The sequence below is a fragment of the Ostrea edulis genome, chromosome 1 (assembly GCF_947568905.1).
Source record: "Ostrea edulis chromosome 1, xbOstEdul1.1, whole genome shotgun sequence".
Lineage (NCBI taxonomy): Eukaryota > Metazoa > Mollusca > Bivalvia > Ostreida > Ostreidae > Ostrea > Ostrea edulis.
In genome coordinates this window covers 36293791-36365879 of record NC_079164.1, presented here as the reverse complement: position 1 = coordinate 36365879, position 72089 = coordinate 36293791, and the positions used below count along the sequence as shown (strand labels likewise).

At 34.9% G+C, this 72089-nt stretch overlaps 3 protein-coding genes and 3 long non-coding RNA genes across 6 annotated transcripts; 3 read left to right on the top strand and 3 right to left on the bottom strand.

Moving 5' to 3' along the window:
* Positions 1 to 6774: 6774 nt before the first annotated feature.
* Positions 6775 to 10782, bottom strand: LOC125657981 (uncharacterized). The gene is made up of 3 exons (XR_007363545.2): positions 10701 to 10782; positions 10405 to 10462; positions 6775 to 7288 (listed from the first exon to the last, which is right to left on the bottom strand). It is a non-coding gene; the product is annotated as an uncharacterized LOC125657981 (long non-coding RNA).
* A 6242-nt stretch (positions 10783 to 17024) lies between these two features.
* LOC130047609 (uncharacterized) lies at positions 17025 to 21732 on the top strand. The gene is made up of 4 exons (XM_056142955.1): positions 17025 to 17066; positions 18937 to 18984; positions 20120 to 20325; positions 21152 to 21732. Exons 1-4 carry the CDS (start codon positions 17025 to 17027, stop codon positions 21486 to 21488), a joined length of 633 nt encoding a protein of 210 aa, XP_055998930.1. The 3' UTR covers positions 21489 to 21732.
* Positions 21733 to 21865: 133 nt separating this feature from the next.
* LOC125669802 (putative nuclease HARBI1) lies at positions 21866 to 29030 on the bottom strand. Its single transcript, XM_056147304.1, has 3 exons — positions 28975 to 29030; positions 27861 to 28086; positions 21866 to 25096 (listed from the first exon to the last, which is right to left on the bottom strand). Exons 1-3 carry the CDS (start codon positions 29019 to 29021, stop codon positions 24209 to 24211), a joined length of 1161 nt encoding a protein of 386 aa, XP_056003279.1. The 5' UTR covers positions 29022 to 29030; the 3' UTR covers positions 21866 to 24208.
* A 7243-nt stretch (positions 29031 to 36273) lies between these two features.
* On the top strand, positions 36274 to 44229 carry LOC125661835 (uncharacterized). The gene is made up of 2 exons (XM_056147308.1): positions 36274 to 42768; positions 42827 to 44229. The coding sequence occupies exon 1, from the start codon at positions 41657 to 41659 to the stop codon at positions 42686 to 42688; it is 1032 nt and encodes a 343-aa protein (XP_056003283.1). The 5' UTR covers positions 36274 to 41656; the 3' UTR covers positions 42689 to 42768; positions 42827 to 44229.
* A 14110-nt stretch (positions 44230 to 58339) lies between these two features.
* LOC125657995 (uncharacterized) lies at positions 58340 to 62111 on the top strand. The gene is made up of 3 exons (XR_007363550.2): positions 58340 to 59837; positions 59988 to 60114; positions 61134 to 62111. It is a non-coding gene; the product is annotated as an uncharacterized LOC125657995 (long non-coding RNA).
* Positions 62112 to 65275: 3164 nt separating this feature from the next.
* Positions 65276 to 69509, bottom strand: LOC130049543 (uncharacterized). Its single transcript, XR_008798088.1, has 3 exons — positions 68363 to 69509; positions 66770 to 66855; positions 65276 to 66665 (listed from the first exon to the last, which is right to left on the bottom strand). It is a non-coding gene; the product is annotated as an uncharacterized LOC130049543 (long non-coding RNA).
* Between the last annotated feature and the right edge of the window lie 2580 nt (positions 69510 to 72089).

Genomic DNA, 72089 nt, shown 5'->3' with positions numbered 1-72089 from the left:
GGTATCAAAATATTTATTATGGGTTGAGTTTTAACAGGTTGTATCATATCTCGTATACTGTATAGGGGAATAATTTCATGGGTTGTAATTTTCGCGGTTTTTTTTTTTCATTTTAGACACATTTGCGGATTCATAAATTCGCAGATTCGAATCACTATAAGCCTCCTCCCCATTTTTAAAACACATTGTGTATTAAAGAATAATAAAAATAAAAATATTCACAGTTTCTTAAAATCGCGGATTTGTCTAGACCAGGAATATAGCGAAAATTTTCACCGTGATTTATTTCCCCCTATACAGTAATTAACAAAGCTTATAGTTTATCCAATTCTACGAAGAACACTTTAGAATATATTCATTTCGTTAAATTGAAGGGATGGGAAGGGGGAGGGGGGAGAGAGAAGGAGTATAGACAAGACGTATATCCAGTAGGTCTATTTATTACCTAATTCTGTCCAAGTAATGATACAATTAATACCAAAACTTTCATGAGTAATTTGTAAAAAAAAAAAATAAATAAATAAATAAATAATAGACTCCTGGGGACAAAAGCACCATGAAACCATAATGGCATATGATGATATAAATTTAATCGTCGGGTATGTAACATTATTTTCAAAAGGGGGAGGCAAGGTGAAGCTGACTTTACAATTATTGTCTGAAAATTCTTGAAAAGCAAAAAAAAAAATAAAAAAAAAAATAACAAAACCAAAAGCTCCAAATCCTAAATCGTGAAGGGGGGGGGGGGTAAAGGTTAGTCCTGAAATTCAATTAATTAGTTCCTTAAATTTTATAGTTCCACTATAATTTTATACTATACTATATATTAGAAAACAGATTTCGGACCAATTCCAATTCAAATCAATCAAAAACGCCATATCATACACGTTTTCCTAGCATTTTGATACGATAAAATCAGGATAATGTCATTTTGAAAGGAATCTCATCTTCGCTAGCCAAGTTTGACGATCCAGTGTTTCTCTATTCTACCTAGGCGGCTTTAGTCACTGAAATAGTGCCTCCTGTTAATTCTATACAGAGTTATGTCCATTAGCATATTACTTATTTTTTGTCCAATAAAAGTTCGTCTTACTATCTTTCTCGGTATTTAACATTAGGACCTTCACGGGAATACACTCAGTACCAACAGAGAAGCTGTTCCATTTAAAAACTTTGAGAAAAATCTAGAATACAACCTTACGATTGCTTCGTCTGGTTGTCATGCTTTGACATAGTCTGCATGGCAAACCAATCATGGGGGTAGACATTACTGTTATACGCAATTTTTAAGCACGATTTCATTGGATGCCCTGGAATCTCAAGGCGCGTTGTTTTGAAAGCTGCTAAATCCGCGTGTGAATAGACAAACACTTTCGATCTTCATCTTTGGCTAGCGAAGATGGGCAATTCAATATTGTAGGTTAAATCCTATCATGGTATTTGATTTGTTTTGTAAAAAATATTTCAAAGACAGTAAAACTTGATTTTATTCCATTGATCATAGGTTTAGGCAACAATTGTCATAATTCTTTGATTTTATTCCATCGGTATTAGTTCTTGAATAAAATTTCAAGATTCAAAGTTAACACAGTTTCTGTATTATTTGTTCATGATCAGATTTCCCATAGCCATTATTATGGCAACGATCACCATACTTCCGGTGACAGCAGTCCCTCCATTTCCCCCAGTTGCGGCAGTGGTAGTACTCGTGGCCTCTAAATAAAAAATTGATAATGATACTGTTCAATAAAAGACATATCTGTATCAATCATTGTATAATTTTGATGTTTAATCATAAGGAGCTGTTAAAAAAATAAAACACTTAGTTCGTAACACAGTAACGGAAAAGGGGAAAACCACGAAATTTACCTGAGTAACCAACGAAGAGTAGCAAAATTACTCCAACAAGACACTTTAGAAATCTATCCATCTGAAGGAGAAATATATAAATCTTTGATTAAAATTAAAATCCAAGATTCTTTATAGTCGCAGTAATTAATGTAGAACATTATACTGAGAAATTAACACGCTGGTTTTAATTCCATATGTTCATGATTTATTTTTTCCGCGAAATTAAAACCATAGTGAAGATATGTTTCAAACATTTCAATGCTTTCGTAATCAAAATTCGAAATGTAAATTTTCTCGTAACATTAAATTCAAAACCTTATTAACAAATCGTGAAATTTTAGCACCGCATATTTAAAACAATATACAGTAATAATAAATATTATGCTTTGAGATTTGAAAAAAATAACAAAATTTTGATATTTTTAAATTTCTCTACCTTTCCTCTGACTCTTTCCCAGTTTCTAGAAAGGGAAAGAAAAATTATTTTTTAAATACGAAGGGGCAGATACCACGTGAATGCATTGTTATCGGTATTGCATAATGAATGATCTTATGAAAAGGTTTTGCTCAAAACGTTCAATGTGATTAATTTGATTACATAAATTTTAACGCAGAAAAGTATCGCAGCGTTTTTGTGATATGATACAAAATTTAATCTGACACGTTCGTGATAAATCGGAGAAACATTTATTTGAATTTTGATAAGTGACATCTTGAAAAGTCGGGGTGATAAGCTGGTGATATTTTTTCAGGTCTTTAATAAACACCATTGCTATTTTTCCAAATTTACTTTAAGACATTCCATCGTAGATTTCTTCCTGGTACGTAATAATGTTATCTAGAAATTGTTGGTCAATTCTGAAAAGAAATCTGAACAATATCGATAAACTGACTTTTCGCTCGAAATATATTTCTTGAAACGTAACATTAACAAGCAAAGAATGAGCTTGTATATTTTCATGACGTATTTCTTAAGTTTTAAATATACTTCTGGGCAGATGTTAATTGATTTAAGACCAAATGAAATAACTTGCATTTTTGAAACAATGAAAAGTACACAAACGCAGAAAAACAATGGAAACAGAGAATTTAAAAAAGTCGTAAACGGAGAAAAACAATGGAAACAGAGAATTTAAAAAAGTCGTAAACGCAGAAAAACAATGGAAACAGAGAATTTAAAAAAGTCGTAAACGGAGAAAAACGTGTTTTGATTCTGATCGAGAAAAAATTAAAAGCCAATTTTCAAAGTGAAGATGAGTATTAAACAGAGGGAAAGAAACCAGGTTGAGTGTAATTCGAAACTGGAGAAAACCTAAAGGTGGTTCACTACACCCTGATATAGTTTCTCAAATCAGTACGAATTGATTTAATCACAAAAAATATCATGATATATGATAAGTATGTATGCCAAAAAGCCAAAAAAGATACAAATTTGGATAAAAAATTATTTTCCAAAAAATTTTTTCAACACATATGAACAAAAGACTGGCGGATTTGAACTCGAGATCTGCGGTTCACCAGCCCAATGCTTAATTACTGGGCTGCGATGATAGACAAACTAATCCATTGATACAATTAATTTCACAAAACATTTAAATCGCTATTTTGTGACGTACATTGTAGTATCATGAAGAGTACCAGCTTTAGTGTAGTGAACTACCTTAAGAGACTGTTTAAGTACTTGTACATTCATGTGTACGTCAAAATAAACCAAATAATAGAAGCTGTGGCCATTTTATGTAATGAAAAGCATGAAACGCCTAACCCGTGCGACGTTGTTCTACCTTTCCCCGAACATACATCAGTGGTACACTGAAAATAGAATGTATATAACATTATTGTAAAATAATAAGTTTTATGGAATCGCGTTCCTCTTTAAAATATTGTGATAAACTTGGTGGAGTGTGATGTTTATTTTAGGTGTTTTTCATGGGTTTAGTCTGACCCCTATGTTTTGGTCACGTGACGAAAGTTAGCCTCAATTGATCATTGTTGCATCGGAGCTTGTAGAAAATTCTTGCCAAATTATTAACCCACCCACCTTCCCCGACGCTCACCGAGCATTTTACACTTTGTTCTATTGGGCATTTTGTTTTTGAACGCCAACTTTTGGGTTGTATTGTATATATATGTTTTTACACTTTGTTCTCTGTTTTTAAATCTTATAGTATTTTGTTTATACCAGGGGAGATCATTAGGCAGCTTTCATTAGCAACAATGTATGATCTATTTATGGGTGATCTCCCCTTTTTACAGTGTCATTTTTATTTCTTCATTAATTTGTTTTTATATCAGGGGAGATCACTACGCAATTTTAAGTAGTATGTCATTCTGGGTGATCTCACCTTTTTACATTGTCATCACAATAAATGACAATTCACACAAGTAATGTTGTCTGTCTTACTGTTGGGGTCAGAGCAACACGTTTCTGTGATCATCATTAAACGGTAAATTTTGCTTATGCATGATACTGAGATTTATATGTGTAGAACAAAATCACAATTTTAACTTTCATGACACAGACTACTGCCGCTGAATGTCATAATTACATAGCCAAGACTGTTTAAATCTCATTTCACCCAGGCATGTAGAGTCAGTTTGGGGGATTTTTATAATGATCGTATTCTGTTAGTTTCATATGCAAATAAAGATATATTGGGTGTCCCATCACCACATTTTCGATGAATGAGAAAAATGTAAGCAGCTTAAATTAATTGAGCCCATGTAACGAGGCATGATTGTTGTGCCCCCCTCCCCCTGCGATTTAAGAAATGAAAACCTGGGGGGGGGGAATGTAAGCAGTGTTAGTTAATTACTTTAACCCCCTCTCCACGATTTAAGAATTTGAAGATCGGGTAAAATCCTATCCTTTCTTTACTTGTCAAGTTAACGATCAAGTTCTTCGGCTGCTACACCCTTTGAAATTAATGCTGCATGTCTGTCTGTCTGCTATCTGAGGTAATAGTTATGAGATAATGATCTTAGCCGATGACGTGTTTAACAGGGTATACATTATACTTTATTTTAAGCCTATTATGTATTTAGCATGGTATACATTATACTTTATTTTAAGCCTATGATGTATTTAGCAAAGTCTATGGATGGGTTTTTAGCATGGTATACATTGTACTTTCACTGTGTTTAAGTGATGTATAACATCAGATTGGTACCGTATAAGTTTTTACACTATAGAAACAGTATCTTCATGTTTTGACATTGAAATGTTTAGCTCTGTGTAAACACAGCTTTCATTTTTTGATATTAATTTGTTTCCCCATATGGACACAGTTATTTAAGGGATATCATGTTTGAAATCCATTTGGATATGACAAGACAGGGGATGATTACTCCTCCTAGACACCTGATCTCACCTCTGGTATATCCAAGGGTTCGTATTTGCCCAGCTCTCTGTTTTGCATTGCTTATAGGAGTTATGACATCGGTCACTCTTCGTTATCTGCAACTTTCACTGGTCACCTGATCAAATCCTATAACGTCTGAATTAGCTTTTAAATTCATGTTATATACCAATGAAACTCTAAAAATGATATCTTATTTCTATATTTCTCTTTAAGTTGTGTTCTTATCGAGCTCCATACATACGTGTATATAGCAAATGACTGAAATAACGATCGGACAACACAAAATATAGTTCGTTAGATTTTTATCGAATAAATAATTTGGAACAATATCTAAGAGAACATAAATATTCAAATTAGAACGAATGAAAAAAGATGAAACGGGTGTAAAATAAAGGTAATTTAGAGCGTCGAATCAACTTAAATGAAGAAACGACGAGATGAGGAAACTATTATCCGTGAGGTGATTTGGTCGCGATCAGGGTTGGAGAAACCGTGGTGTTGGCCTCCTTGAAAATAAAAAAAGCACAATTGTTGAACATGAATTTCGACAGAAAGATGAGAGAGAATTGACGGAGGATAGATGGATCAAGTTAACGTTAAACTCTTGGTCGGGTTTTTGCAAATTTTAGAAGGGAACAACGCATGTTTATCGTTAGAACTCGTACATGTAGTTTTAGGTTGCTAATTTTACATCCAGAGTGTACAAGAGAAGATAAATACGAACTGACAGAAAGTTTTTATTCCTTTGAGAGATTATTCATGTTGTAAAATTTTAATGAAGACTCGTAGTGATCCCCTGGCATGGCCTTGAAACCAGCCTCTCTTATGACCGTGGTGGTTGGTGCCCGGAAAAAAGAGGTTATTATCATCATAAAGTAAATAGGCCTATAACTCTGCCTTTATTTCTTCGCTTCCAATATCAAAGTCATCGTATGAATTCGCAATATTTATGCCGTTCTTGTCACGCTGATTCTGACTACAGATTACTCCCTTTATTTGATCGGGATGTAGGGCTCACGGCGGGTGTGACCGGTCGACAGGGGGTGGATGCTTACTCCTCCTTGGCTCCTGATCCCACCTCTGGTGTGTCCAGGGGTCCTTGTTTGCCCAACTATATATTTTGTATTGCTTATAGGTGTTATGAGATCGATCACTTTTCATTATCTTCACCTTTCATTGATCACTGTTCGTTATCTTCACCTTTCATTGCAAAAATTGCACTTTTAATTACAGATGATGTTTGAAATTTGTTTGATTAAATAATGAAATTCTTATTTGTTTACAAAACAAATTCCTCCTAGGCACCTGATCCCACCTCTGGTGTGTCCAGGGGTCCGTGTTTGCCCAACTATCTATTTTGTATTGCTTATAGGAGTTATGAGATTGATAACTGTTCGTTATTTTCACCTTGCATATACATATCATGATTTTTAAAATTTAATTTCTGTTATGCCATTGTGTAAGCAAGAAGCCAGGTGACAGTATGTAGTACATTGACAAAATAACTAGTACAGTTAACTAAAATACTTTTGAAGCTATGATTGTATTCGTACGCAAGAAAGTCATGTAACCGATTTAATGTCATCAAAAATTGTATTAAATTTTTAATTTATGTAACGAAACACATTGCGATCTAATCCAGTATAATTCTGGTAAATCAAAACTCAATATCAACATCAGTATTTATCAACAAGTACGTTTATATACATCATTGGAAAGATTTGCAATTCAATAGTTTGTACTAATGTCGTAAAATTTATGATACAAATTAAGAAAACACTTGGTTCACATAAGAGATAGACAATTTTTCTCAATTTAAGTTGGATAAATTCAAACGTCCTTAAAACATAATTTTCTCATTCCTCAATTTATTTTAAGAAAATCCGTATATTTTTACAGTTTAATTTTAGATAGTCCCAGAACACCAAGAGTACACAACATGAAAGCCACACTTCCGGTTATCGCAACAGCTCCGGATCTAGTATTATTGTTAGCAGCATTCCCACCGGTACGAAGGTTGGCCGGATTATTTGGCGGATTATTTCCAGGAACAGTAGCATTTCCTGCTGAGTTACCTTATGAAAAAAATATAATTATTACTTATTTGTAGAATTGAAAACCAACAGTTCTAACATTATAACGGCCATATCAGAGTTAGAAAAGGCATTGCATTTGTTAACATTCCTTTTCATAAAAGCATGCATGTATATCACATTTAGTACATGTACTACATGAAAGTCGAAGATAACGAACAGTGTTTCAGAGTTTCATTGGTATATAACATGAATTTAAAAGCTAATTCAGACGTTATAGGATTTGATCATGTGACCAATGAAAGTTGCAGATAACGAAGAGTGACCGATGTCATAACTCCTATAAGCAATACAAAACAGAGAGCTGGGCAAACACGGACCCCTGGACACACCAGAGGTGGGATCAGGTGCCTAGGAGGAGTAAACATCACCTGTCGAACGGTCACACCCGCCGTAAGCCCTATATCTTGATCAGGTAAACGGAGTTATTCGTAGTCAAAATCAGTGTGTCAAGAACGCCCTAACAATTGGCATGAAACACGTAAGACAACATTTAACCCAATCGTAGGTTGTATTGGCAAACTAGATCGTTATAACGACCATATAATTTGCAAAATGCCGAATTAAAACGAGACCGTTGGAACCCCTGCACCATCAACTTGTTTGTCAGTAGCTTTCTTCTATTTAAAAACTGACTATAAGCAGAACAAGCTTTTGTGTAACGAATCAGTTGAGAGATGTAAACACCATATGTAGGTGATAATGGAATATTACTAAATTCATATCATGTTTTGTTTGTTTGTAAGTTAGAATTTTTCACTCATGTAGGACCATCACTAGTTGTTGGTGACTTGCCACAAAGTTTGACCTAAGTATGACATTCGGGTCTTTAGCAGTAAGGGTTCGCCATAGTGTTAAGGCATATCGTGACACCGGACCTCCGCTTTCCATGTCATATCCAAAAGACCGTAATTGTCACCTCTGATGATGTGTGCTTGGCAAAGTAACAGTCACTATGTTAAACGTCTTATGATGAAGTAAAAGTATCTCATTGACGTAATGAAAACAAAGATTATTAGTATATAAACATCGGCATAATTTCAAAATTTAACAAGTAAATTAAACACTGAAAATTTACGTTGCAATGATTGAAATATTCTAATAAAACTCATCAAATGTGAAAGATCGCCATCTTTACTTTAAGATAAGAGGTTTGAAAACACATACTATTCGTATATGACAGAAACCAAGTCAAATGTTGTGCTTCTTGCTTCTTTTATCTAAAGATAATCATAATTGTTCTGCATACATTTACAGTAGACGTTGATGATGCAGTGCACTTTCTGTGCTGTGTTGAAATTCAACCATGTTTTTAGTTAATCAAACAATAAACAATGTCATTTTTATTGACGTTACACAATTCGTGTAGTTTCAAGTTGCTGAGAAACTCAGAATACAACATAGATTTTGTCTTTGCTAGAAGGTTGCAAAGCTATCACAATCTAATGACTAAAGAACAACAAGTGATTATCAAAGGTCGTTTTATGTATGTCAACGGTATGTAAATTAGTTATAGTCGATTGTTACGTTTCTAGATTATAATGCCAAATGGAGGATAACAAACAGTTCTAAATCTCATCAATTCTATAAAGCTTTCAAGTAGGTGGAATACGGTTTTCTTCTTATAATGCGACGAATGTTCAATTTTCAAAAACTAAAACTGTCATACACGAGATTGATATATTAACAATAGTAGATTAATATTATAACATCAATCCAATTTCAAACATAAAGAGTCAAACAAGTTTCTTATATCTAGAGGTATCGGACAATGTTGTCCGATTTCGTCTTTATTATTCCCATTTGCAAACATTACACTTAAAACTGAAAGGTGAAAATATAAACAAATTGTTTAAACTTAACTGTTCTTCAAAAATTGTGCTCAAAGTTGAAATCTGTATTTAAAGTAATAGTTATGATGAATTCAAAATTTTACACAAACTATCATATATCTTATTGAGTAAAACAAATTAATGGTTCTATGAGTATCTTGAAAAATATACTCACAAATAATGTATAAAGTTTGATTTACATAGTCAAAATATTCAGTCAATTGATAAAACTCCTCTTATGTTTCATTAACAAAACTACAAACTTTATTTCTAATGTTTATTCTTCTTACAAACGTCAAAAATTCCTTATCATTCATTTGGCGATTCGATATATCCCAGTGAACTCGAACACAATACACCATTGAGTCTTTCATATTTGCTTTAGACTTGGCATTTTTTGAACATAGATGTTAACTCCAAAATAACAACTCAATTCTATGACAATCGGAAAGGACTTCAGGATGATTTCAGCTTCTCCATCGTCAACTTCTCATTTTGTGTAGCAATAGTCCATTATCACCTGCATATGGTGTTTATATATCTCAACTAATTCGATACACAAGAGCTTGTTCTGTATATGGTTAGTTTTTAAATCGAGGCAAGCGACTCACAAACAAGTTGATTGTGCAGGGGGTTTCAACAATCTCGTTTAAAGTAAGCGTTTCGAAAATTCTATGGTCGTTATAATAATCTAGTTTGCAAATACAACCTATCATTGGGTCAAACGTCTGAAGTGTTTCATACCGATTGTTAGGCCGACTACGGATAACTACGTTTACCTGATCAAGATGTAGGGCTCACGGTGGGTGTGACCGGTTAACAGAGCATACTTATGCATCCTAGCCACCTGATTTCACCTTTAGTATATCCAAGGATCCGCCTTTGTCCTCTCATAATTTTGCATCTGTTCATAGGATTTATGAAATTGATCACGTTTTTCTTCACAGAGAGAGAGGGAGAAAGAGATAGCTACATTACCCGATGAAGAATGAATCTAGTTCAGAATAGTGTATTGGTTTTCATAGGTGCATATTATATGTTAATCTACATTTATAAATGTCTTAGGGTCCTTAGATGAAAAGGTGAAGGTTACGAACAATGATAAATTTCATAATTCCTTTAAAATACAAATTTAAGGTAGGATGAGTAAGCATCTGCTGTTACCCACTCACACTTGCTGAGAGCCCTATATCTTAATCAGATGAATGGAGACATTTTATCAATTTAAATCCATCAGTATTTAGATAATAAATAAATCGGACATACCTTCATGGATGGAAATAACAACGAGAATGAGAACGGCGAGGAACCGGATATTCTTCATCTGAAACAACATGTGAAATTTACATCAAACTCAATCGTCATCCAACAGCTGTGCAAGTACAGAAACGTTATGAATTGAATTCTAGATATCAAATGCCATTGTCAGTTTCCACTATGAATTCTCTTACTTTGATACCACTTCAATAAGTCCGTTTACGATAATAATTACTAATATTCAATAGCCAATCCAAGTTCATAATGTCTTGTGTACTAAATTCAGAATAATGAAAAATACTCACCTTCGTAATATTGGACCCTTGCTTGAATGTTAAGATAACTTTTACTCTTTGCGAACTGCCTGTAACGTCTTTTATACTGTTGCTATAATTGAAGTGGTTTCAGTAGATAAAAAGGTTCAAGATAATTTCTAATAAATGAATCCAAGAAACTTTGTTATCGTTTTGCATGACTTTTCCTTATCTCCTTGTTGTAAGATACCATTCAGAAAATAAAACTAATGTATACATATTAAATCGAAATAAGGAAGAACAATGAAAAACATTGTATGTTATATAACGTCATGAATACTTTCTCTGGGTGATATTGAAGAATTTATGGTCACTTCACAATAGCAACAGTGTTGTTTTGACAAATGACATCGTGTCATGGAATAGGAAGTTTAAAAATTCGAAGGTGAATTGGTAGAAATTCTTTGACCGATTTCACGAAAAAAAATCACGATTGTGATAAAAATTTGACCAGTTAAATTCGTTTCAATCGGTTACGAAGTTTAACTGAAATAAAATATGCAGACAAATGTAAGGATTGTTTTTGCAAAGTTTGTCATACAATGTAGTATGTTTGTGAATTACATCGATTACTAGATGATGGACAATCGTTCTCCAGGTCTAACAAGCCACGTCATCAAATCGGATCCCGTGGGGATCCGGGTTAAAATAGGTCCTCAGTACCCCCGGGAATCCGGGTTAGAATAGGTTGTCAGTATCCCTGGATGTGGGTTAGAATAGGTCCTCAGTACCCCCTGCGTATTGTAAGAGACGACTAAATGGGGTGGTCCTTCGGATGAGACCGCAAAACCGAGGACTCGTGTCACAACAGGGGTAGCACAATATATATCCCTCCCTGCTCAATGGCCATAAGCGTCGATCATAGGTCTAAATTTTGCAGCCTTTCACCGGCAATGGTGACATCTCCATATGAGTAAAATATTCACGAGCAATATACAACCAGTTAACCTCTCTTAATTTTGTATTATTTAAAGGATTAATGAGATTGATTACTTTTCATTATCTTCACCATTTCATCCTTAAGCATCTTGAAGTACTAGCATGCTTTTCTCTAAAACTGTTTAGGCATGTGCTGTCTGTGTGTTTCATAGTTTTATTCAAGCAAGAAACTAACACAGTAATATGTATAATGAATTTCACAATAAAAATACATCTTGTCATTTGTGATATACAAACCCGTCGTTACTAGATGTAATTGGTACATAAATCTATACATCATACCATTCACAGCTCTCTGATACTTAAAATTCTCTGTTGTGACACTGAGAGTAACAAAACCAAGCGCTGTAGTGTAATAGTAAATCTCTTTTATCTGAATACCAACTCCGTATTCTAAAACTGCATTGTAGGAAATATGAGGCAACAACTAATTGTGTTCATTACCAGAAACTTTACAAGGGTACTATTGCATAAAATCACAATTAATGACTATTTCTCAGAAAATGTTGTAGAGAATTAGATCCCTGTGATGAAATATATATATGAGTAATCAAAGGAATTCAAACACCGTATTTTCTGTTTTCTAATTTATTCAGCCAAGTATTGACAGTACTCTCCGCCGACCCTATCAATTTCCAGAAAGGCAAGGAAAATCACGTGAAACAATCAGCCAAACGGTTATCTTTGTTGATTTTTAAAGTCGTTCAGATGGTGAAATTATCAAGATTGACAAACAGAAAATCACATTTCCTAATTTTTCTTTCAGTTACTCTGACGGCTTCCAATGACTACATCATAGTTCTTGAGTAAGCAAATTATTTCTAACTTTATTCATTTGGTATTTTAGCTACTATGAACAACGCACATCAATTTTAGAAATCAATATCCATAGGATTGACATATTCTGGTGCGTGAGAATGAGTATTGTAAGTGACACCATGCTAAAGTTGGGATGCCGTCACTGCAAACAACGAGAGATATGATAAGGAGTTGGACTACTTTTTTTTAAAAACTAGATAAGGCAATATCTCCTCAACTATTTAAGGCATGACTTTCATATTTTGTATATAGATTTATTATGGCAAAACCTTACATTTCATACAATGATCTCTGATCGATCTTGGTCTCGTAGTTTGATGCAAATATCAAAACTTTAACCTTGCTCATAACTTTGGTATAAGTGATTGGGTTTCCCATATTTTACTTGCGAATTTCTGTGGCAAGACCTTTTCAATACCAAAGATTTTAAATTGTTACCACCATTTTGGAGTTTCACTTACTTTTAAGAAAACCAAAAATAATCAATTTTAAGGTACTAAGGCTTTCATATTTTGTATAGATATATTTATGGTAAGATATTTCATTTCATCCCATGAGCTTTGACCTTGTGACATTGGAATATTTACACAAATTTCAAAACTATATCCGAAACTTGAACCTTCTTAATGACCTTTTAATTGAGAGTGATATGGCTACCATTTTCCATTTGTAAAGACCTTTCTTTTCCTACCAAAACTTTTAGCTTGGTTAGCTCACTCAAGTGAACTTTTCTGATCACCCGATTTTTTAAGTCACCCGAGTAAACTCAGGTGACCTATTGCAATTGGTTGTCGTCAGTCGTCCGACGTGCGTTAACAATTGAGCATTTTAACTTCTTAATAACTACCATTTTAATTATTTTCAAATTTAGTGTGAAGCATTATTAGGACAAGGGGGACATAAATTCTCAGGACTCCAGCACCCTTGGTGGCGGGATAAAAACTGTCCAAAATACACCAATTTTCACAAATCTTCTTCTCAAGAACCGTACACATGTAATAAAAACAAAATGCATTGATGTGATGTAGAGCAGGAATTATAAATTTCATGATACACAGGATGGAAGTTCTGACCCCAGGGCGGGGCCAAAATTGGTATATAGTGTTTATGTGTAGAACACTTAAATAAAATCTTCTTTAGTGCTATTGATACTAAATTGAAAGTAAATATATATGTAGAAAGAACAGGTAGTCCTTTACCAAAATTGTAAATTTCATGATCCCAAGGATAGGGATTTGGTATCAGGATGGGGCCAAAATGGTCAGATATTAAATGTGTGAACAATAGAAATTTTTAACTTCTTGATAACAATCATTCCAGTTCTTTCTTTTTCTTTCTTTTTTTTTTTTGTATTAAACACAGTTGGAACAAGGGGAACATGAATTGTAAATTTCAGGATTCCTGCACCCCTGGGGCTTTTGGGTGGGACAAAAAACTGTCCAAAATAAACAATTTTCAAAAATATTCTTTTCAAGAACCACATACATGTAATAAAAACTAAATGCATAGTGATGTAGAGCAGGAATTGAAAATTTCATGATCCACTGGGTAGAAGTTCTGACCCCAGGGCGGGGCCAAACTTGGTATATAGTGTATATATGTGAAACACTTAGATAACATCTTCTTTATTGCTATTGATACTAAATTGTTAAATGGATAGAGCAGGTAGTCTTTTACCGAAATTGTAAATTTGATGATACCAGAGTAGGGGTTCTGAACCAAGGGTTGGGCCAAACTTAATATTTGGTATTAATGTGTAAGTTTGGTGATACTGTATGAAATCTAAATGCATACTTAGGAATAGCAGAAAAGGACATACAAAAAATGGTAAATTTCACAACCCAGGGTTATGACTTTAAGATGGGTCCACTTCTGCTTCATACTTAGATATTTTATTGAAAGTAGACATTGACGAAAAAACTGACAACTCAACCGTATGACAAACGAGATGATTTCAGCTTCTCCATCGTCAACTTCCCAAATTTATGTAGTATTATTCCATTATCACCTGGATATGGTGTTTATATCTCTCAAATGATTCAATGCGCAAGAGCTTATTCTGCGTATAGTCAGTTTTGAAATCGAGGCAAGTTACTGAAAAACAAGTTCATGATACAGGGGTTTGAACAGTCTTGATTGAAGTCAGCATTTTGCAAATTCCATGGTTATTATAACGATCATGTTCGTCATTACAACCTATCATTGAGTCAAATGCTGTCTGATGTGTTTCATACCGATTATTAGGCCGTTCTTGGCACACTGACTTTGACTACGGATAACTCCGTTTACCTGCTTAGGATATAGGGCTCACGGTGGGTGTGACCGATCGACAGGGGATACTTACTCCTCCTAGGCACCTGACCCCACCTCTGGTGTGTCTAGGGGTCCGTGTTTGCCCAACTCTCTATTTTGTATTGCTTATAGGAGTTATGAGATTCCTAAACGTTCTTTAGAATTTTTTAGAATCCACATTTGATTAACACCACTTCTGGCATATATAGTCGCACAGTAAGTTTTAATTTTCTCCTTCACAGCTGTTAACATTTTCATGAGGAGCAAAGATAGGGGCTTGGTAGAGCACTTACTGGATCCAGCAATGTATCTTTGTTTGTAAGGGTTTTTATGTAATTTAGGGATCCAGTATTGGTACGGTAACTCATATTCATTCGACCCATTGACTGGAATATTAAATGTGTCTAAAACTGAAGCATGGTTTTGAAGAATTTCATCTTTTGAAAGAGCAGTTGGAGTATAAGTATGATTACCAAAAGTGGAATTAATGCCAAGTTCGTTTAAAATACAGTTGTGATATGAGCCTTACAAACAAAGACAATGTTGTTACTAGCTTTGTCAGCTGGAACCAAAACATTTTCCTCATGTAACCTATCTAATTCTTTTATCACTTCTGGTTTACTAAACACAGAAGGACAGATGGTACGCACTTTTGTTTTCATGTGTCTAATTCGGGATATTAATATCCCTCTTATGCTTTTAACCCATTCTGACAATGTATCAAGTTCTTCTTTTTCAAATTTAGCCCATCGTCTGGCATAATCTTCGACAGAAGTCATAATAGAGATGAAGTTCTGTCGCCAATTAAACCTTTAAGAATAAGTGATTTGAGGTCCTCGTTTCATGTTATCCCGCGTCCATTTAGGAAAACGAAAAGATACTTAATGTACAAATAAATGTCCCATGTGATTTTGTCGCACAATGACGCGACGTCAATGTGCACAATCTACGTCTAGCTAAACGTGAAATGTTGCTATTATTTTTTTTAAATGATCTAAATTAAAATGATTTTTAAAAACAGTATACAAGGTATCTAAGCTATAGCATGTGTATCTCATAGATATGTTTTACTCTGGAACATGTAATTGGCTTTATCAAATGACAATTATACAGACAATATTTTGTTGCATGTACTACTGTATGTATGCATATAAAAATTCAGCATTGAACATTTGAATATTTATTAATCGTAATCAGAAACAGGGTGCAAATTTACATATATGGCGGAAAGGGTCACATGCAAATTTTTGTGGGGAACTGGTGAGGCGGCCATTCCTATCCTGGTTTCCCAATTTTCCTCTTTACCATAAGTATATAATGAACTTTGAATATTGTTGCGGTCGAAGAATTTTTGCGACCGGTAAGGGAATATGTATTGCCATGCAATACTCTCAGAATGCTTGTTTTTTCTTCATTCAATTGAAAGTTGAAACAACACTGATCAGTTTCATACAATTTGAAAGCTGAAAAACTTTCATTATAAACCACTGGGTGCTGACATTATAAGAACTTGCTGTTTCACAATGCAAAATTCTACAAACACTTTTTAGAACTATAGAATGCAACTACAATCAAGAAAAATTATAATTCAGAAAGAAACATTTATTACACAAATCATTGCATTATATAGTATTTGCGCAAAATAATCCATGTATCATTTTGTTTGGTTTTCAGTCGGGTCTCCTTTTCAAAATTTGCATGGTATCAAGTATGTTCTCCACAATGTTTAGATATATAAATCGGCAAAGTTTCAAAATAATACAGCCTATCTTATTTTCATGAAACAGTAGAAACAAAGTGATAACAAAGTCAATATCACACTTCCAGTTATCCCTGCAGTTCCATTCCCAGAACCTGATCCGCTCCCTCCGGAACCACTTCCTCCAGAACTACTTCCTCCTGTACCAGCTCCTGATGCACTTCCTGAAGTACCTCCAGCACAAAGTCCTGTGAAGCAATAAATAAACTATCTAGCGTTAATAAAAAAAAAACATGGTACTGAAGCTCATTAGCTCATGAACTTCCCTTATGAATGGAAGGTGAAGAAAAGAATAATGATCAATGTCATAACTCCTATAAGCAATACAAAATAGAGAGTTGGGCAAACATGGACCCCTGGACACACCAAAGGTGGGATCAGGTGCCTAGGAGGAGTAAGCATTCCCTGTCGACCGGTCACATCCACCGTGAGCCCTATATCCTAATCAGGTAAACGGAGTAATCCGTAGTCAAAATCAGAGTACCAAGAATGGCCTAATAATCGGCATGAAACATGGATCCTTGGATATACTAGAGGTGGAATCGGAGGTATGTTCAGTAGAGCGAGTGCTCGCTAACCGTGTCATACCTGGCGCGCACCTGTCAACTGAACGGAGGCGAGCGCTCGTTTTTTATCCAATATGGCGGACAATTTGAGTTTATAGCTTCTATGAAATTTACAATTGTAGATTTTTAAAGTTTTACCTTTTACAATGATTTCCCGGAATGTACAATCGATAGTGGTTCTGATTTTAGATGCTTTGTGTATACGACAACCAAAAAACTAAAGAAGAGCAGTTCAGGTATGATTGAGTACAATCGTGAGAAAAGACTTCGACAATTGGGCCCTTTTTTGTCTCTGTAAATTGAAAATAAATACAGTGTTACAATAAAGTGGTTCCCTTGTCGCATGTCATTATCGTCTGCTATTCAAACCATGGAAAAGTATTGTAAAGAGACGTTATTTCAATGCTCGGAGTGCGAAAGCCTGTTCTATTCTTTGTCAGAATGCCAGGGTCACACCTGTCCTGGGAGTAACTCTCAGAGACAGACCCTGGTTGTGCCAGATTCAGGAGAAAACACTAGGTAAGTATACATGTTATCATTTTGTGATACTTTATCAGACGACTTGAATGCACTGAAACATTGAACAGTTGAACAGAGTTCAAGATATTCCAACTGTTTACTATATAATATATTAATGTGCATAGAACCCCCTCACTCCTTTCGGGTTAATACCATTACCTTTAATTTGATTGATTTACATTTCATCCTATAGTAAAGATACGACAGAGACAGGTAGATGTAACACTGATGCCATCAGTGATGGAGATCTAGGTAAGATGGTCCATTTTTCATCAAACCTGCAAGTTTCATTCAGTAATAAATACACAGTTCAAATGTCTTTGTCAGTGATACAGATACAGATAGATAATATTGCCAAATAATTGGCCCCTATCATATGGGCATAAACATACTGTATAAACCTAAAGGTATCGAGGGATGATGCATAAATCATTTAGTCATAAATATCATTGTATCTATATCTATTTGCATACACATTTTAATCATAAAAATACTCGTACCAAAAGTTGGGGTTCAAGAATATTCAAACATTTGTAAGAAAGAGATTGAAAATATTGATGTATATGTAATACCTGTACATAATATGTAGACTCTGTACTGGACATGAACTAGTCACAATATAAGTTTATGAATTTGAAAACAAGACACAAGAATTCTTGGATTTTCCCTATTAACCATATACATTTTTCCAAGTCTTGTAGACAACTGAAATTAGAACATTCTTCATTTATTGCCTTTAACATTTCTGACTAGTCTTTCAAAATGAAACTTAATATCATTCACATACACTATGAATGTGCATATGAAGGTAATATTTCAATTTGAACATGTAGAAGTGTCATGTAAACTCTTTTATATATATATATATGATTATAGAATAGAATAGAATATGATTTATTTCCAAATTAGGACCCTCTCGGGCATACAGCATACATGATTGTTAACATTTCAATGTGCAATGACGATAAAAAGAAAAGACGAAACAAGAGTAAAATATGCACTATTAGTATGAGCAATGTTCATACATGAGACATTTTGAACATGATAATACTTATTTGTATTGTATGTAAGTACCACCACGTATCCTAATGCAAAACAGTCAGAAATACACACAGAAAAAATAAAATAAAAAAATATATACATGTACATAACAACACTACATGTAATCATAGTAAAGGTAGTACAAGTACATATGATTAATACTCCACTGTAATGCAAAAGATACCACGGGACGGTATGATTATATGTGTGTAGATGGATGCATGTGTGTGTATACATGTATATAATATAATGCACACATTTTACATGTAAATTATTTTGGAAAACATTTTAGGTGTACCAGATGTTGATGAGGCTCATGGGCAATCAGAAAAGCAAGGAGGTAACATACATATCTTTAAAAGCTACATTGCACTTGTATGATATTGAATAATTTATCTCATTAACAATGATACTGTATACAGTTTCCATTTAAATTATGTTGAATTCTATAAATATTGCTAGGAGTATCAAATGTGGTTAGAAATTACCTGGTGAATTACTGAATTATTAACATTTCTTCTCCAGGGACATCAGAACTTGTACCACTATTCCGGGGAAATGTCTGTTGTGGATGTCTTACTAATATTATGATTTTTATTTTCTCCCAAATGTGTATGCTTTTCCCTTTGTAACAGGAAGGGAGAAAATGCAATGGATCAGACTGGTACTCGATCCCGGGCCCCCTGAATCACTTGCCCGGTGCCTCACCAACTGAACCATTTGGTCACTGGATATCAAACCTAGTTAACTGCTACACTTTCATTATGTTTATAACGTAATCCTAATCCCTTGTATGTTGCTAATTGTCTGATGTGAGGATCTGTGGATTCAAATCCCACCACTACTTCTGAATATGATCCAGAGTAGTGATGATTATAGGAAGATCCCTGTTGTCTTGCTAACACATACATGTAACCATGATAATGCCTTTGAGGCTTTGACAAATTAAATCCGAATTACTTTTCACTGAATGAATGAATTGGTATTGCTTCCCAAATGTTTTAGCATTGACCTATATTAATTGAAAAAATATCATATTCTTGTTCAGTTTCCTTTTTCCCTGTTATGCTTTGTATGTTGTCCTGGTCTAACTAATTTCCTCCTACTATACATATTTCCTCCAATATGCCCTTATGTGTTGCTAACTTTCTTGAATGTAGATCTGTGGGTTCGAGTCCCACCACTGCTTATCTAAATCTGAAGTAGTGTATTGTGGAAGATCTCCATAAACTTTTTAACCAATGACTTCCTGCATGCCTTCTTAATATTGGGAATCGTGGCTATTTAATGTTGCTAAAACATTTTTTGTTGTCTCGTTTGATTTTCTGTATTTGATATTCGAATGAATATATAAGTAATTCACTATTATTTAAATCAATCTTAATTTATTTTTCATAGAATGTAACTTGGAAAAATACTAATAATATTGCCTTGCAGGTTAAGATGACAGCAACATTGATTTTGAATATTAAAAGTGTAGAATATTTCTGTTAGAGCAAAAATGGTGTCACGAGGCTGTGCTCCTTCTAATCGACCAGAAGTCGGAGTTATCAAACATTTTCAACTCCAGCACAATTACACAAAAACAGGCCTGGAGGAGAATGTCTGAGGAGATGTGTAAGAAGGGCTACATATTCACTGGAGAAGAATGCAGTAGGAAATTTCGATCCCTGAAAATGAGGTTAGCGTGAATATCTAAGTAACTAGAAATTTATTGAGAGGACTTCATATTACATTTTTAAAACACTACTCAGCATTGATCACTGTTTCTTTAGTTCTCTGTTATCTAGTTATGTCTCCCACCTTTCAGGGGGAGACATATTGTTTTTGCACTATCGGTCGGTCTGTCTGTAACTTCGGTCTGTCTGTCACAAATTCTGGTGAACTTTTCTTATCCAATATGGTTTATAAGATAAATTTGAAACTTTGTAGATTGCTTCATTGCCAAGTGTAGATGTGCATATTGTTGACATGTGAGGATCCAATTATTTTCCTAAAATTATTATAGAAGATGTGAAAAAGCTTTTGTACACAGTCTCCTACATGGCTTATCTGATAGCCTTCAAATTTTGTACAATACTTCATTATCATTTAATGATGTTCACGTTGTTTTTACTCAGGGATCTAATAATTTCCTACAATTTACAGTGGATCAAGGAGGAGTGTCAATAGCTTTTTTCATGTACAAGTGTATGTTTCACTTTCCTACTGGTACTTCAGCATTTATAACAGTCATTATTTTTGTATCATATAGAAAAATGGCATTGGTCATGTTGATGTTAAATCTTTTCTCCATCTTTTTCCTTGATGCACAAGTGCAGTTCATAGTGTCTATATTCCTGCTCTAACTTTATCCTCCATACCATGCAATACATTGAAGGGAGGAAAGTGTAATCTGGAGCACTTTCAATATGGGGAGCTGGGGAGACATTTGTTTTAAACAAAAACAAATTAAATTTGTATAAAGAATTGTTCTGTTGTCTAGAGAACTTATGGTTTTATATTAGGTATAAAATTATCATGGAGAGAAATTCTAAGACTGGCAACAGTCGCCAGTCTTGGCAGTACTTCAGTGAAATGGAGAATCTTCTTCTTGGTGACCCTGCAGTACAACCAGTGGCTGCAGCCTCCAGCTTACCAATAACATCAGCACCAACTCCAACTCCATCCTCTCCTAAGAAAAGGAAAACCAACAGTTCGAGAGAACCCAAATGGGTAGGAAGTTTCAGGGCAGAGCTTCGGGCTATGCACGAGGAGAGGATGGAGTTGGAGAAGGCGAAGCTAAGTCTGGAGGAGAGGAGGGTCCAGGCTTTGGAACGTCTGGCCAATGCCTCAGACCAATAGGTAATTAAAATATACCCCATGTAAATGTAATCAGTTGTAGCTTAATAAAACACTACCTGTCACTAAGATATATATATAACAGTTATACCTTAGTCTTGTCAATTATATATGGATACCCTTACCAAAATATACATGTAAGCCCTCTGGCACACAGTTGCAGCACATTTGCAGGAAGTTTGCCGCAACTAGTTGCAGCGCATTTGCCACAAGTATACTTTTCGTATGCAAATTTTTCCTCTGGCACACAGTTTGCAGCACAGTCTTGCTGCATACTTCTGGTGCACAGTTTGCCGAATTTTTGCGGCACACTTCTGGCACTGTCTGCTCGAAATTAATTTAAGGTGTCCTATATAAACTGTAGTTACAAAAACACAATAACAATTCAATTAATATAATTTCAAGAACAATGACATAGCAAGTAATCTTTAACATACCAGTATTAAAAAAAAAAACTAAAAAAAATGATTCAAGAACAGAAATGACCAGGTTGGTGTAAAATATGTAATCTATCATAGGAACAGCAGTAGAAAACATACTGGAAAATGACAAATTTAATAAATGTAGAATTTTTCCAAGAAAACACCAGAAGCATTTTTAAAATGTCACATGTATATATCTTCAATGTTTTTATAACATCTATAATGTACAGTTCTGAAAAATGTTAAGTAAAAGCTGTAAGACGAGTTCCTTACACATAGTACATGTACCATGCTTAAAAAAAATGACGAAGTTCAACTTCATCATGCACATGTAAATTTTTCAAAGAATGCCTGCCTGATCACTTCCAAAAAGAAACATGCACATTTGCAATGCTTCCATAACAGTTGTACAAGGTTTGAAGGAGATCAAATAAATGCTGTAAGAGGAGTTGATAACAAAAATAGGTACCGTCTACGTGTATTCAGAAATGCTTAAAACAAATACAAAGTTCAACTAAACAATTTTTTGAAAACTGTCAGATTATTTTCAAGAAGACATTCGTACATCTTTAAATCAATGTGTTCACAACAACTGTACAAAGTTTGAGGAATGTCAAGTTAGAGGTGTACAAGGAGTAGATCACCCAAAATATGTACTCTCTATTGAAGAAATGCCTAAAAATGACCAAGTTCAACTACATGTAAATTTAAAAAAATGTCTAATCACTTTTCAAAAAGACACATGCACATCTTCAATATGTCTATATAACAACTATACAAAGTTTGAGGAATGTCAAGTTAGAGGTGCAAGAGGATTTGATTACACAAAATAGGTACCGTCTATTCAAGAAATGCTTTAAAAAATGACTAAGTTCAACTACATGTAAATAACTACACTTAGTTTGCAGAGCATCTGATTGATGTTGTGAACCATAGGCATACAGCCAAATTTGATTAAATAACATTTGTACAAACTTCAATACTATATAATAATGCTTTAATATTAAATTTGATAGTTTGTTCACTAATACTTCTCCCGTGAAGATAGTGAAAGAAATTATTCTACATATTGACCCCATCCTGACTCCAGGGTCATTATTTGATCATTAATGTAATCTATGATTCTTTAGGAAAATTTCAAAATCTTCCAACCCTATAAATATATGCCTCCCTTTGCAAGGGGGTCTGATCCATGAAATTAACAATCTTGAAAGCACTTCATCCAATAATGCTTTGAGCCAAGTGTAATTGAAATTGGTTCTGTGGTTCTTAATAAACACTAGGCCCATGGGCCACATCGCTCACCTGAGTCAACTTGGTCCATATCAGAAGACTTTCCATATATATTTGCATGTAAAACCGTAGTCCCTATTATGGCCCCAACCTACCCCTGGAGGCCATGGTTTTTGCAAACTTGAATCTACACTATGTCAGAAAGCTTCCATGTAAATGTGAACTTCTTTGACCCGATGGTTCTTGAGAAGAAGATTTTTCAAGATTTTTCCTATATATTTGTATGTAAAATTTTGATCCCCTATTGTGGCCCCATCCAACCCCCAGGGGCCATGATTTTAACAATTTAGAATCTGCACTACCTAATAAAGCTTGTATATAAATTTCATCTTTTCTGGCCCAGTGGTTCTTGAGAAGATTTTTTAATGATCCTACTTTATTTTTACCTTTTCTTGATTATCTCCCCTTGGAAGGTGACCTGGCCCTTTATTTTAACAATTTAGAATTCCCTTTACCTAAGAATGCTTTGTGCCAACTTGGTTGAAATTGGCCCAGTGGTTTTGAGAAGAAGTAAAAAATGTTAAAAGTTTACAGACGGAGGGATGCCAGACTACGGGTGATCAGAAAAGCTCACTTGAACTTTCAGGTGAGCTAAAAAGGGGTATTTGCAAAATGTTTACAGATGGACCCCATACCAGAACTGATCATTTTTTTTTTTGCAGGGTGAGGTCTATAAGTTAAGATTGGTCAATGTTCCTTAAACAAACACATTTTAAGCATAAATATATTCCTTAATAGACCATTTATTCATTTATGTTATAGCCAAAATTACTTCCATTAAATACAATTTCAATTTCTTATTGAATGAACTATGAGAATTGTTTCTTATATATACATATTTTATATTTTCAGAATTTAAGAAAAAATTCAGACACCAGGCCAGACCATTGTCTCATTAAAGTCCATGTACATACCATTAATAAATTAACATAGAATGCTGATAATAGCACTTGTCTCACTTATAAAGAACCACAAAATGGCATGTTGACAGTTTTTTAAAGCATAAATTCATAATAGAAGGGCCATAATGTCTCTTCGTTTCTCTGCCCCTGAAACTATATCTTGCACATCATTCTCGCTCTGCACACTCACACTTGTATCTTCCATATCAACTTCACTTTCATCCAGACCTTCATGCATTAAAATGAAATTGTGCAACGCACAGCAAGTAATTATGATGCTGGGGATATCCTCTACATTCCTCATGTCAAGAAACTTCAGCTTCCTGAACTTACCCTTAAGAAGACCAAACGTTCTCTCAATGTCCACTCTTGTGGAGCTGTGAGAATTATTGAATCGTTTCTCCTCAAGGGTAAGGTGACCATTGTCTCTGTAAGGAGTCAGCAAGTTTGTTGACATGGGGTATGCAGAGTCTCCCAACAGATGAAAATTGGCTTGTAAATTCTGCACAACTTCAAAAAGTGGACTATTTCTGTATACCCTGGCATCATGAACTGATCCAGGATATGCGCAAAATACATCTAGAAATTTTAATTGGGAGTCACAAACTCCTTGCAGCTGCATAGCTGGAAAGCCTTTCCTACATATATAGGAATCCCTATGTTCAGAGGGACCACTGATTGGTACATAGGTACCATCAATGGCACCCACCACATTAGGGAACCCAGCCCTCTGAGAAAATTTCTCTGATATTTCTTTTAACTTTTCTTCTGTTGTTGGCCATGAAATAAGGTTTTGCAAAAAAATGTGATCCTTAAACATGTTGCTAAATTGACTCAACAGAAAATGTAAAGTTCCTTTGCTGATACCAAAGCGGTCTGCAAAACCTCGGAAGGTCTCCATATTGCCAAGATACCATATGCAGGCAAGGGTCCTTTTCTCCAAGGAGACACTTTTCATTGACCCAAATTTGGGCCCAATGAAATCAATAAGTTCCTGTAATTACAAAGAATAAAGTATAATCTCTTTGGTTTAAGCAATAGGACTGTTACAATATGTTACAGGTTTAAAAAAATGGACAGGAAATTTGCTCTTGCTTTTCAAGAAAAAGCCATTTATAAAAAGCATAAATGCAATGCTAAACTTAAAGATAAAAAAATGAAAGCAGTTGAGTTATTTTCTCTATTAAACTATTTATACTATATTTTTGTATTGTACAGGTGTGTGTGTGTATATATATATATATATATATATATATATATATATATACTATATTTTTGGATTGTACAGGTGTATATATATATATATATATATATATATATATATATATATATATATATATATATGAGAAAAAGCCATTTTTAAAAAGCATAAATGCAATGCTAAACTTAAAGATAAAAAAATGAAAGCAGTTGAGTTATTTTCTCTATTAAACTATTTATACTATATTTTTGGATTGTACAGGTGTATATATATATATATATATATATATATATATATATATATATATATATAATACATGTACATGTGACAGAATTCACAAGAAATACATGTAACATTACTTGACAATCACATACACATTTGTGAAATAGGAATTGTTAGCAAGACAATGAGGATATCCCTATAGTACTCACTACTTTAGATAATAAGGTAATATATATAAGTAGTGGTGGGATTTGAACCCACATATCCTCATAGAAGACAGTTAGCAATACACAAAGGGATTTGAATTAAGATATTGGGATAGGAAAATAAAGATGTGGTTGGAAATATATAGGATGCAAATTCTACTATTTAAAGATACACAAGTGTGTAAACATAATTCCATGCATTACATTATCTACATGAAAACACAACTGTACATCTTGTAGACTTGCACAAAGAGTAAATTCCATGAACTACTTGGAACTGTGATTTACTGCATGCAGTAGCTATTAAAGATTTACATTGTAAATTACTGAACTCACCTGTCCCCTGGACTAAAGCCTCAAAATTGGTTTATTATTCAGATTCTTATAGCAGATAGTTGAAATATCTGACATTTAAGATTGACATAACATCATACAATAATACAATAAGGATTTGGGATAGGAAATAGGAAAGTGTAAGTAAAATTATGAACATATAGGACTGCCTTCTTCCTTACCATAATGATAAAATTCATAAAAATATATACGTTTAGTTTATTGGGTAAATGCTCTAGGTTTTTTAACCTTGAGCATAATAAAATTCATTTCTTTGCTTTAACACAAAATATTTCATCTGTAGATACAAAAGTAATCATACTTGTATAACGAATTCTTATAGAGCTACAAATGCATTAGCTTAAATATTAAGTTAAATCTTGTGTTGTATGTAAATTCATTTTTAACCCTCCAAAAATTATTTTCAAGGTCATGGAGTTACTTGACCTTGATGATACTAGTTTGTAGGTCCTATCATCCTCTTTATCATTTCTACAGATCCCAGGTCACTATCTGTCTAAGTTCTAAAGCTATACCAGTGTTTATGTTCATGGTTAGACAGTCTGATCAAAGTCAACCTTCACCAATGTTTTTATACTTCACGCAACAATCAAAATATAAAACAGCTACTCAAGGTTTCATTTTAATGGAGTCCCTTAAACTTGATACTGGCTTGTAGGCCCTGTCATTCTATTCTCACTTCCTAAGACCCCAGGACTCTATCACACTTGTCAATATATACAATGTACCTTAATCCCCTTCAAAAATCTCTGCACAACTAGATATAATGAGTTATCATGTCCTTGTGTATCTAATAATTTGATGAACAGGTTCCAGAGAACAACTGCATACATTTTTTGGCACGGAAAAGAAGCAGATGAATACTGGATGCCTTCATAAGACAATACCAGCACACAAGTGTTTGTCTTTAAATATACTCTCGGTTGTACTTTTGTAACTAGCAAGAAGCTACAATAGTTATTACATAACATACCCTATACTATAATGTATTCCTACTGCACATATCTTGAGATGCATTGAATATTCTGAATGGCAAAGTGCGAAAGCCTGTTCTATTCTTTGTCAGGGCCCAGATTTATCCCATCCAAAAACATTTTTAAGTATTCAAATATCTTTACAATGATTGAGATTCCAACCCTTGAAGTAAATGCACAATGCACTGAGCACAAGAGTTTTGTTCCTGGTTTTTTTCAACCTATTTGCCCCTCAAGGTGAAAAACAAAATTCAGAAAATTTATTGCACATCTAGAGGACACCATCAATCATTTCTCAAAAGATGAATTGGTACGGCAGAAAAATGTTTTACTGTGTACATCAATTGAAATAATTGTACCATTAATTCAATTGAAGAGAGCAATAATTCAATTATTCTGTGCATTAATTGAAGTGATGCACACATCAACTAAATGATTGCTCTCTTCAACTGAGTAGTAGCAATTCAATTGTTGATATCATCAATTTATTTGAAGAGAGGAGCAATTCAATTATATGTGCACCAATTCAGCAGAAAAATCAATGCTATCAGTTCAATTGATGTGTACAATAATTCAGAGTTGAAGATATCATTATTCATTTGAAGAGACCTTTAATTGAATTGGCATGTGCATCACATGAATTGATGAGATCTTTTAAAAAAAATAAAGATATCTTCACTTATTTCAGTTTGTTAACTTGGCGCGCCAAAGGTATAATTCACAAAAAGCAGAACAATAATAAGAACCGAGCAAAAACAATAAGTCTCTAAAACTTCATTTGGGAGACTTAAAAAAGGTTACGTTTAAGGAGGTCCGAGTCATCCGGAAATGGCTCCGAAACATTGGGTCACTGTAAGTTGGGACCGTCATTTCTACATAATCAGGAATCCTTCCTGTCTCCTGCTTTGCTGCCCTATCTACTACTGCCATGCTCAGGAAATCCTCACCCATCTGCAGGTAGTCAGTTTGGGAATTACAAGTGTCTCCTTCCAAGAGTTCATCCAACAGAATTTGCTTAATAACAGATCTAAAAGATAGATATTAACATTTAATTTTAATAGATTGCTTTATCCACAATCATGATGACTGATTAATAGGTGGGGTGGAGGCACACTTCTAAGTGATCTACAAAACATCTTCACCAATGAAGTTTCCTACATAATCCCAAGCTGTTGGAGCCATTCTTAGAATCATAGATTTGTTACAGTGTGTAGGGCTCATAAATGTTATATTTGTCTCCTTTGTAGAGAGCGTCAAGTAAGCAGACCCATTGCAATTGATCCAACTACTAATGTTAGTATTCATGTGTACTGCATATACGGTTTACACTCAATGGATCATCATATATTCAAAATAGACTTTTACATTTTTTTTTCACTCTACAAACACCCACAGGTGCTCGAGTATTAATGCATTAATAGTGAACATAGGCCTACATGATTCATATAAATCACAAGTTATTATTATATATGCAGGTGTCCCCCACCTTTATGCATTGTAGTAGTTTGGGAACACCTTGGTAGCTCAGTGGTTAGAGCATCTGATTAGCAATGCAGGGGTCCTGGGTTCAATATCTTTCTAGCCACAAATTTTATCCTCTAATATTACATTTGGTACCAGAGATCACCCCTGGACTTCAAGTGAAAGTCCTGCCAGGGGTGAAACAACTCCGAAGGTGCAGGGAGCAATGTTGTAGCTAGGGCTACACGGAACCTGGTCATGTCGTTCTGGATAGCTCAGTGGTTAAATCGCCTGACTACTAAGTAATGCTGGGGTCCCAGCTCATCTCTCCTAATACTAAGACACGTCATCCAGCATAGTTGGTTGTATATTTGATATAAAAGGAAAATTCTGTCCATCCCTTCTTCTTTAGTGTCGTCTATGTGTTATATATCAGAATAGTGAGTAATCTTACTTGGAAGTAGTGGATCTCAAGCTGGATCGTTCGTTGAAGGAAGCCATTTCAATGATGAAAGCAGACGATTAAAAGATTTGACAGACAAACCACTTATTTGTAACTATGATTTCTGAAGTGTTACACAGAGACAAAAAGTGGTAAAATTTGTCATTTCTTCATTTATTTCTATCTTTGTAGCAAATTATCAACAACCGTACCTTCTTTAAAGTCCTTGACCTTTTTCAAACAAAAATAAAGTTAAAACCTATTCAAATGGGACATTCCGGAATAAAGAAGAGCTATTAGCGGGCAGCTTTCGTCAAAAATCAAATGGCAAATTTACTGATCAACACATTGGACGCCATATTGGATTACATAGCGAACTACATCGGGAGCAGGTTCGCGAGCGACCGCGAGCACTTTGGCGAACTCTACCGTTCAGAAGCGAGCGACCGCGAACAATCGCGAGCGCTCGCTCTACTGAACAGCCCTCCGGTGTCTAGGAAAAGTAAACATCCCCTGTCAACGGGTCACACCATGTTTCTCATAGATATTCAATAAATGGTAAGTATGAGTTTCAATTTACACATGATAAATGTCAGCAACTGCTTGTCCGTATTAGTGAGGACCAGAAAACATTCGTTCGTCAGCGAAACATGTTTTTTTTTTTACTTCCCGTCGTGTCAAATTGCTGTTCTATTCAACAATTTGCTATATTTGTGAAAATATGGGACTGTTGGGTGTAATAAATGTATTTGTAAAACACTAATACCTCCGTATTGCAACAACGGTAACCTCACAACGAATACACATATGACATATGAAAGCCCTATCACAAACCATTCAAAAGTTATGTTTAAGTGAGTTTTTCCAAAGTTGGTCAAACTCCAAGGTTAAGGATATGAGGTCAATATTTTGGTATCAAAAGAAACGTTTTGTCACAACAAATAAGCATGTCAAATATGAGAATCCTATCATTAACCATCCAAAGCTTATGCAGATGTTATTCTTCCGATGATTTTTTTTTGTCATTCTTGATTTTATTTAGGCATCATCCAAACAAATGTAAATGAACATTTAGAAATGTTACAATCATTAACAAGTGTATTTTTAATTGTTTTCCAGAAATAGATTTATCGACACTGTAACTATATTGACAAAGACTACATTTTGTATAGAAATAGCATTGTATAAGGGGCTAAGGTTAGTGTATGAGTTAAGAATTCATGGTTAAGTTTAAAAGCTAAGGTAGTAGGATAAAGGGTCATTCCTAGAGTAATGGTTAAAACATACATATCACCAATTTGACACCGACAATACATTTTTTGTTGAAAATTAATGAACAAGATCGAATTTAAAATAAAAAAGCACAATTTACTTTTCAAAATAACTGGTATGTAATCAAGGAAATACATACATTACTTACTTTTCGATATGTATAGCAAAGGAATGAATAGTGTTGAATTTTTAGTTGTTATGAATGACAAAGATATGACTTGTAAGCTTATTATGATCTTGTGGTATATCAATTCCATAGTGGTACATTCCTCTTTTAAGACAGATGTTATACAAGTATTCTTTTATTTTCCATAAATATTTGAAATACGATTATATTCAATATTATACTATCATTATTGGGATAGATTATCCCTTAAATATTTAGACCGTCCGGTGGTCTAGAGGTTAAAGCGTTCGACCTGCATGCGGCAGGCCGGGGTTCAAATCTCGGCCGCGACAGACCCAAGTCGTTACAAAAGGTAGTGACAGTTTCATATATATATATATATATGTGTGTGTGTGTGTGTGTGTGTGTGTGTTACTTACATCTAATCGCATATGAATTAGATGGCTTTATCGAAGACAGTACAATACGTAGTTATTCCCCGTTTGTCTAATGCACCAAAGTCCATTCTTATTATTTCCCCTTGCGCTATATATAAGCGGCGGCGCTTTGTCTGCCTCTTCCTTTTCCAAACTTGCAGCATCATATCAGGTCGGTGATGAAATCAAAGGTTTTTTGTCTGTAAAATTAGGTGCAAATTTGGTTGAAATTCTATCCAAGAGTTAATGCAATTTTTTGCTGATTGATTAATTGCAATTTTAAACGTAGTACGAAGAATTTAAATGTAAATTCCACCCCGATGTTGATAAATTTTTAATTGACACATTAGGCCCGTTGTGTCACGAGTGTTAGTGTGGGTAGCCAATTTCATTAAATAATTTAATTAAAGTAGGCAACTTAATCGACTTAATTCATAATATAATAATTTATACTTTTTAAGGAAATTAAATCATTACATATTTTCATTGCATATGAGTATGCCACCAATTCGAAAAATAAAAAGGACACAGAGGTCGAAGTCCAAGTCGTCGGCAAGTTCAAAGGCGGCGGTATCACCCCCTCCCCCCTACAGAGATGCCGAGTCAGGGTCCCGCACTACTCACTATGGTATGGCGGAATCGGGTCAGGAAGGAGAGCTTCAGATGTCAGCTACGTGGCCGGCTAATTTAGCCGTGACAGCTGTATCTCAGAGTGCGGAGTTATCCTCAATAGGTCTACATAATTCTCAAGTGGCGATGGATTTGCTGGCACCTACACCTTCCATTAAGAATACAGGTATACATGTTGTGCAATCCACTCAGCAAAAAATTATTGAGGGTCAGTACATTGATTTAGTCTCTCTGTTGCCACCAGAAGTTGGGGGGAACTCGTCATGAATAACCTCGGGGAAATAGTAACTAGGGACTCGACACCTAAACGTATAGAATCTATAGAAAATTTATAGAAATTTGCCACCTTTTTGAATTAGTTGTCAGTTAATCAGTGCGGCTTTGATTCGGTTGATTACTATCTCGATGATTTTATTTTTGTTGATCAAAAGGCTCATGGGTGTAAACGTATTATGTCAGCATTTCAAAATATGTGTCGTGAACTTGGGGTTACCCTAGCAGATGACAAATCAGTAGGTCCAACAACCTGCCTAACTTTTCTGGGCTTAGAGATAGCCACAGTTCAAATGTTAGTTAAAATCCCAGGCCCCAAATTGCTTGAACTTAAGGTCATCATTGAGGATTTCATGTCCAGGAAAAAGACTACTCTAAAACACCTACAGTCATTGTTAGGAAAGTTAAACTTTTTCACTCGAGCTATCCTCCCTCGTCGTGCATTTGTGAGGCGGCTATATGATTCTACAATAGGGGTAACAAAGCTTCACCACCATATTAGTATTACAAAAGCCATGCATGGAGATCTTTGCACATGGTCAAAAATTTTAAACAACTTTAATGGTCAAGTTTACTTCTTAGACCAGGAATGGACATCAAATGATTTGTTAGAGTTGTTTACAGACAGTTCAGGGGCTTTAAACTTAGGTTGTGGGGCCTATTTTCAAGGTGAATGGTGCTACTTTGGTTGGTCCCCCTTTTGGGAAGACCTATTAGGTGATATGACAATTTTAGAGCTAATACCGGTCGTATTGGCAGTCTATTTATGGGTCGATAAGTTTGTCAACAAGAAAATCATCCTTCATATAGACAATCAAGCCCTTGTAGCAATATTAAATAAGCAGTCTTCAAAATCCAAATTGGTTATGTCCCTGGTTCGACCCCTTGTTTTGAAATGCATGCAGCATAACATTTTATTCCGTGCAGAATATATTCCCACAAAACTTAACATCATTCTCGATTCTATTTCTCGCAAGCAGTGGGAAAGATTTCGTCATGCAGCGCCGGAAGCAGATCCAGTTTCACTGACAATCCCCTCCTCCTTCACAAACATCATCTCTGGTTTGAATTCAACAAATTATTAGACGCTTCATTATCACAAAATACACACAGAACTCATAATGCAAGTCTCCAGGCGTATTACAAGTTTTGTTCAGAAAACCGGATCAGTCCAAATTGGCCACCCAACTTAGCTTCAATAGTTCAATTCATGTTAAATTTATCTACCAGGGGTTTAGCTTTTTTCACAGCCCGCTCATACATGGCAGCCTTGTAATATCATTGCAAATTGCAAGGAATTTATGATCCTACTTCTGAATTTTTGATTGTTAAACTTTTGCAAGGTATGAAACGTTTGGGGCATACTCCAGATAGCAGGCTTCCAATAACAAAACATTTTAGCTAGAATATCTCAGGTGCTTCCATGTATTAATAGTAATATTTATGAGTCTGCTTTTGTTTTCCACTGCATTCTCATTAGCGTTTTACGGGCTGCTCAGGGTAGGCGAATTAGTTAGCGATCCCAGTTCAATAGCAAGAGTTGTACAAAGAGGTGATATTAAACTAGACAGAGCAAATGGCTCAATAAGTTTGACCATTAGATATTCTAAGACTGATCAGGTGGGCAAGGGTTCAGTACTTAACATTTCTAGGGTAGGAGATTCGACATGCCAATTTTATCATATGGATGTTTTTCTGATTGTTCGCCCTAATGACTCGGGCCCCCTTTTCTGTCATTTCGATCCGTCCCTATTGACTAGATACCAATTTACTGCTATTTTGTCAAAAGCAATTAAAGTACTTCAATTGCCAGGCAAGTATAAAACTCATTCTTTTAGAATTGGGGCGAGTCCTGAACTAGCAATCAAGGAGTTTTCATCCGATGTCATTCGGAAATCTGGTATATGGCGATCTAGCTGTTATAAATCATACATACGTATACCAAAGTTGTAATTTCCAAGTTCATTTATTTGTAGAGAGTCAAATCGTTTGGTTCGTGGGATCCTCAATATTAAAGTGGGAACAAACAGAACCTCTACTTAGGCCTGGTGGTTGCGGTTTGAATCTCGGTAGGGTAAATATATCTTTATTGTGGCAGGGTTACAGTGGTCTAGGTTTTATTCAGGTCGTCAATAAATTAAAATACTTAAGTAGATTTGGTCCACAGCCATGCGCCATTCTACTACATTGCGATGGGAACGATTTAGGCCATACATCCATAAGAAAATTGAGGTTACAGACTAAGAAAGTTGCAAAATTTATAAAAACAAATTTTCCCAATGCTAGGATTATGTGATCTTGCGTTCTACCGCGCATTGAATGGAAATATTCCCACAATAAGGCCAAAATGGAGGAAGCACGCCGGCACTTCAATTCCTTTGCAAGCGCTTTAATCAAGTCGGAAGGGTGGGCTGTCATTTCATATCCATATATCAAACCACAACCCACATTTTTACACAGTGATGGGGTTCATCTATCCAAACTAGGGAATTCTATTCTATCAAACACACTACAAGGGGGCCTAGAAGCTATACTATGCCACAATGTTGTATACTTTCTGCAGTACTCCTTATGGGTACGGCTTAATTATAGCAAAGTGCCGCTCTTCCCCCGCCCCCAGTGTGGGGGTTTCCTGCCATGATTTCCAGTACTGCCATTCAAGGTAGGAAACTTGTGGTGCTTACGAGCGGCACTGTAAGAACTTATGATAAAATGTGAAAATCTACAAGTCCTTGACCTCTGCACCTCCCAGGGTCAAGGTCATGATATGTTTGACCTCTGCATCCCCAGGGTCAAGCACTCTTTGATATGATGTGAACTTTGAACTGTGCACTGTCAATGTAGATATTTTTGAACTTTGAATGTTGACTTTTCAAAAGAATATGTTGATATTGAATTTGCTTTTAATGATGCTTTTGTTGTTTGTTTGGGCCTGCCCTTGATCATGCTGGCGGCCCGTTTCTTTTGTGTTGTAAATACAGCCGTATCCATAAATGCCATAATAAAGATATAAGTATGCATATATTTATTTTTTGTTCATTGACACACTGTTCTGAGATAAATATTCAACGATGACTAAATACACATGATCCACATTTAATTAAATGTGGATCATGTGTACTTAGTCATCGTTGGATATATATATATATATATATATATTACATTCATAAATACTTGAAAATCTTAGATGAAAAATTGAAGGTAGCGATCACTGATAGATCTCATAAATTCCATTAAGAATAGAAAATCAAACATAGGGCAAATATGGACCCCTGAACACATCAGAGGTGTGATCAGATGCCAAGGAGAAGTTAAGCATCCCCTGTTGACCAGTCACAACTGTTATAAGCCCTCTATCTTGATTAGATAAAGGAATATATTTTAAAAACGTAAAATAACAGTATTTAAATATCAAATTGATCGGACATACATACCTTCATGGGTGGAAATAAGAACGAGAATGAGAATGGCGAGGAACTGGACATTCTTCATCTGAAACAACACATGAAATTTGCATGAAATTCAATCGTCATTCAACAACGGTGAAAGTAGAGAAACACATTATGTATTGAAATCTAGATAATCCTAAATTATTGTCAGTTTCCTTTGTCAATATTATGTTACTTTGGATACCACTCCAGGAAGTCCATTTACAATAATATTCTACAATATTCAATAGCCAATCCAAGTTCATTATGCCTTGTGTCCCAAATTCAGAATAAAGAAAAATACACACCTTCCTAATCTTGGACTCCTGCTTTGATTGTTAAGTTGAATTTTCCTTTGCGCAAACTACCTGTAACGTCTTTTATACTGTTGCTATAATTGAGGTGGTTTAAGATAATTTCTAATAAATGTATGAAAACTTTCTTATCGTTTTGCGTGAGTTTTCCTTATCTCCTTGTTGTAAGATACCATTCAGAAAATAAAATTAATGTATGCATTTAAATCGAAATAAGGAAAGTAATGAAAGGGGGAAAAAACATTGTATATTACAAAATGTCTTGAATACTTTTCTGAATGATGTTGAAGAAACCACGGCCACTTGGCAATATCAGCAGTGGTGTTTGCCAAAGGACATCGTGTCAGACGTAAGGATGTTTTTGTCAAATATGACATAGAATGTTTGAATGATATTGATAACGAGATGATGGCCAATCGTTCTTCACGAGAACAGGCGTAACAAGATACATATCATAATCTATATCAACATGGTACTTCTCCTAGGGATCCTAGTTTGCCCCTCTATGAATTTTATAATCTTTAAAAGGATTAATGAGATTGATAACTGTTTGTTATCTTCACTTTTCATCCGCAATCATCCTATAGTAATGACATACTTTTCTCTATAATATGAATTCCATGTTACGAATGCGTAATCCAATATATGAAATATAATAGTAAGTATCTATTAATTTTGTAGATAGGTATGTGCTGTTTATGTGTTTCGTAGTGCATGGAATTATCACAGTAATATGTATAATGTAAAACTTACACGGTAACAATTTTGATGCACCAGATGCGCATTTCGACAAATATTGTCTCTTCAGTGATGCTCAACCAAAATGTATAAAATCCGAAATAACAAATCAATATTATGGAACATAATAGCATTTATGTTTAAAGCGTATATATGTGTCATTTGCCCTATTGGGGACCTCGTATAACTTTACCCCGTTGGGGGCCTCAACTTTGTTAGCCAATCAATGGCTTGGATAGGCACGCGATAGCTTGTGTTTTGCACACGTTAGCCTTTTCATATACATGGGATTCAGTGAATACAAATTGTAAAGCGGATCAAAGTTTTTTCATTTTATTCAAATCGAAGGATCCAAATTTAATTTCTATAACAACAAGTAAGTTGAATGACTGTGCGGATTCGTTAACTTCAGTTACGTATCTATTCGCTCGGTTTGAGCTGGTATTTTCGGTGAACTTTCCTACAGTGTTGGCGTTGGAGTGGCGTGCGTTTTGTAAACAATGGCTAATGGTCATATCATGGATGTTGTGATTTTGGGACATTCCTTCATCAGGCGATTGGATGAATTCACAATCAGAAATAAAATTTCTAATCTGAATTTGGATGCGGGTGCATATTCCGTAACAATGAGGGGTAAAGGAGGTCTACGTTTATCGCATCTATCCCAGGATGCTACAATACTTAGTTTCCCCTCCGCCATCCCAGATATTTGCTTATTCAAATCGGGGAAAATGACATTAAAGTGAATTCAGACCCTCTTAAGATTGCCACGGACATTGTCGCTGTTGCAAAATTTTTACACGAAGGAGTTGGGGTTAAACATGTGTTAATTGGTCAACTGCTGCGTCATTTACCATACGTTGCGGGTCAGCGTTTCAATTCCCAAGTCATCGCCATTAATAACCATCTACGGGTAATGACAGATAATTTACAGGGGTTGATATTTTGGCCCCATCGAAGATTTTGGCAGTATCTGTCTTTCCTCGGACCTGACGGAGTTCACTTATTATCAACGCCCTCCAATTGCCAACCTATGAGAAAGTTCCTTGAGAAGCATCAGGAATGCTGTTATAATAAGACCTATTTAAATATATCAGCTGATAATATATATCTGATACATTCATGTAATGTTTGACTTAAATCTCATACTTAACCATTCAGTATAATGTTCACTGGAATCTCATAGAGTATTGAAACATTCAGTATAATGTTCACTTAAATCTCATAGAGTATTGAAACATTCAGTATAATGTTCACTTAAATCTCATGGTGAAGCATTCAGTATAATGTTCACTTGAATCTCAGAATTTTATATTATTGAAACATTCAGTATAATGTTCATCGGGATCTCATTTTGAAGCATCCAGTATAATGCTCACTTAAATCCTATATTGAAGTATTCAGTATAATGTTCACTTGAATCTCATAGATTATTGAAACATTCAGTATAATGTTCAGGGGAATCTAATTTGAAGCATTCAGTATAATGCTCACTTAAATCCTATATTGAAGTATTCAGTATAATGTTCACTTGAATCTCATAGATTATTGAAACTTTCAGTATAATGTTCATCGGGATCTCATTTTGAAGCATTCAGTATAAATGCTCACTTAAATCATATATTGAGGTATTCAGTATAATGTTCACTTGAATCTCATAGATTATTGAAACATTCAGTATAATGTTCAGGGGAATCTAATTTGAAGCATTCAGTATAATGCTCACTTAAATCCTATATTGAAATATTCAGTATAATGTTCACTTGAATCTCATATATTATTGAAACATTCAGTATATCTTCAGTTGTTCACCTAAATCTCATTGGAGGCATTCGGTATAATGTTGTCTTAAATCTCACATTGAAGCATTCATATATGATTATTAGTCTATCGTCTGTTGCTGCATTACCCCTGGCAATCATACTAAGTTTGTAAACATTCAGTGTCATGTTTACTAGTAAATGCATTATACTGTTGATATATGTTACCCTGGTGCTATCCTCAACCGAGCAGTGCATTTAAGTGTTAGACATTTAGTATGTGTACTTACATCACCTATTAAACATTAAGTATGTTTACATGTCATGTGTATCACTGAGATATACTGCTTTGTGAATAGTCAGTACATGTGTACTTGAAGGTCATTTGAAACATCGAGTATAATGTATACATCTATAATTATTCTCATCTCCCTTGCTCTGTTGCTATCCTTCTACTAGCATTGCATTTTAGCTGGTAAACATTCAATATAATGTTTCCCTAAATATATACTGCATGCTTGCCTTAAAATCCTGTACAAATTCTGTAGCAGACAGCTAACATACAAAGTGTGCATTAATGCTGGTGAATACATTACATGATGGATATTTCGTAGTGTTTAGAAACATTAAGGCTTTAATGTTCTAGGATACCAGACTACTTGTCATGAACTATTACACATTTAAAAGGCAGGTCAATGGTTAAGGATATTATTCCCTCTGTGGTAATTTTCAGTATAATTTTGCTGAAACTTGACACATTATATATGGGTAAAACATTTGAGTTCCTTTGGGTAGCACGACCGGGTTTTCCATATATGTATGATATATGTTTTACATATAACATAACCTGCAAATTTAAGACATGCTAAAGGAACATTTTATACATTGTTCTATTGTCCAGTAAGATATTTTTATCACTAGAAGTGAATTCATGCTGTGTGTGCATTGGTGAGGATATATATAATATAGCTAATAAGTGGCATATTCAGCTTATTCTTAATGAACTCGCTTTAATGCAACATTTGTGTGATACTGCTGTTTATTTATGTACCTTCATTTTCTACCTTGGACGCAAGTCTCGGTGTTCATTGCTGATGAGGCTAGTGCATATGTCTAAAAAGGTGTACATATTTGTAAGCACAGCAGCTGATTCTCATCTATGGATGATGTTAGTTCCGTTTTACATTATATAATACTACAAACTGTATGATGGGTGATAACACCTATTCATCTTCTACAGCACATCTAATTAGATTCAGGGCAGCTTACAATTTTGGTAAGATCAATCATCTCATTCTGATATTTATTGAAATAGTATTTTCAACATCAGTTGATGATAATGCTAATATGGATGTCATAATTTGAATATGTTGAGAGCAAATACTTCATGCATATGTATTGTAGGGTTAGAAAGTTTTGATTGTTTGGACTTGTAGAAAGCGTGTTGAAATTTGAGAAATCCAGTAAGGTTTATAGTTTGTGCATTGGAGATTTGCACTAAGTGTAAGTGACTTGCAGTTTTGTTTTGTTAACTAGTACATGTTAACATCCTCGTGGGTTGAATCATTGGTACAGTAACTTTGTGCACTCGCTCAGCAGACGCGTCGCGTCAGTGATGATGGCGGATCAAACGTGCAAGGCGATGGTGATAGGACATTCATATGTGCGCCGTTTGGATGTTTATTTGTAACGCCCAAGGGATTGTGTTTTGGCCACACCGTGGATTCTGTGAGTCCCTGTCATACATCGGCCCAGATGGAGTACACCTGCTATGTACTCAAGCCAATGATCAGCCCATGAGGAAGTTTCTGCGGAGTACACGCAACGCCATAATTATTAACGCCAAAGATCTCAGGCCAGTATAAACACATCAAAAATTAAATGCAAACTTGAGTTATTTTAGGCCTTGCCTATGTAGGCCATGGGTGTTATTGGTGTTTGAAACACTTTAAAAAGCATTCTTCAATATCTTCAAAGAAACATTGGGTATAATGTTTATTTACATAATTACAAAGAAGCAGTCGGTATACTGTTTCATTATTATTAGGAACATTCAGTATAATGTTTACATATTACCAAGAAGCATTCACTATAATGTTTCATTATTGCAAGGAAACATTCAGTATAATGTTTTCAGAATTACCAAGAAGCATTCAGTATAAGGTTTACATAATTACCAGGAAGCATTCAGTATAATGTTTCATTATTGCAAGGAAACATTCAGTATAATGTTTACATAATTACCAAGAAGCATTCAGTATAATGTTTCATTACTGCAATGAAACATTCAGTATAATGTTTTCAGAATTACCAAGAAGCATTCAGTATAAGGTTTACATAATTACCAGGAAGCATTCAGTATAATGTTTCATTATTGCAAGGAAACATTCAGTATAATGTTTACATAATTACCAAGAAGCATTCAGTATAATGTTTCATTATTGCATGGAAACATTCAGTATAATGTTTTCAGAATTACCAAGAAGCATTCAGTATAAGGTTTACATAATTACCAGGAAGCATTCAGTATAATGTTTCATTATTGCAAGGAAACATTCAGTATAATGTTTACATAATTACCAAGAAGCATTCAGTATAATGTTTACATAATTACCAGGAACTATTCAGTATAATGTTTCATTACTGCAAGGAAACATTCAGTATAATGTTTACATAATTACCAGGAAGCATTCAGTATAATGTTTCATTATTGCAAGGAAACATTCAGTATAATGTTTACATACTTACCCAGAAACATTCAGTATAATGTTTACATAATTACCAGGAAGCATTCAGTATAATGTGTCATTATTGCCACGGAAACATTTAGTGTGTGGTTGCAGAGTTATATAGATATAAACTATTAGTATATATCTGTCTATATTGTAAAGTAGCAGCAGGGCAGAGTGCAAGGCCTGTGCTATAGAGATACATAAAATGCAATGTCTATTACACTGAGAGGCATTTCAGTATGATATTCCATTGTTATCAATTAACATGAGTATGATTTAAAAGTAGGGAAAGGTTAGCGGTATGACGCTATTATTACTACATATTTCCCTGACACCTACTTATGGTACTATATTTATATCTTTGATAACTAAAAACAGCCTCCAGATTTGTTTCTTTCTATCAAGTTATATTATCTATATATTATTGTGCCTAGAGGTGTTCTTTGGGCTATTGAATTTCAGTCAAATTCAGTTATCATGAACAATAGCCCTTGTTGCGATGTACAAGTCCATTTTATTATACAGGCGAACTGCTGGATGTCATGTGGTATACTGTTTGGTGTTTACAGTAGTATTAGTTTGCCAACTTTCTCACTCATCAAGTTTGTTGGAAGTTGACATGCCCCTTTTTTCCTTGATGCCCAGATTTACTGTGGTTGAAATAGAATGGAGTCAACTTAGCCAAAAACAATATTTAGAAATAAAACCATGATTGTGCTGCAATGTCATCAGACTGACTAAAAAGCAATCTGCTGAAATACGATCGATTTTCACAATAAGCTAAACAAAGCTATGTTGTATACATTGTGTAAGAATAATCAGAGATATAATATGTTGTATATGCCTCTTGAATAATATACATGAAATATAGATTTACAGTAAACATGTATGAGTCGATGCACGCTCGCCAGGTTGCGACACAAAATTTTGGTCTAGTGTGAGCCCTGGGAATCCATAGTGTGGGGGCTACCAATGTCCTACCTGGACCACAGTCTGTCTCTCCCATGGACACCCCCAACATTTCTAATGTGGGTTCGATTTTAGATGTAGTTTTCTCAGACAGCCCGGTTCCAAGCTCCATATTTGGAGCAGTATCCCACCCCGGTTCCGGAACATTTATTGCAAATTTAACTTCAGCAACAGCTCATATTCTGACAGCTTCCTTAACACAGGCATCTCGAGCTGCATATAGGCGGTCTTGGGACCTATTCCTGAATTACAAACCAGTTACTAACTTACCTTTGCAAGTCTCTGATGTATGCAACTTCATTGGACATTTATTTCAATCCAATTTGAGTGCAAGCACTATATCATCACACATATCTGCTCTGGGCTATGTCCACAAATTGTTCAATTTGCCAGATCCTTCTCAAGCCTTTGTAGTAAAGAAACTTCTGCGTGGTTGTCACAAATTGGCAGGGACTGTAGACTCATGGCTACCGATAACGAAAGATATTTTAGCAAAACTTATTGCGGCTTTGTCTCATACGGTTGCAGCAAAAGCCAACTGCATATTATTAGATGCTCTGTTTAAATTATGCTTTCATGCATTCCTTCGCCTTGGGGAAGTGGTTTCAAAATCTGCAGGAAGTAGCAGTTTGGTGGTGCAGCGGTCAAATGTCGCCTTTCAATTTGAGGATTCTTTACTGAAATCAGTGCAGATAGTTCTACATCATTTCAAAAATCAGAAACATAACAATCCTTTTATCATTACACTTGTGAGCAGCATAGATCCAACAATGTGCCCTGTGGCAGCTCTGCATCGCTATTTATCACATTTCAAGCATTCTTCGGGACCCTTATTCCAGTTCATAGGGGAAAACCCTGTTACATATTCTTATGTCTCCACTCAACTCTATGCCGCTGCAACCTTTGCTGGTCTGAACCCAAAGTTGTACAAAGGTCATAGTTTTAGAATAGGTGCTGCTACATATGCCACAAGTCTGGGTTATTCTGAGAATCTGATCAAACAATTAGGCAGATGGAACTCTAATGCCTTTCGTCGCTACATAAGAATACCTTCGTTCAACCTTTAACTTATTTTCTACCCCATCCTCTGATTTTTTTTTTACTTGGTAGTCAGGGCGCATTCAGGTTCAGCAACAACCTTTGGCAGGTCAGTGTCTAACTGCTGCTAAAGACTGCATCACTTGCGTGCATAAATCAGTGGGCAGGTCAGTGTCTAACTGCTGCTAAGGACTGTATCAATTGACTGTTATATCAATTTTAAGACTTCGAGCAGGTCAGTGTTTAACTGCTGCAAAAAGTTTGGTACTATGTAAATATTTAAACAAAATAGGTTTTTTGCAAGTTGGTATCTGTTATATTTTCTTTGTAGTAATTCTTTTTTGCAAGTTGTAGAGAATTTTTTTTTTCTGTTTTATATGCTACACATTGGTACTGTATACATTGCTATATGTGGTTGGTGCAATATACCTTACTGACTCACTTAGTTACGCTATCCTTTTATACACAGATATGTCCAAAGTATGTCTTGTTATATACAATATCCTTTATGTTATAGCACAGGAATGTGTCAACTTTGGTAACCATATACACTGTTAATTGCAATCGGGTCAGTATTTAACTGTTCATGTGTGATAAATGTTTATTAACTCTCCACAGTCAAACTAGTTATTTCTCTCTGCTCACCTTGGATGGCGCCGATATGATACTGTGTTTCATATCTTGTGGCCTTATTTGTTCGCCATCTTTTTGCTCTGGGTTTGTTTTGATGAATTTTTATTTGTCATCTTATAGCGTAGCATTATTTAAGTTATTTTGTCTTCTTTGGGGGAAATCAGACTTTGAGTAATTTAGCTTTGCAGGTACTTTCATGTAGAATGTATTATCTGATTTCCCCCAAAATCTTATGTTGAAGATTTCTTTCGTCATTTGGTATTGTAATAAATGACAAATTTTCAATCTCAATCATTCTTTGTTCAGATTTTTTATGACAGCAAAAACGAGCTACGGTGAGCAGAGTTTGGGTAATAGAAGCTGATAAACATAAAATCAATATTATGGAACATAATAGCATTTATGTTTAAAGCGTATATATGTGTCATTTGCCCTATTGGGGACCTCGTATAACTTTACCCCGTTGGGGGCCTCAACTTTGTTAGCCAATCAATGGCTTGGATAGGCACGCGATAGCTTGTGTTTTGCACACGTTAACCTTTTCATATACATGGGATTCAGTGAATACAAATTGTAAAGCGGATCAAAGTTTTTTCATTTTATTCAACCCTCCACCACCTCAACTTTCCGTCCTCAATATGGAGGTTTACTCCGGTGCTATGCAATCTTTTTATATAGGCTTTTAATCATTTGGGTTGGCCTTATTTGTTCGCCATCTTTTTGCTCTGGGTTTGTTTTGATGAATTTTTATTTGTCATCTTATAGCGTAGCATTATTTAAGTTATTTTGTCTTCTTTGGGGGAAATCAGACTTTGAGTAATTTAGCTTTGCAGGTACTTTCATGTAGAATGTATTATCTGATTTCCCCCAAAATCTTATGTTGAAGATTTCTTTCGTCATTTGGTATTGTAATAAATGACAAATTTTCAATCTCAATCATTCTTTGTTCAGATTTTTTATGACAGCAAAAACGAGCTACGGTGAGCAGAGTTTGGGTAATAGAAGCTGATAAACATAAATGAATTTTTAGAGCTATTTTAGCGAAAAACAATGTGCCAAAAAAAGTGGTGTCATATTCGTCTAAGGATAAGAGCTATGCGTGAGGGAGATAATCCTTAATTTTGAAATGAATTTATAAATTTTGTAACAGCAATTAAATATACATCCGTAATTTCAAGCTAGTAAAGAAGTACTTAGCTACTGGGCTGTAGAGACCCTCGGGGACTAACAGTCCACCAGCAGAGGCCTCGACCCAGGGGTCATAATGTAAAACTTATACGGTACCAATTTTGATGCACCAGATGCGCATTTTGACAAATAATGTCTCTTCAGTGATGCTCAACCGAAATGTTTGAAATCCGAAATAACAATGCATTTTTAGAGCACTAGCTAAGTACTTCGTTACTAGCTTTAAAATACTGATGTATATTTAATTGCTGGGGTAAAATTTAGAAATTCAGTTCAAAATTAAGGATTATTTCCCTCGTGCATAGTACTGATCCTTGGACGAATTTGACTCCAGTTTTTGACACTCTGTTTTTCCTTTTAGCTCGTACAAGTTTATTGTTATTTCCAAAATTTCGGCTTGAGCATCACTGAAGAGACATTATTTGTCAAAATGCACATCTGGTGCATCAAAATTGGTCCGTATAAGTTTTATATACAATCACGTCGTATCTAAATGTACATAACACCTACAGCCCTCTGATACATAAAATTATGTATTCTGACACTAAGAGTATGGCGCCATTACCAGTGACGAAGCAAAGTGCTGCAGAGTAACAGCAATGTTCTTTTCTCTGAATACCAATTCCGTGTTCTAACACTACTTTGTAGGAAATGTACGGCAATAACCAATTATTGATTGCCAGAAACTTTAGCATAAACACAGTGTTTTTTCACGTGAAAATCACAATAATTGACCATTTTTCAAAAATGATTGTAAATAATTAGATCATTGAATAAAACATTTTGTTGTAATTACTTTGTTAAACACCACTCTGATTCCACGCTCAGGTACTCTGAAGTTGACATAAAAATATGCTAAAGTTCCTCATTGACAATATCTTCGTGGTTCTTTGTGATCAGGTCTTCCAACAGTGAATAGTGAAGATAACGAACAGTGATCATTCTCATAACTCCTATAAGCAATACAAAGTAGATAGTTGGGCAAATACGGACCCGTTGACACACCAGAGGTGGGATCAGGGGCCTAAGAGGAGTAGGCACTTCCTGTCGACCGGTCAGTCTGTTGGAATTCCCATGGGCACGAATTGTGCTCCTTTACCACTTGGCCTGTTTTTATATTCTTATGAAGCAGAATTTATATTTAAAAAATTGTACGTGAGAAGAAAAACTCTTATTGTAGCCTTCAATTCTACATTTAAATATATCCACGACGTATTCTCTATTTACAATTAAATTTTCATTCATATGTCGATTCGATCTATGCCTGTAAACTCAAAATTAGGACACCACAGAGTCGTCCACTTCTGCTTCATATTTAGATATTTTATTGGAAATAGACATTAATGGCAGACTAACAATTCAACTTTATGATAAAGGGGATGCTATCAGCTTTTCCATTATGCACTTCCCATATTTATGTAACAATATTCCATTATCACCTGCGAATGGTGTTCATATCTCTCAAATGATTCGATACGCAAGACCTTCTTCTGCGTATGGTCAGTATGTAAAATTATACTGTACTAATTTTGATGCATCAGATGCGCATTTCGACAAATAATGTCTCTTAAGTGATGCTCAACCGAAATGTTTGAAATCCGAAATAACGATAAACTTGCTACAGCTATTATAGGGGAAAACAGTGTGCCAAAAAGTGGAGTCAAATTCGTCTAAGGATAACAGCTTTCCATGAGGGAGATAATCCTTAATTTTGAAATGAATTCTAAATCGAGGCAGGCTACTGACAAACAAGTACCGGGGTTTTAGCAGTCTCGTTTAAAGTCAGCATTTCGCAAATTCTATGGTCGTTATAAGGACCTAGTTTGCCAATAAAACCTATCACTGGATCAAATGCTGTCTGACGTGTTTAATACCAATGTTTAGGCCGTTCTTGGCACACTGATTTTGACTAGATACCTCCGTTTACCTCATCAAGATATAGGGCTCACGGTGGGTGTGACCGGTTGACAGGGGATGCTTACTCCTCCTAGGCACCTGATCCCACCTCTGGTGTGTCCAGGGGTCCCTGTTTGCCCAACTCTCTATTTTGTATTGCTTATGGTAGTTATGAGATTGATCACTGTTCGTTATCTTTACCTTTCAATCAGTCAAGTATTGTCACACGTGAGTCTCGGTATACTCTTACTCTCTGCCAATCCTATATATACAACAAAAGCTTGTTCTGCGTATGATCGTTTCAAATCGAGGCAGGATAATGACAAACAAATTGATGTGACAGAGGTTTCAACAATCTCGTCTAAACTCAGCCTTTCGCAAATTCTATGGTTGTTTTAATGATCTAGTTTGTCAATACAACCCATAATTCGATCAAATGCTGTCTGACGTGTTTCATACCGATTGTTAGGCCGTTCTTTGCACATTTATTTTGACTACGGATAAATTCGTTTACCTGATCAATATATGGGGCCCACGGCTGGTGTGACCGGTCGACAGGGGATGCGTACTCCTCCTAGGCACCTGATCTCATCTCTGGTGTGTCCAGGGGTCCGTGTTTGCCAAACTTTCTATTTTGTATTGCTTATAGGAGTTATGAGATTGGTCACTGTTCGTTATCTTCACCTTTCATACATTTAGAAGATAAGAACGTGAGAATTCTTGAGAAAGCCGCAAATACAATATTATTTCAGATACTTATACATTATCTCTCGTAAGAGATTTTGTTTCCAAAATATCTCAAAATAGTAGTTTATCAAAAAAACAAGAGCGCTTCAGAGTTTAAAAATCACCTTTCATCAAGTCCCCAGTTTCCATCTCACACTGGTTCTACGTCCGGTCCAAGGTCGGGACGTTTTGAAGGTTTCTATAATGTAGGATAGCTTATTACTTGTATTAATTGTATGATTAGTGAATGTTTAAAGCTTGACGAACCACAGCCACATCCGTGTTCAGCATATAAAAATGATAGGAAAGCATTTGTTTCGTTTTGCTCTGACATTCCTGATCTTTAGAGTTCAAAGCCCAGTTATGTTAATTCTATATGGATCTGTAAGTCCCATTTGTCTCGGGGATTTGTTTCACTCAATGACCCTAATAAAGATAAACCTGTTCAGATTTTCATAGATTACTGATACTGCCCAGACTTTGTTGTTAGAGAATATATTGCCATTGTCTGAACAGACTTCTAGTAGTGGGTCAGTTTTATCAGAGAGTGTGGAGTTAAGCGTCATTGATGTTCCGCAACATAGAAATTATCTGAAATAAGATTTAAATACTGGACCAGTTTTCGTAGTTGTTCGACCTACTCTTCCTGTTCAAGGTGTATCCTTGATGCTAAGCAGCGACTTCGCTGGTGGCAAAATTGTACCAGATCCCATACTTTGTGAGAAAATCACCTATAATGTCGCGTCCAGTGATGAAGTGGACGATTTGTATCTAGCATATGCTGTTACCAAACCAATGATAAGAAGAAAAGAAATTAAGACTGAACATTTTTAACCCTTTAACACAGCTTGTTCATCTCATGAAATTGACTTCAGTGGCACATTCCTATTTGATCTTGATGACGATTCATATGAAATCAGACAGTGATATAACAGTGAATCTCCACTGAAAACCAGTGATGATGGTCTTAATACGCAGGTAGACCTGGACAAGGTCTCCCGCGGTGGAAAGTAGTTACTGCCCGAAATAAGAACATGTAGGTGTCAATAATACATGTAACAGGATTTTGAGTCATTTCTATTGGCCTAACTTGAGAAAACGTGCTTCTGAATTATGCAAGTCGTGTCATGTTTGCCATATGATAGGTAAACCAAATCAGAAAATTCCAGATAAATGATGTATGCACTGCTACGTAGATAAATGGTTTACGCACTGCTATCTAGACAGTTTTTTATGTGCTGCTATCTAGATGAATGGATACATGGACAATGCAATACCATCTAGATAAGTGAATGAAGTACAGCTGTCTAAATGAGTGGCTGATCCACAACTCTATTTTTGTTTCTACTCACAAAGATCAAACTCCATGATTAATTGTACGACACTCTCTGCATACACTCTCCACAAACGATGAACCAATAGGGTTGAACATTTCTAAATATGAACATTAAGATACATTTTATTATGATATATAATTTCAAGTATTTAATTCTGCTTCTGCCTTTCACCTGATGATGTCATTTAATAAAGATAATTAGATAGCACAAATGCATTTTTGACCGTTGATCCATGTGTTCATTAGTCATATCAGGAAAGTTTATCAATCACAGCTGTTTCACCTCCAGATAGCATCACAACAACTACATCAAGTTCATGACTCCGTAAAATCCCAAACCTAATAATGTTAACAAAACATGTCCAGCTATTCCTGCAACTCCATTATCATTTCCTCTTGTGCCATTTACTGAATTCCTATTACTTTCTATGACACTTTGTGAACTACCTGTTGGTGCAGCCGTAGTTATACTAATGGTGGTCATACCTGTCGTGGTGGTCGAAGACGTTCCTTAAAAAAACAATAGATAAATAAAAAGGGGGGTTGACCTAAAATCACTCATTGAATTGCAGCAGAATATAGACAGAGATTGCTATTGTGAAAATTAATACTCTAGACTATTTCATATGAAACGTTCTACTATTCAATCTTTTCCAGTTATATTCTATAATTGTCCGTTTGTATTTTGCATCCTTTGTTTTGTATTCTATAATTGTATACTTATATTCTATATTTCATTATTCATTGATATTTTCCACTTTTGTTGAACAAGCATCTGTCTATGATGTCAAAAAGCATAGTTTTTGGTTGATCGTGAGGCATGGTCGTGTAAAGTGTTGAAAAATCTTAGGTTTTGATGTTGTTAATTTGAGAAAAGCTCTCCGATTTCATGTTTACTAAAAGTTCTTTAGAATTTTAGAATCCACATTTTATTTACACCACTGCTGGCATATGTAGTGGCGTAGTACGTTTGAAGTTTCTTCTTCACAGCTGTTAATATTTTCGTAAGGAGCAAAAATAGAGGCTTGGTAGAACGTTTACTGGATCCAGCAATGTGTCTTTGTAAGGGTTTTTCTAAAGTTAGGAATTCAGTAAGGTACGGTAACTCATATTCATCGGATCCATTGACTGGAATATTAAATGTGTCGAAAAATGAAGCATGGTTTTGAAGAATTTCATCTTTTGAAAGGGCAGGTGGAGTATAAGTACGATTACCAGAAGTGGAATTAAAGCCTAGTTCGTTTAAAATACAGTAGTAATAATGAGCCCTACAAACAAAGACATTATTTTTTGTCAACTGGATCCAAAACATATTCCTCATGTATTATATCTAGTTTTTCTTATCAATTCTGGTTTACTAAACACAGAGGGATAAATGGTACGTACTTTTGTTTTGATGTGTCTGACGCGGGATTTTAATATTCCTCTTTTATTTTTAATCCATTCTAACAAAGTCTCAAGTTCTTCTTTTTCATATTTAGCCTATCGTCTGACATAATCTTCGACAGAATTCATAATAGAGAAGACGAAGAGCAAGAACACGTATGTGGATTAAGTATAAGATGGCCTACATATAGGCACTGCAAAGTTTGTTTATAAGCAAAAAGTTTGGATGCAATAGTAGAGGTATATTTGTAGGAAATACAGGGTGTTGACGTGAACTTGAAATTAGTTGGAAATCAAGACTGAACTCATTTATGACGAAGAATGTTGCTTATGTTGACGGCATCTATTCCTTTGTTTGTACATTTGAGCTTAAGGAACTACCAGTATGATTTGGAAGGAATATCATCCATGACCCGTGGTGGTTTAAAGAGTCTGTAATTGGCAACATACATAATCATAAAGTTCAGTCTATATTCAGGTGTTGAAAAATTCAAGTATAGACTAGCTATGGCTTCTTTAAATAACGTATGTAAAACTCTCAATGAAACAGAGTAAATTTTTGTGTGAATATGATGTGGACCTAATTGTCTGTTGACGTAAGGTAAAAGTGAATTAAACGTGACATCATTTATACTTTGTCTCTTATATGAACGATGGCCATGACTGCATTTTCGTCTTTGGGCATTTGGAAAGAATCCCATCACTTATCTCAATCCAAATGTCCCAATTATCGCATTTATCAAAGGTTTCACATCCAAATGTAATATCGTAGGTTTTCGCAAAATCTTTAAAGAAATTAGATTTTGTGTATGATAAGAATGCAAAGTGAAGATAACGAACAGTGATCAATCTCATAACTCCTACAAGCAATATATCTTTTCTATGAATTTTATTCAATGGGTACAATAAAAAAAAAGTTTGGTAAACTATTTGACCCTGAAAAGTTTTTATTTTCTATAAATAATTAATAATCTACATTTTCAAATAAAAACGCTGTAAAGGGCAATAACTCCTATGCTGGTATTTTTTCTATTGCATGTATATTATACAACGGTTTCCTCGATATGCACAAGTGATTTATATGTATTTATTAATTAAGTAGCAAATTTTTAAAACTGTTACAATCAAAATTTAATGAAAATGTGTGATTTTCTAACGTTGACGTACTTCTGTTGCTACATGTCTGACATTTTTAAAAAGGTGGCAACATATACATTTTCTTTGATTATTGGTTACCTCAAACTATATCAAGTGGAAATCAATAGTTTATTTTACTTTCAACCATTAGTAATGTGAAATCATAAGAAGGTGAAGCTACCTTAATAAAGTAATGGCGATGTCTCTCACGAGATAGGTGTATTATATATTATCAATTGTGAGCCGGTAACATTGTCGTATATATTTTTCATTTCCACATAATAAAAAGTGGGTATCGACAACAGCAATATCATTTAGCTTTCGTTTTTGTCTAAAATGTAGATACACACTTCTTTTAGATAGTTGTACTTGTCCACAACAGCCTGACTTGCAATTTCAAGTTCGTATCTCGCAAAACTTTAGCTGAGATTGTAGACCCATGACCAGATGTAGTTAATAAAATTTTCTCAGCTACCGGTCCTTATGGAAATCTTTTTGTGGTGTATTTTTGTTTGAACATTACAACTCATATCCGTCACTTGAATTCGAACGATTTTTCTCAATCTGAATGTCCCAATTGTCGTATTTATGATAGGTTTTCACATCCAAAATTGATTACCATATATAATTCTTTAACTAGTTAATCAAATTTCTAACGTTAGCACGAAATCGAAAAATTAAGGACGATTCGATGCAACTCTGCTGTTTTCTGTTTGTTAACACCAACACCAGTAACGTTATATACAAAAATTCATGAGACTGCCTAAATAAAAACCGCGAACGTGACAATTTTCATCAACAACACCGTCTAAACTGAGGACATAAAGTTGACGTTTTTTTCTTCTTCTTTGTTGTTGTCTTGTTTTGGGGCTATTTGTTTGTTTGTTGTTGAGGGGGGGGGGGGGATTTTATATTGTTTGTTTGAGGTTTTGGCATAATTTTATGTTTTGACTTAAAACGTTTTGTAAGAACCAGTGCTGTAACGCCAATTTTCATCAGGAATTCGAATTTGACCCTATTTTTGCATTTTTATCTCTAACGCAATCGTTTAAATTCAAAACACCACCTTCGATGGTGTGTATGTTTGCGACATATTTATGGGTACCGGGATGCTAGAAAAAAGGTGAATATAATGAACAGTGATTAATATCATAATTCCTCATATCATAAAGAGTAGGGCGAACACGGACCCACACACTAGAGGTGGGATCAAATGCCAAGGAGGCGTAAGCATCCCTGCTGGCTGGTCACACCTGGTATGAAACACCTCAGACAGCATTCGATCTAAGGACAGGTGGTATTTATAAATTAGATCGTAATACTGACCATAGAATTTGCTGACTTTAAACGACACTGTTGAAACCCCAGCAACATCAATTTATTTGTCAGTAGCCTACCTCTACCTAAATACTGGTCATGCGCAGAACATGCTCTTGCATATCAAATCAGTCAAGAGGCATAAACACGTCACCATATACAGCTGATAATAGAATGTTGTTACTTAAATATGGGAAGTTGACGATGGTTAAGCTGAAGTTTGTCCTAAAGTTGAGTTGTTAGTTTGCCGTTATATGTAACATCAATATTCAATGAAATATCAAAGTATGAAGGAAACGTGGAAGTCCCTGCGAACCGCCATTGGCTTCTTTCCTCATCCTGAACTTATTATTGTGTTTGGTTTCGGGTTTAAAAATTTAATCCAGGTTTCGTCACCAGTATGGATCTCACTTGTCATTTATCACACTCCTTGTAAATAACGAGTAACTAGGTGGTCATTTCTACTCGGTGGCGTTTCTACCATAAAATGGGAACCCGTCTGGTACAAGCTGTAACCGTTATATTAAAATAGAAAAGCTAGTTGACGAATGAAATTTTGTAAAAGCTGCAACGATTGCATTTTTATAGCAACAATGTTTTTTCCACAGACAACGACCAACCTGAACGAGGCTTGTCTTCCAGTGAGTTCCTGTCCGATTTTAAAGGATGCGTTTGCCTTAAAACAAATGTATATGAATGTGCTTGATCGCCATATACTTTGTTTAAATCGACTTTAATGATGCCCGTTGGTGTAAACTTTAATAAGGCATGCGCTTTGCAAAGTGTCCTTTTCTCAGAAAGGTGAAGATAACGAACAGCGATCAATCTCATAACTCCTATAGGAAATACAAAATAGAGAGTTGGGCAAACACGGACTCCTGGATATACATGTACCAGAGGTGGGATCAGGTGCCTAGAAGGAGTAAACATCACCTGTCGACCAGTCACACCCGCCGTGAGCTCTATATATTGATCAGGTAAACGGAGTTAACCGTAGTCAAAATCAGTGTGCCAAGAACAGAAGAAATGGCATCCATTTTCACGTCAGTATTTTTGAAATATCTAGAATATGAAGTAAAATTTCACGTCATGTTCATTGCAAATTATTTTCTGTGACGTCATTTTAAGCTACAATTTCCTGACGTTTACAAAAAAAAACCAAAAGTTGTCATTTTAAAACAGTGTCTTCATTTCATCAAGCATAATTCAGACCTTTTCAAAGAATCTTCGTATATACTTCCTCCATAAATTACAACAAAAAACACAACAATGTCATCCTCTCCTCAACCATAAAAAAGTTTTTTAAAAATTCTCGAAAGTCGGCAATTTTTACATGATAAACGTGTTAGAGTCTAATTACAGAGCATATCAAAATAAAATCAAGACGTGATATTTATAAGAAATATAACAAATATAAGGAAACATACCCTCATCTACCAACATCAATGCTACAACAAAAACTGTTAATATCATGATCCCCTTCATCTGAAAAAATGATAAACAAAAATTACTATTTTCAAAGTAATAAATTTTGTCGTAGCAGCATATTTATTTCATTCTGGATAAAAGATTTTTCTGATCGGTAAAGAAATGTTTGCTATTGTTTGGTTGGTTTTTGGTATTGGGGGTTTTTTTTTGGGGGGGGGGGGTGTATGGTTTTTTTATATCCCATTCGGGAATTTTTCACTCAAATAGAGAGTTCAGCAGCAGGGGAAGTGCTACGCACGACACTCAAGGTCACATTTGTGACTCTTGGGCTTTTTTATCGTGTCAAAGTTTTCCTTTTTACGCCATATCCGAAAGACCCGTGACTTTTACTTCTAATACCGGATGCCTGGCGAAGGAACAGCCACCACCTATGTAAAACGTCTTTAGAGATGGACTAGTAGTATGTTAGAGATTCAAAATAATCAAAATATGTTGTCCATATCATGATTATTACCCTGTATGTTTCAGGATAGGCAAGACACTGATGAAAGGTGAAGATAACAAACAGTGATCAATCTCATAGCTCCTTTAAGAGATACAAAACAGAGAGTTAGGCAAACACGGACCCTTGGACACACCAGATGCCTAGGATCAAATAATTGAAATATCTTCTGTCAGAGTATCTACGTCATAATAGTGGCTATCTTCACTTTACTAGCCATGACATCATAGCCTACTAGACTAGGTTAGTTCTCATGGCTTGTTATTTTGTGACGTCACAGTGATAATTAAGGTTTTCAATCCCGAGCGAAGTAGAAAATCACTCGGATGTTTCTTTTTGGTATTTCTTTTTATTTCCTCGAATTTCTTTTTCTCAACTTTCATGAAATATTTAAAATAAATTTGATTAGTTTAAAATCAATGGAATTTTTAAATATCGATGATTTTAAGTGTATAGGATAATAAAAGACATTTATAGTTGTAAAAGTGCATAAAGCTTATCATTATACCTTCATAATAGTACTAAAAGTGCAAAGATCATCCTAGTTTAACATTGAGATTAGCTTTATTTCTTTTATCATGAAATCCAGAACAAGGTGATGAAATTCTTTTATATTATAACTGCCTATTTTTAATTTATGACGGAAAGCACATTCCTGTACAATAACGTAGACGCCTGCATACAAAAAGGTGTGTTTCTTCCCAAAGTCTGAATGTAAGAGCCATGAATTATCCTACATCACTAATAATCTATTTCGCTACAAAAACGTATTTTCCTCTTCCTACAAATAGTTAAGTATTTTTCCTTAAATCACATCTCAGTTTTTAAATATATTACCTTTGTTCTCAATTGTTAACAGGGCTAGGATACCAAGTATGCGATGTTTTATATCAGAACAACAAAATCCCTGACTTTGCAGACTGACCAATTATTGGTGAATCAAACTTGGGTTCTTCCCATTTTTCCTTTTCTGCAAATCCTCCCATAAATACCATGCTGCGATATGTTCGGTAAAATGTTTCACGCCCCCATCTATTTATTCACTGAACAGCGGATCATCCTTTGGTGGCACATTTCTGCCCCATAAAACGAAGTTACCTTTCTATAGATTATGGCGACATGCAACTTTATTTTGACGTGATATGCTGATTAACATATATCATTTTAATAGAGATCGACGCATGCAGACCATACTTTCTGAAAGGAAGGAAGTGGTCGTACATTATTCTCTTTAGAGAAGTCGAGAGGCATAACCTTCATCGACTTCTCTTCGCAAGCATTCATGTTTTGATTCTGGAAAACGTGTAAATGCCGGAGTCGGTGACGGTTTAAGCTTCGACCGACGTTTCGACTCAGATGTGCCTGGATTTACGCAATAGACAACTTGTTTTCAAACATTTAATAGCAATACACAAAACCGACACAAGGAAATCAACACTTACTTGCTTTTAATCCATTTTCAACATGCCCCTGTCCCGGGTTTAAATCACAACTCTGTTTACGTCAGCCTGCTTTCTCTTAACTGGTCCCCAATTGTGACAGCTCCCAAGACCAGTTAACATAAACCCGGGACAGGGGACATGTTGAAAATGGATTAAAAGCAAGTAAGTGTTGATTTCCTTGTGACAGTTTTGTGCATTACTGCTAAATGTTTGAAAACAAGTTGTCTATTGCGTAAATCCAGGCACATCTGAGTCGAAACGTCGGTCGAAGCAGAAACCGTCACCGACTCCGGCATTTACACGTTTTCCAGAATCAAAATATGAATGCTTGCGAAGAGAAGTCGATGAAGGCTATGCCTTTCGACTTCTCTAAAGAGAATAGTCGTACATATGATGTCGTACATGGTAAATTCATCACACCCAGCAGGCACACAAAGTGTCATCAACTTTAAAAATACTTTGAATTATGGTTGAAAACGCTGAACAACTATAACTCATTATATTGAAATAACATCTTTGATGCATCAACATTGCAACGACAGTGAAGACACGTCATCTTTTTAACGTTGAACTTACTGGTGTTTCAATAATGAAAGCAAAACATTTTATGGTATTCCCTACCGACAAAAGTCATAATGAAAATAAAAAAATTTAGTGGGGGTTTTTTTTCTTGATTTAATTGAAGACACTTTCAGTTTCATAAAATTTGAAAACTGAAAATTCATTCTGAATAAATTTTCATCCGACGCAGGGTGCTGACATTATAATAGCGAGCGCAGCGAGCCAGCGCGAAGCGCTGGCTCGTACTGCAAGCTCTAATGACTAGAGCGCGGGAAATAATCCGAGCTAAATCTAAACCTCTATTAATAAACAAGGAAATTTTTTTGACGCCAATCCCAGAAGTCCCTTGTCAAAAATGGCTGAGATCTCACAAAGTCACACCTTCGAATATGACTGTGAACTTACGTGGATTATCATCCTAATCGTGTGGCCTCCTGGCTCCAAAATTCAGTGCACCATTAGGTGAAATCTTTAACGAAGTGCAATGTTTATGAAAGACAGTCTAATCTCAGATGTGTGACTACATGGCTACGTTTTGACATATGTCATAATAAGACTGACAGTGGCGGATCTAAATGCGTACTTGTTATTAGTCATACTACCGCGACAATATTGAATATACGTAAACATTACGCATGCGTAATTTATTAATCTAACAAAGAAAAAGGGAGACTAAATTAAATTGTTAGAATATGTGAGGGAGCACAGGTACTGAATTAGTGCTATTTAACAAATTACAAAAAATCGATAGAATTCGGTCGGATTGAATTTATTATTATTTTCAAATCTCGGGGTTTTTTGGGTGTTTATTTATTATTATTTTTTTGCGAATAAAAAATACAATGAGTGCTTGAATCCATTTCCTTTTAACATGCCCGGTAATGCACCCCCCCCCCCCCCACCCCTCATGATAACCAACTAGTGTTACAACTAGGATTATGTACAATATTATGAAAATTGTTCTAATTTTCTCTTTTAGAACATACCATTGCTACAAGGGGATTATCATATGAATTTCTTCTTTTAAAAAAATAGATATGTGCGCATGGTGGTGATGGGCAGGGTGTCCGCTCATATACATGCCCAATAGTTGAATAGTTATCAATTTAATTTTAAATTATCATTATATTGAAATGCGTTTTATGTTCAAAGGCAGTGCTGTTAAAACACTGTTTAACAAACTTGAAAGGTTTGGGCATTTTTATCATACAATTAGTGACTTGAAAAGATTTAGAGTAGAAAAAAAGGAAAGTAAAGGCAGTCTACTGCTGAGAGCATTTAGTTCAGAACAAGTCGTGCATCAATTAAGCAAGTCACAGTGAAGGCAGCAGAAATAAAATGTATATAGCATAAAATTATTTCAATCACAATCATGTATACGTGTTTTTTTATTTTTGATATAAAACCCTGGGACAAAATTCATGTAATGAGTATTTGCAAATAGATATTGTTTAAATTAAACCTGATCAAAGCATGAACATTACAAAATATGTGCATACATGAAGCTGCGCTCCCCTCAACGGTCACACCGTAAAACAGAGCGCGGGAAATAATCCGAGCTAAATCTAAACCTCTAACAAGGAAAAATTTTTGACGCCCATCCCAGAAGTCCCTTATCAAAAAGAATGTGCTACACGGGCAGATGAAAACAACCCATGGTCTCGCGCGGAAATGAGCGAAATGAAAGAGACGTATCCGGTAGTTAGTATTTATCCGGAATGCTAGTGCGCAATGGCGGCAATAAACAAACGAAGCAGATACGTTGAAGGAAAAACTTCTTTATTTCTTTCTTACCGTTATGTAGACCAGTGAAAATAATGAACAACGATTAATCGCATAATCCCATGAAGAATAGAAAACTGAAAGTAGGGCAAACATAGATCCCTGGACATATCAGAGGTGAGATCAGGTAAGTAGGGCATGAATGAAATGCAAAACTCACTGTCTGAACCAAATTATCCTACTGGTTTCACAATCCCATTACATCGAAATGATCATTGTATTTTCGTCCAACCCCCAACAAAAAATCGGAAGGTAGACATTGATTTGGGGGAGTGGACATCAGGGGGATGGGGGGGGGGGCTAAAGTGTTAAGATGAAAATGGGGGACCCGAGGGATGTAATCAAGTTCATCAGTTACAGCATGTATACCAGAACTAGTAAATACACAATTGGCTGGAAAAAGAGCAATATGGACTTGTATAATTATATAAATGGGTATGTTTAATTGTTCAGAATGCAAAGTTGCAGTATGTATTCACATAGACATATATAACGGATAACATATTTTAACTGTTGAATAAACATTTGAGGGTGGGTTAGTGATGTTTTCATAACAATAACAGGTACACTGGTCATCTCTGGTCCCAGCCTATGCTTATTAACACTTGTCCACTGACACTCTGCTTCCTGGGCTCAGGTAATGTCCAGCTACCTTTTATTCTTAATCTATCCAGGTACATGTATTAAGAGGTCTGTCTCCAATAATCAAGCTATGTTATAGAACTGTGACCCTCTGGTAGGTACTGAAGATATTTCGGTCAGTTTTAGCAAACCAAATATATTAAACTTATGAAATTACATTTGATTATCTAATGAAAAATATTAATCAACAATTGATCCATATAATGAAAAGACTTAATTTATCTTTGCAAGAAATGTACAAAAATAGGAAAATGGACAGTTTAAATTACAATTGACCACTTGGGGAGTATTGACCGGGACGGTTAAAACCACTAGTTAAAACCGGTTTTAACCGCCCGACCCTGCTATGCCTCTATGGTATTCAGAGATAGTTAAGTGAATTTATACATTACTTGATTCTCCTAACTACTACTTTATGGCATAAATTGAAGATTCAGTCCCTGGTGTTGCCTGTGTTGGAGATCTTTTATTTTGAAAACAATAGTGCCATAGCTATAGTGCCACACAACCAAAGAATGTAGTAAACATACTACTACCTTTGCATGTATTAATTAGCAAATTAAGGTACTAGTAAATATAAATGTAAGGAACAAATGTCTAGGGTGTTTTTTATCTATTAAAAAGATTGTATCAAACTCTAAATCTAATAAGTAAAATTTTGTAATATCCCAGCTTCAGGAAGTTTATCCTATCATAATGGAGGTGATTAGCTACTTTGAACCTACTTTCATGGATCTACCATATTATTTTTTTTTTACTATAACATTTGACTTTATGTTACTTTTCAAAGAAGGTGTAATTTATATGTATAACGTGCATCACATGCAATTTTAATGATGCAGGCAAATAATTTTGATGCAATTGAAAAGGCAAGCGTGAACTGTAGATCTACCCAGATTAGATTCAATAAGAATTGAAGGTCAAAACCATGGTGGTAACACAAAGCATCTGCATACAAGATTTTTTAGGCTTGTTAAATGGAAAAATTATATGAAAATAATAGTCTCCAGTAATATCTACATTTTAACTCATATGAGAAATCTTATAACAGTTTCAATACTCAGATCATGAGATGGAAACCAATGTAATTGAGACGAAAAGGGAGTACAACTCGAAATATCAAGAAAAAACAAGAAAGGCCATTGTGAATCAGCAGATGATGTCCTATACAACCATCCCTCCATGACACATGCAATGGGAAGGTAACAGCTAAGTATATACATATAAATGATATTAAAATCCCATGTGCTCGTTCCATATAATGTCCCTTGAACATTACAAGTATTTACTTATTCCAAATACATGTAGTTCAACGTCAAAGTCAGAAATTCTAAACATTTTTTTAATTAAAGTTTATTTCAGGAAACAAAGCCTGTCTGAAACTCCAAAATGACATTTCCAGAAAGCTGAAGAATGGATAAAAATGTATCTACCATCTTACAACCCATATTTCATTCCACTGAAAAGAAAAGGGACAGGGTAAGAAGTTATTATTAATAAAAGATATATATATGCTGAAACATCTTAAAAGATATATTGTTAGCTCACCTGAGCTGAAAGCTCAAGTAAGCTATTTTAATCACTTTGTATCTGTCATCTGTCTGTAAACTTTTCACATTTTCATCCTCTCCAGAACCAGAACCACTGGGCCAAATTCAATCAAACTTGGCATAGATAATCCATGGGTTAAGGGGATTCAAGTTTGTTGAAATGAAAGACTATATCCCCTTCAAAGGGGCAATAATCACAAAAATGTAAAAATAGGCCGGGGGGGGGATTTAAAAATCTCCGCAAGAACCACTGGGCCAGAAAAGTTCAAATTTACATGACAGCTCTCTGACATAGTGCAGATTCAATTTTGTTAAAATCATGGCCTCGAAGGTAGGGTGGGCCACAATAGGGGATAAAGGTTTTACATACAAGTATATAGGAAAAATCTTTTTTAAAAATATCTCATGAACTATTTAAGCTAGGGCTTTTATCTTTTGTATATACATTTTTAACTAAAAATTCTTTCATGTGATGCAACGGTGTTTGATCTTGTGACTTTGACCTGGAAATTTGACCTACTTTTGATAAAAATCTGACCTATTCAATATCTCAACTATTTAAGACAGAGCTTTCATATTTTGTATATAGATTTCTTATGGCAAGATCTTTTGTATCATGCATGTACCATGATCAATTACCTTGTAACCTTGGTCTTATCCAGAACAGCAAGATCTTGTCGATCATATTGGTGTTGAGGCATTTCTGTGTAATGTGAATTCATTTTCAGTAATGTTGTGATCCTTTGGGGCTCATGTAGGCTGGAGCCACAATATGGGTCAACATTTTTCATAGGAATAAAGACTGAAATCTTTTCAAAATCACAACAGCTGTACAATGGCAGGGCCAAGGTGACTCCGTTGAGCGATGTGGCTCTTTGGCCTCTTGTACTGATTAAGACGCATGTATTTAAAATTTATCATAGGGTATATTTGCATTTATTTTTTCAGAAATGTTGCATGTCCATGTCTTGGAAGGTGAATAGGTGGAAAGTCAATAGATGCTTACTATATCAGATGCTTGCAGAGGATACTGGGGATAAAGTAGCAGAAAATTATGGAAAACAGGAAGTGGCAGCCAGGACTGACATCAATGCAATAAACAATGAGCTGAGGAGATGGTGATGGAACTATATAGGACACGTGCTGTAGAGGGGAGGTGACAATGACAGTGAGATGGCCTTAGGTTGGACACCAGAAGGGAAGAGGGCATTTAAGAGACCGAAAACAACCTGGAGAGGAACAGTAGAAGCAGAAAGAAAGATTGCAGAATGAAGAAACTTGAATGAGATCAAGATGGTAGCAATAGAACAGAGTGGATTGGAGAGAGTCTGGTCCTATGTGTTTTGGCATGGAGAGAACTAAGTAATGTCTAGATTATTGGAGATAGGATGACCAGGAATATGAATGGATGTGCTGGAAACTGTACTAAGACCCTTATGTATTTGGATAGATTTACATACCATCATGATTTTGCTATGAAAAACTTGAAAAAAATTCTCAACTCATATTGTAGCTGACATTGTACATTTGTACTTATTAATATTTCAAATGAACATATTTTTAGACATACAATATCTAAACTTTGGAGTCCACGTACATCTCCACATTGGATAATAGGTTATGATATATGTGTGTGAAATCTTTTCCTATGGTATGCACATGTTAACACATTAGTTTAAATGATGATCTATATCTTATGACTATGGAAGAGAATGTGTTCAGAACAGAATATGTGTCTAGAAGAGTTGTTGCCCTTGAATGTAATTCATTATTTACATGGGGTTGAAAAATAATCCAGCACACAGTAGTACTAAATACATTATGTTAAAATACATTTATGAATGGTATAAGTGATACTGTTAATTACTGATTAATACACTTTGTGAAATCATATTATTGTTATGTTTAATAAATTTCAAGGCTGCACCTTTGTACATTTTACAATATAATATTCTGCACTTTGGTATCAAATTCTCTTAACCTAATTTAAGAGTTACATATTCATTAACAGCAAGATAATTATGATATGCTATGTAGTTTGTCAAAGGGCATTAGCTGTGAAAGTGATGGCAACTTTTTTATTCAAAATCTCTCAATAAGAATATATATTAATGCCTAATAATGATATTTATTTTGTACAAAAACATGAGAAACCTAATAAAACGACAATAGATTGTCACTTTTAGTGTATAGAAATACATAAGGATGAATTATTGTCTTGCAAGACAATAATCATTTACATGTAATTACCAAAATTCATGTGATATTCATACACATTCATGTGCCTGTTTTGGGGTTAAAAGGTGTTTGAAATAATTAAATACTGGTGTTATCACTGAAATATACATGTATGATATGGAGCAAATTTCATTTAATTAATTTTTTTTTGTATCAAAATGACAGCTAATGCCCCTTTAAGAATAACTATTTTCAATGCACATCATAATAACCTTGTTAAGCTTGAAAGAATATTGGCTATAAGGAATCTTGATCATAAATATTTAAAATATTTTTAATTTTTCTCAAGGAGTTCCTTATAAACAAGCATAAAATCATGATTATAGTACATTGACTCTTGTGTGTTTCAATCTGTTAGACTTTCCCATTTTGCATTTCTTGGAAGTTGTGTTAAAAGAATTGGTGGTCTTGAAAAAGGTTGTAGTGAACAGCAAAGGTCAACTGCTATTCAACAGTCTGTATACCTAGTCACCAATGGCAAAGAAAGAGGTCATGTGGTTCTACATTTCACAGGGCCAGTTAAGGGGCTAAAAGAATACAGTGTTAATGACAATTATTTCCATGAATAATGAGAGACATCTCCCATCTCTTGTTAAAGTGTTCTTCTTTAAAGATTTTGTGGGAGATGAGAAATACTTTATTTGATGCACAGACACCAAATTAAAAGTGGAGCTTGTTGATCCTAAGTGACATCCCTGCCATTATCTTCAATGCAGTCTTTCATGTGTCTTATAAAGGTTTGCAAACACTAGTGCTTGCATAATGCACAGACACGTGAAGTGGGTTGTGTACCTGTACAGATCTGTACACACCACCACCCCTCCACTGTCTACAAAATATATACCTGTAGAACCAGTAATATCACCAGAATATGTTATTTCCCCGACGATCACCTTCATAAGTCATTATGAAGTCAGTTCTACATTCTATGAGCTCTGGTGAGATATTGATACATACGTACCACTGGATCTAAAAGAAATCCATTTTACCACCGTCCCATTCCAATTTAATATCCTTTACTCTCATGCGCTTTAAATCAGAGACGGGATACTTTTAAATTTGATAAAGTTGAATTTTCCATTATATTCACATGCATAGTAAATTATCATCCCTTGCGAATTATGATATACTGGCTGACCCCCCCCCCCCCCCCCCCCCTTACATTGCATGGTAGGATGAATCCGTCCCCTTCTTTACATGTATAGTGTTGAAGTTTGGAATAGAGAACATCTGTTATGGATTTTTTGGACCTTTTTTTTATTTTCGTTTGATAGTGAAGAATTTTAGACGATCGCGATTTATCCTCTGCTACCCCCCCCCCCCCTTTCAGGAAAAACCATGCTATGTGTCTGTCTGATGCTCTTAAGATTCTTATGTGCAACAAAAATGGAAGTTCAGTAAAATTTCTGGCAACTTTCTTGCATATTGTATTGAAAAAAAAATAATTTGATTTATAGTCAATATTAGCCCTAAAATAATATATGTCTCTGATATAAAGCCTACCAAAAATACCGTGTAATTTCATTCCAAATGTACCTAGCCAAATTTGTCATGTAATTGGATGTGTAAGGTATTTTATATCTATTAGAAAATATTTTATTAAGATTAATTTTTCGAATTTGAATATGGCGTATTATACGCCAACAATTATTCCGGAAATATATTATCTATTGGTGATGTTTCACCCAAGTAAGTATAATCTCGCGAGAATACCGCTTGTTTTCATCTGCCCGTGTAGCACATTCTATCAAAAATGGCTGAGATCTCGCAAAGTCACACCTTGGAATATGATTGTGAACTTACGTGGATTATCATCCTAATCTTGTGGCCTCCTTGCTCCAAAATTCAGTGCATCATTGGGCGAAATGTTTAACGAAGTGCTATGTTTATGAAAGGCAGGCTAAGATGATGTGTGACGTCACGTCTACGGTTTGACGTACGTCATAATAAGACTGACAGTGGCGGATCTAAATATAATACCGGTACTTGTTATTTCCATTTGTAAAAATCATACCACCGGGACAATATTGAATATACGTAAACATTAGGCATACGTAATATGTCATCGAATACAAATTGTGTATAATCGACTGCAAACCACAAATCTGATTAAAATACTAAAATCTCAATAGGAATTTATTATTCTCATAGGCGCCTGGGTCAAGGATATTTAAGAAATGAACATCACTTTTGAGCTGTTTATGGTCAGTATGAACGGATTTGGATTTGAGGCAAATTCTGTGAATCGCGCTAGCGATTCACATAGAATTTGCCTCAAATCGAAATCCGTTCATATTGACCATGAACAGCTCAAAAGTGATGTTCATTTCTTATATTTATATTCATTTACTAAAACACCGTTTGTTTACATTGCTTCTATTTTGTTGCGTAAAACGAACTCCTAGCCTCTGTCACAGTAGTTATTGTGACGTACGTCAACACATAGACATGACGTCACATTTCGTCTCACCCTACCTTTTATCAACATTACAAAGTGCACTGTATTTTGGAGGTAGGAGACCGCAAGATTGGGATGATAATCCACGTAAGTTTACAATCTTAATCCAATGGTGTGACTTGCGAGATCTTTGTAACAGATATTCTATTTTTTTCAAACCATTACGCTCTCTTGGTCGCGTACTTTAAGGTAGCTATTGATAGCTAGCCCCAAAAAAACCGCTCATTGAATTTTTTTCAATTTTATTTATTTTAACATTTTGACTTTATCCTAAAACATATCAAAAAATCAACAAAAGTAATCAGGTTAATTTTCGAGGAAAGCGAGATTGAAATCCCCTCTTTTGCAGCCCCAAAAGGCAAAAAATGCCAAAATTGAGCAAATCAACACAAAAGCCAATAAAAATTTTATTGACACCAGAAATATTGTTTGTCATATATAGTTATGTAAATTAAACACAAACAGATAAAAAATCAACATGGATTAGAAATTCAAAATGCATCTAAGGAAAACATTGGCATGATTCGATTTGGCAATTGGCCAAATTTACCCTAAATATGGCGTTTCTCAAATACTATCAGGCATACATTTTCTGACAACAACAAAATTCTGCTCATAAAATTTCTGATTTTATTTCATTTTTACAATAAGTCAAGTAGTATCTAAAATATTGAATAGAAAAAAATATACCAAATGAGGTTTAATCTGAAACTATGTCAGATTTTGTAACCCTACCCCCTCCCTTCTAGAAATGAATTTTAAGAGATACAGTCAGCAGAGATAAACTATTGACCTTAAATGATTAAGCATTCCCAAATTACCATATTGAGCATTCAAACTCACAATACTAGAAGTTTCTATGAGCCATTTAAGAATGATATATAGTGTGTGCTATTGCAGTTGACCTTTTCGCACTCACAATGATTGCCTAAATATTTAGTTATTTTTCATACAATTTCTTGTAATATCTGGACCAAATCTATTATCTATACATATTTTTTGATAGAAATTTATATCACTATACAGTATAATACACCAAATATGTTTAAATAACCATTTCATATTTCAATAAATAATTAATATCAATGGAAAGAGACCCATGGACTGCCCATGGATCACTACATGTAAGTCCATCTGAGTCATCTTACCCTCACAGATAGGTGTGTCTTTCATAAGTTTAAGATTTCTAATTGTAGTTTCACATGGAACCAAAAACTCACTATTGGATAACTGAGAATGCATGCACATGTATATTGCATTAACTAACTGAAGTTTTCCCCAGGTGAAGGTCTATGTTCACTGTATGTATAAGGGGGGGGGGGGGGGGGGGAATTAGTTCCATTATGAAACTTTTCTAAAAATTTGATATACATTAATGTATCTATGATTTTAAATTTTGAATTACAAGGAAAATTCAAACACATTGATTGAAGTTATAAAATTGATATTCTATCATGTGCACATTTTTTACTAATATATCTAAGAAAGAATAATCAACATTGAAATTTCCTTTACATCTATGCAATATTATTGTCTTTCAAAAGGCATGTACTTGTAATATACGAGTACATGACATGTACTTGTTTTCCCTTAAATTCACAATTTAGTTTAAAGTATGTTGTATAACATCCACTGCTCTGAGCTCATATAAGTGAATTAATGTTTTTCATCCAGTCCCAAATTTTGCAGTAGTTCTTTAATCTTCGGAACTTGATCAAACATTTTTAAATTTGTGGAGTTGTGGGGGTCCAGGGGATATGTCATCATCACTGTAAATGGAGTACCTGTTCAAAATATAGATAAATATATTTAAATATAGCAAAAAAGATGAATATCTGATATACTCAGAATTGTCTTTACAAATGTTTATCAAAAAAAGATATAGTACCTCTCTTGCTGTTATACTTGTTGACTCGAAATCCACTTCAACCTGCACTGGTCCTATCTAACCTCCCTCGGTCTTCAGGCTGATGCCTAGAAAAAAGATCATCATAATCATCATAATTGATATTTGCACAGTTAGGTCTATATTATACCATTGAGTAATTAGATTGCGTCAGACAATGTGAATTTTAAAACTGTATCTCAACACATATTCAGTTAAAATTTAAATACTGATGTTTCAAAATTATAAATTGCAATGAGATGACATGTATATATGTTTTCATAAACTGCCATAGACTTATCATATCTGTTTTATTTACAAAATGTGGGTCAAGAGAAGGGCATACGTGTAGTATACATATCTTACTTATACATAAAAACTCTATGTAGATTTCGAATTAGTGCACATGACCTTCGAATTGAAAGAGGAAGATATGAATTTACAAAAACCAATTCTGGCCAGAAGATTTCTTTAGAAAGAAACAAAAGAATATGTGAATTATGTAACCTTAATTGTGTTGAAGATGAATTTCATTTCCTTACTGATTGCCCATTCTATGTTGAAGAGAGAAATATATTTTTTAATGGTATATACAAGCTCAACAAAAATTTTATCTATCTAACAAATAAGGACAAATTTACTTGGTTGATGATTAATGAAGACAAACCAGTAATTGTCAAATTGAGTGAATATTTAGTGCAAACTTTCAGAAAAAGAAGTAATGCTTTAAAACTGCAAAAATCATTATAGTTTATTATTCATATATTGGTATAATACTGATACTGTCCATCTACTTGTATATATACATGATTAGCAATTCATATATGTATGTACTTGTTTCCCCAACATGCTGCATCCACACGCAGTTTGCAGTCTCTGTAACCTGTAGTTAATGTTGTAAACTTTCTTTCTTTTTTGAATTTCCTTCTTTATAAAATGTCTTACTGTTATGCCCTCTGGGCCCAAAATTGGAATAAACTTATCTTATCTTATCATACAGTGCATACATTTGCCTATGAGAGGGCATATGCAGACTTGTGATTAATTTACATTATTTAAAAAGGTTTTGCCAACCTACATGTTTGTGTGAAACACGAAACTTCAGGTTTGATATATTTCTTAGGTCACTGAAATTTCAAAGTAATAGTATATCTATACTATAGTCTAGGGAATTATAATTCAACATATGTCCCCCCCCCCCCTTCCACTTTTTATCCGGTTCCCTCATACCCCTAGATAGTAGGTCTATACAGATATTTGTTATTAATTACTTTTATACATGTAGTTCAAGGTATGTTATTTTCGTAACAGTTATTTTCATAACGATATTATTATTTTCTTAATAAAAGAGTTGTGAGAGCCCATGTTTACAAATGTGGTATACATTTACATGACATCCGTTCGTTTACAATCACATGCACAGGTGGGAGTTATATTTTATGCACATATGGAATACATATATACATACAAAATAATACATCTACTGTATGTCGTGTTTTTAAACTTACAGATGTTATTATAAATCGCGTTGTGAAATAGCAGAGGAAATGTGAGTTGAACTTTTGAATACAAATTTATGGCATTTTTTTCACTCACCAAACGAAACTATGATTTCGTTGTCCAAGTTGAATGCATCCACCAACTTCCTCTTCTTGCAAGAAACTTTGTTTAGCCTCTCAATGACTGTATCTCTCAACATGCAGCACTCGGACATTACGATCCATCAATCAATAACTTTGTTTACGTAGCGCATCTATGTACATGGATTGGTGGTTGGTTTAACATTTCGATTAGCAAAAAGTTTCACACAGATGAAACATTTGATCTACCATTATTACAGACATTGACGTATACTTATGTGGTATGTGCATATTTTCTGTAGGCGAGTCAGTCACAGCAACAAAACACTTTCGGAACCCCTTTTTGTTTTTCGACTATTCTATGACGGAGTAAGGAATTCCGGAAAATGAATTCACGTGACAATACACAATTTTTACTGATCACGTGGTTGCTATCCGTCGCTACCTTAAGCTAGTTCATAATCCGTTCATAGTCAATGTGAACGGATTGTGTCGCGCGCTGAAATTGGCTGGTTCATAGAGGAAAATGTGATTTGCAATATAAATATTGCACTATAACCTATATGTTGTAATAGTTTTGATTTTTATAATTCCAAAACGTGTCTAAATTTCTTACATCTAGCGTAAATAATGTAACCTTCACTATTCAGTTATTTTCCTGTCCTTAATTCTTTGATTTCTTTCCTGTGTTCGAATATTTCCACATTTATTTTGGTTTGAGAAAGCACATGTATTTTGACAGGAAAAGGTCCTCCATTTTGACAGTTCTCTCGAAGTTATTTATAAACAACGTTTCTGATTGGTCAAGGGTCTCAGCTTTAAACGTTTCAGATTTCATGTTTCACTTGTTGGGGGGTATTGTGAAGTCGAGTTTGATTGGTTAAAGGGGATATAAAAACGTGAACGCGACTCGTTTAACTTTACTTTTAGGTTGTGGTAAAGAATCTCCAGGTTCCACCACTTTTCTTATTCCCTACTAATATTAGCTAGGCATTGTGCGAGCTTTTGCTGCACGATTTTCTCGCCTAAATTTTTATTACTGTCCCGTTTTGACAATGAATTAAATTCTTTTTTTATATTGAAACCCAACCTTAAAGTCTGGCTCAAGGTGAAGTAGATCTCTTACCTAGGGAAATATTATTTATTTTGTTAAATACGATTCTCTCTGCATAAAATCTATAGGTAGTAGATTTATATTGCTACATGAGAGATAGTGTAGGATATTTTTGACGTTATTTTCAAGGTTCTGAATCACTTTGAAGAGTATGGAGGTCCATTAGTGTACTTTATAGATATATTTTGTTTTTCTTGGGTCTACTCCTTCCCTTTTCTCCGGTTATTTTTCATTATTTCCACTTGTTAAGTTTTTCTAAGTTCACAGTTGGTCTTCCTATATTACATTAACTTTTTATATGTTAATAAATTGTAAATTAACTCTTACACTGGTGTTTTAATTCAAGAATTCTGGTCTCATAAGGAACATAGTTCAAGGATACACGAACCTGGGTTGACAAATATCTTGAACCATTCATAGTATTTATACTATTTTGTATATGCAATGTGTTCTGCTTGTGTTAAATTCATGGGCCTATGAATATATTTGGAATTGAATTGAATTTAGTGACATTCTAAAATAAATGATTATAAGTTTGTGAAGGCCCTGCAGAGTTCGATATAGGTGGGGAGCACTGTGGGTATACAAACAGATTGGTTCCGGTTACAATGTAAACAATGGAGGAAATTCGAACCATGAATAAATATTTCTCTCTGATCTATGGTGTCTCTTTATACATTTTTTCATGTTCCAGGAAGCTTAAATACGCGTGTCATTATCACAGAACACTAATTTATCCACGTTTTAAAAAATGTCTTATCCCACTGATTCATAACACGGGCACTGGAAGTTAATGTAAATATATAGTATGTGCATGCATAAAAAAGGAAGGGTAGGACACTCTCTTTGAGGCAAATTCGGGTTTGGGTTATTGTGGACATTTCTCAAACGGCCTGACGCGATGAATCGTTCACACATGCCTTACTTTCAATATCTGTAGGGTTTCGTTTCGTTCCAATGCCATTCATTCGAAGAAAAAGATGTTTTTACACCGACAAGTGTCTAAGAATTTCGCTAGACTGTCTTACTTCCGGTTTAATCGCACTGAATTGAAAGGTAAGTTCTGATTGGTCAATAATAAAATTAAAGTCTGAATTGACACATGTTATATAATCCATAAATACATATGTAGAAAAAATAATTCTCAGGATTATTACTTCATGATTGTATTAGAGTCTAGTGGTTAAGTACATGAGCCATGTTTGTTTTTATGGTTCAAATATTCTTATCATTATTTCAGAACCAATAAGAATGACATTATAAACTTAATTACATTGACCAATCAGAACTTGCATTTCGATTCGGTGCGATTAAACCGGAAGTAAGACAGTCTAGCGAAATTCTTAGACACTTGGAGGTGTAAAAACATCTTTTTCTTCGAATGAACGGCATTGGAACGAAACGAAACCCTACAGATATTGAAAGTAAGGCATATGTGAACGATTCATCGCGTCAGGCCGTTTGAGAAATGTCCACAATAACCCAAACCCGAATTTGCCTCAAAAAGAGTGTCCTACCCTACCTTTTTTATACATGCACATACTATATATTTACATTAACTTCCAGTGACCGTGATTCATAGGCTTGCTATGACGTCACGGCCTACTGCACTTCGTTACGATATGCGGTGAAGTATGAAGCGCGAGCTCGAGGACTTAAGTACTAAGGCTAGCAACTCAATCTAACCCTTTCCGTACCCCGTGACAGATATTTGTCGATTAAAAGTTATTTACACTGCTTACCAGCCAGTTTCTGGGCCCCATTCACTCCCAGTAATTCTTCTTTAATAATTGAAATCCTCTAATAACAGCTGTCTATCCGTTTATATTTTTAATAATTTTTTTCTGTCCAGAGTCATCTCATTCAAATCTCTAATCACGGATGTGATTACAGTGCAATATCCTTGACCCATGCGCCTATGATTATTCTAACAAGAAAAAAAGGAGACTAACTTTTTAAAAATTGTTAGAATATGTAAGGGATCAAAGGTACTGATTCAGTGCTATTTAAAAAATTGTAAAAAATCGATGGAATTCGGTCGGATTGAAAACATTTTTTAAATCTTTGGTTTCTTTCCCGCGCCTAAAAATAATAAGTGCTTAAATCAATTTCCTTTTAACATGTCCGGTAATGCAAACCACGATGACACCCCCCCCCCACCCCACCCCTCTCCCTCGTGATAACCAACCATGCCACTTGCTACATGTATTAACGACTGAAAAATCATTAATTAATTCTAGTTTTGTGAATCAATCTTAATTAATGTATCCTCACAATAACAGTGGAGAGGGGCTGGGATCAATTATGTTGCAATTTTATTCAATGATTATATGTGAATGCTTAAATATTTCATCATTGTGTTACAACTAGGATTATGTATAATATTATAAAATTGTTCTAGTTTTCTCTTTTGGAACATACCATTGCTACAAGGGGATTATCATATGAATTTCATTTTTTAAAAGATAGGTTCGCATATGTGTGTGTGGGGGGGGGGGGGGGGGGGGGGGGGGGCATATACATGCTAATAGTTGAATTCATCGATTTATTTTTAAATTTCATTAGGAAAGTAGAGGCTGAGAGCATACAGCAGAACAGGTCATGCATCAAAGGTTAAGCCAGTCACAGT

What these genes read in the sequence shown, in the direction of transcription:
- LOC125661835 (XM_056147308.1), top strand. Translation starts at nt 41,657, where the DNA reads ATGGACACCCCCAACATTTCTAATGTGGGTTCGATTTTAGATGTAGTT.
- LOC125669802 (XM_056147304.1), bottom strand. Translation starts at nt 29,021, where the DNA reads ATGGCTTCCTTCAACGAACGATCCAGCTTGAGATCCACTACTTCCAA. An exon ending in TTGAGATCCACTACTTCCAA is followed by an intron (nt 28,087 to 28,974) that starts GTAAGATTACTC and finishes TCTATCTTTTAG; the next exon opens with ATCTGTTATTAAGCAAATTC. An exon ending in TGACTCGGACCTCCTTAAAC is followed by an intron (nt 25,097 to 27,860) that starts GTAACCTTTTTT and finishes TTGTAATTACAG; the next exon opens with GAACTTATTGATTTCATTGG.
- LOC130047609 (XM_056142955.1), top strand. Translation starts at nt 17,025, where the DNA reads ATGAAACATGGATCCTTGGATATACTAGAGGTGGAATCGGAG. An exon ending in TACTAGAGGTGGAATCGGAG is followed by an intron (nt 17,067 to 18,936) that starts GTATGTTCAGTA and finishes AAAACATTTTAG; the next exon opens with GTGTACCAGATGTTGATGAG. An exon ending in TTTCGATCCCTGAAAATGAG is followed by an intron (nt 20,326 to 21,151) that starts GTTAGCGTGAAT and finishes GTTTTATATTAG; the next exon opens with GTATAAAATTATCATGGAGA.